At 44.4% G+C, this 71,677-nt stretch overlaps 7 protein-coding genes across 9 annotated transcripts in view; 4 read left to right on the top strand and 3 right to left on the bottom strand.

Moving 5' to 3' along the window:
• The window catches only part of polm (polymerase (DNA directed), mu), an 18,044-nt gene extending 17,399 nt beyond the window's left edge, over window positions 1–645 (bottom strand). For all 3 annotated transcript variants that reach the window (XM_080765269.1, XM_080765270.1, XM_080765271.1), the window contains exons 1-2: window positions 260–645; window positions 1–98 (exon numbers count right to left, since the gene is read on the bottom strand). The exon at window positions 1–98 is cut by the window's left edge and continues 80 nt beyond it. In XM_080765269.1, coding sequence (XP_080621395.1) covers window positions 1–98; window positions 260–447 — 286 coding nt within the window. In that variant the 5' untranslated portion in view covers window positions 448–645. The remainder of the gene's footprint in view (window positions 99–259) is intronic.
• Window positions 646–3,814: 3,169 nt separating this feature from the next.
• On the bottom strand, window positions 3,815–7,973 carry LOC308317067 (phospholipase A and acyltransferase 4-like; the record flags this gene model as incomplete). Its single annotated transcript, XM_080765858.1, has 5 exons — window positions 3,815–3,874; window positions 4,427–4,456; window positions 5,782–6,023; window positions 7,027–7,153; window positions 7,959–7,973. 5 exons carry the CDS (start codon window positions 7,971–7,973, stop codon window positions 3,815–3,817), a joined length of 474 nt encoding a protein of 157 aa, XP_080621984.1.
• A 2,959-nt stretch (window positions 7,974–10,932) lies between these two features.
• On the top strand, window positions 10,933–11,523 carry LOC308317066 (glucosamine 6-phosphate N-acetyltransferase-like; the record flags this gene model as incomplete). The annotated part of the gene is made up of 1 exon (XM_080765857.1): window positions 10,933–11,523. One exon carries the CDS (start codon window positions 10,933–10,935, stop codon window positions 11,521–11,523), a length of 591 nt encoding a protein of 196 aa, XP_080621983.1.
• Window positions 11,524–19,842: 8,319 nt separating this feature from the next.
• On the top strand, window positions 19,843–22,419 carry LOC308317065 (WD repeat-containing protein 44-like; the record flags this gene model as incomplete). Its single annotated transcript, XM_080765856.1, has 2 exons — window positions 19,843–20,703; window positions 20,911–22,419. The coding sequence occupies 2 exons, from the start codon at window positions 19,843–19,845 to the stop codon at window positions 22,417–22,419; spliced, it is 2,370 nt and encodes a 789-aa protein (XP_080621982.1).
• A 3,185-nt stretch (window positions 22,420–25,604) lies between these two features.
• Window positions 25,605–56,371, top strand: gnsb (glucosamine (N-acetyl)-6-sulfatase (Sanfilippo disease IIID), b). The gene is made up of 15 exons (XM_080765906.1): window positions 25,605–25,916; window positions 27,123–27,239; window positions 28,764–28,842; window positions 34,494–34,553; window positions 36,488–36,691; window positions 38,461–38,526; window positions 38,942–39,040; window positions 42,489–42,656; window positions 43,531–43,613; window positions 46,713–46,831; window positions 47,825–47,928; window positions 50,839–50,940; window positions 51,796–51,906; window positions 52,393–52,500; window positions 54,869–56,371. The coding sequence occupies exons 1-15, from the start codon at window positions 25,855–25,857 to the stop codon at window positions 55,019–55,021; spliced, it is 1,635 nt and encodes a 544-aa protein (XP_080622032.1). The 5' UTR covers window positions 25,605–25,854; the 3' UTR covers window positions 55,022–56,371.
• An 8,413-nt stretch (window positions 56,372–64,784) lies between these two features.
• mrps24 (mitochondrial ribosomal protein S24) lies at window positions 64,785–69,039 on the bottom strand. The gene is made up of 4 exons (XM_080765907.1): window positions 68,988–69,039; window positions 66,499–66,582; window positions 65,934–66,045; window positions 64,785–65,301 (listed from the first exon to the last, which is right to left on the bottom strand). Exons 1-4 carry the CDS (start codon window positions 69,027–69,029, stop codon window positions 65,018–65,020), a joined length of 522 nt encoding a protein of 173 aa, XP_080622033.1. The 5' UTR covers window positions 69,030–69,039; the 3' UTR covers window positions 64,785–65,017.
• A 668-nt stretch (window positions 69,040–69,707) lies between these two features.
• The window catches only part of nudcd3 (NudC domain containing 3), an 11,782-nt gene continuing 9,812 nt past the window's right edge, over window positions 69,708–71,677 (top strand). Inside the window, exons 1-2 of the mRNA XM_080765319.1 lie at window positions 69,708–70,046; window positions 71,147–71,532. Coding sequence (XP_080621445.1) covers window positions 69,849–70,046; window positions 71,147–71,532 — 584 coding nt within the window. The 5' untranslated portion in view covers window positions 69,708–69,848. The remainder of the gene's footprint in view (window positions 70,047–71,146; window positions 71,533–71,677) is intronic.

Genomic DNA, 71,677 nt, shown 5'->3' with positions numbered 1-71,677 from the left:
GGACACCACGATGTCCTCCCTCCTCTTGTGCGCCGTTCAGCCATGCCCAGACCTCGTCTCCAGAGTTGTTCTCAGATATGACATGTGTTACTGATTCACTGTTTGATGAAAACACAGGAATGACAGCAAATTACACGTCATGAAGGGAGACACCTACTTCTAGATCTAAATCTATAGGCAGAATGTGACATCATGGACTAAACTTGGACAACAAACACAGTCACATGTTAGGGCTTGTGCCACTGTTAAACCATCTCACCTGAACGTCTGCTCTATGCGGAAGCCTTTGCTTCGGCCCAGCCGTGTGAGGAAGGCTCTGCGACTCGAACCCATCTTCCTCTCCAAGAGGAACAAGACCTGCTGCTGGAATTTAACCCTGCTGGTACTGCTGTCACAGGAGGAGGAGGAGGAGGAGGAGGAGACTCTTCTTCGTTTCAATGGAACCATGGTTGGGTGTCTCTTCTCTGGTGCTCTAAGCCTGTCATCTAAAATCGCATAATTCTAGACGTAATTGCGTTGCTCTTATCGTATCCAGGGCTGCTGCGAGGTGATGAGATCAACGCGGTATATAAAAGTGTTTTTGATCGTGAAATTAAATAAGTTGACAGGTCTATACTTTTTCCCCAAGTTAGTTCCAGGAAGAGACTGGCTTCACTCTCAGTCTAACTCTATACTGAGAGACACGCGCATGCTCACTGCTCACTCGGTTTGTTGTTGTTTTGTTCTTCGATGGATTGTCCAATTATATCTTTCATGGCACCATACCGCCACCTGCTGTACTGTGCGTGTGGGGCGGGTGAGTGGTCAACTCAAAACCATACATAGATATATACCATAGCAGGCCAGTTGTTTCACAAAGTCAGGGGGTCCCCATCTATATGATAGTTAGGAACCAAGTCCATTTGTGTACAAATGGAAAATGGTTCCTACCAGGCCTGGAATTTCATCCTTTCATGGGCAAGGCCACTTGGCCTTTAGTGTGGTCAACTTTTTGAGGGCACAAGGCCGAGTGCCTCCAGGGCATGAAGGCCATACATTAAAACAATGGTTTTAAGTCCCCGGTCATCATTATTTTAGCTTAAAGGTTAAGGATGATTACATTTTTTTTTCCAAGGCGGACATTGGTTCAGAACAGTGCTTCTTAAATAAATAATCACAGCTTTAAACTAGAACTGCACTCTGTCGAGTGCATACTTGCTTGTTGCACACTAGTAGGCCTACTAGTGCGCAAGCAGAGCGCGCAAGTGCTTTCGACCTCTACAAACTGTCAAATCTCAGTTTATCTGTGAAGGAACGTTTGAAATGTTTAGGTTTAACTATTTGCTACCTACCTACTTTATGCATGTAAAAAAGTAGTATTATTAAGTATGGTACAAGTTTCTATCTATAAAAGAAATACAGTTTTATCGATTTAGAACTATTCTGGATCCCTTTTTAGTTTCTCAAAGAAGAATAAATCATCATATCCGATGAAAAAAAGGTATATAAACTGAAATAAAATATGTTATCACGTAGGCCATACAGTATAATTATTTATTGTAAATTGTTTTAAATTGATTTAATCTTGGACTATAGTGATATTAATACTAAAACATGATCAGAGTAATAGGTGTCAATAACTTCAATTTCTGTAATAATACTTTCACATTTTTTTAAATACAGTACATGATCTAAAATACTTCTAGACTACTTGTGCCTGATACGGCAGTGGTGCCAGATTACATACTGTACATGTATACATAGGAGCATTACCTTTAATCCTCCCAACACTAAAACATATCGTCATTACGTCACCATCGAAAACCAATTACACTCTGGCATTGGGTCCTTTAATCCACATATTTATTACGTCATCATTGAGAGCTAGTTAAACCAGCTAGTTATACCAGGGCCGGTTAATTTTATTCTCCCCAAACTCCTCCACCAAACCTCCTCCAGACAGTTTTCTTCAGGGCAAAGACAACAAATTCAAATATCAAAAGTAAATACTGGCCACAAATAGACCAACAAAATAAATACTTTAGGCAAACACAACTGAGTATAAAACCAAACAGGATGAGAACTCTCTTCAGGCTAAACCTTGATCACAGAAGGGCCTCCCTTGGGCCCTGTACACACACACACACACACACACACACACACACACACACACACACACACACACACACACACACACACACAGACTGATCACAAAAGGCCCTCCCTTGGGCCACACATATCAGACAAACATGCTCTGTGCCGTCTGTGTTTCAGTGTTCTTTTTGACCAAACACTTTTCCAATGGAAGTCACATGGTTTGACCCCCTTCGGGCAATCAAACACAAGTGTTTGGTCAAAGCACGTGACCGTAGACACCGTTATTTCAAAGCGGTATAAGGCAAACATCCTGAGCTTCTCTGAAACAAAACTTGATGAGTCCACCAAGGGACCCAGAGATTGAAATGGAGAACTAATTATATCATTAGGAACGACAGAAACAAGCTGGTAGTGTTGCTTGTTGCGTCTGTCGAGTGCATACTTGCTTGTTGCATACTTGGCCTACTAGTGCCATAAATGCACTAGTAGGCCTATAGTGCGCAAGCAGAGCGCGCAAGTACTTTCGACCGCTACAAACTGTCAAATCTCAGTTTCTCTGTGAAGGAACGTTTGAAATGTTGAATTATTAGGTTTAACTATTTGCTACCTACCTACTTTATGCATGTAAAAAAGTAGTATTATTAAGTATGGTACAAGTTTCTATCTATAAAATAAATACAGTTTTATCGATTTAGAACTATTCTGTTTAGAACTGGTAGTGGTCCACTACCAGTTGACCTGTCTCATGGTCGGGGGGGTAGGACCAAGGGATTTGGGATTTGTTTATAAACATTTTGGTATTTGTTTATAAACATTTGTGATTTGTTTATAAACATTTGGGATTTGTTTATAAACATTTTGGGATTTGTTTATAAACATTTGGGATTTGTTTACAAACATTTGGGATTTGTTTATAAACATTTGGGATTTGTAAGTCTCATGGGGGGGGGTAGGACCACTACCAGTTGGCCTGTAGTAAGTCTCATGGTCGGGGGGGTAGGACCAAGGGATTTGGGATTTGTTTATAAACATTTTGGTATTTGTTTATAAACATTTGTGATTTGTTTATAAACATTTGTGATTTGTTTATAAACATTTTGGGATTTGTTTATAAACATTTGGGATTTGTTTATAAACATTTGGGATTTGTAAGTCTCATGGGGGGGGGGGGGGGTAGGACCACTACCAGTTGGCCTGTAGTAAGTCTCATGGTTTTCATGGCAAATTTACAATTTTTATCCGGCGTGGAAAAGCAGGAGGGGTGGGGCCTCTGTATAATATGTTGCCTAGGGCCTCAAAAGGCCTAGAACCGGCACTGGTGGTGGAGGTGTGTGCATGTACATTCACACAAAGATACGGAATACATTACTCGTACTGACTTGCAGCATGATGAAATTGAAACCGTGTGGGTTGAATTGATTTATCAAAAATGCTAAATCAGTATTACTGGCAGAACCTGAACAGAACCTGACCAGAGCCGACCGACTCGATACCGGCTTACTCTGATTTATGTCTGAACTGTTCTTCTCTTCAATAATTTCACGAGCATTATAATTTTCAGTCTCTTGTGTTCTTTATGTTTTCAATGTAAATTCCTTCCACCATTACACCTACTTCTGAAAGCAGTACTAGTCCATACATATTCTTATATCACTACTAAGTATTGTGCTATACATCAGACTTTGGTGCTCTATGGCTAAGCCACTATAAGACTCCTTCTTCAGTACATTCTTATAGGTCAAAGTTCAATGCAGCTGTTGTTGGTCTCCCCCATGAGGTAGGGGCCAGGGCTCTGATGCTGACAGGTAGGTATTCAACCAGCGTGGGGCACAGTGGCGCAGTCACTCCAGTAGGTAGCGCTGCTGTTGCCTCACAGCTAGAAGGTCCTCATGGGTCCTATTTCTGCCGGGTATACGGTGTTCTCTCCTCTGCGTCATCACATCAGTGCCCATGGGGTTGGAGAAATGGCCTTTCTGTGTGGAGTTTGCATGTTCTCCCCATGTCCCCTAGGCCCGGCCTAGGGTATATAGGTACCCACACAAAAATATACCATGCAGTAATCCTGGTCTCTAGTCTATACTGCCCTGCACCTCCTGGCCAGCCTGACGGGAGTTGCTCACTCAACCCATCATGGATTGATAGAAGCAAGAGGTCCGTTCGGGGCACTCCTCGGGTTGGCAGAGGGAGAGTAGGTATAGCGCCCAGTGTTGGGCAAATTGGCACCGGGTGAAAAAGTGGGTCACAAAATCATTGGATACAATTTTTTTAAAGTAAAAAAGAAAAGTAAGATTCCAGCTGTCTCTGCTTGCTAATCAACCTTAGCACGTGTCGAACCGACGAATAGCCTGACCAATGATTGTCTAGCAGCAGCCTCCTCGATCTGCAAGAAGAAGAACATACACATACAGTCAGATATTAGATTACAAATGTATTGTGATATTTGGGATGGCAGTGCAATGTGACAATACAAACGTAAGGACATGCACACAGAGGCATTATCAGCAGCAACATACGGACATAATATAGGGCCTCGTGTCATATACGAATATAATAGGACCCTTCCGCTGACATATATTATAAGCAGGGACCCCCACTACATATTATATTAAAATGTTAACTTTTTTCATAAATCTCATATAGCTTCATATAGACTTGTTTGACAGCACTATCCTCACGCAGGGAAACTGGAAATATACCTTCACTAAAACGGCCGGGACAACAACGCTCCACACGTCCCAAACTCTTCTCCCTTCTGGCTCCAAAACTATATGGAATGCACTTCCCAGTTCCCATTACAATCAGATCTGCAGCATCACTCCCATATCTTCCGCCGTAGTCTGAAAACCCACCTTTTCAGACTCCGTCATGGCCCGTATAGCACTTGCCCTAGCCCCTTAGATAAGCACTTTGACTTAGATAACATTGTATACAGACTTATAGAATGTTACGTAGACAGCACTAGAATTGCATTTTATGTAGTCATAGCACTTTATACATAATTATGTAGCCTATAGTATAATATAGTATAGTAAAGTATGTATATAGTATATAGTTTCATTATATAGATACTCCACTGTTACGTTCTTAGCTTACGCATGTTTTATGATAACTACTTTTTATGTATGTGATGTATTGCCAATGCTTTTTGCTCCTGCCTGATGTAAATCGCTCTGGATTAAGAGCGTCTGCTAAACGCCTAGATTGTAAATTTTAAATTGTGCTCTTCTAGAGGAAACTATACCAGTAAGACGCGCAAACGCGGGAAGCGAACGCAGCTGAGACCCTGCAGATCATGTCTGTCTGTCTGTCTGTCTCTGTGTCTGTCCCGCTGTTACTGTATATGTGGACCTGGCCCCTTTTGTGCCCATATATGGAGCTGAGTGGACCTGGCCCCTTTTGTGCCCATATATGGAGCTGAGTGGACCTGGCCCCTTTTGTGCCCATATATGGAGCTGAGTGATTGTTGATGCAACACACTCCATATTTGGATAGCGGGACAGACACACACACAGACAGACACACACACACACACACACACACACACACACACACACACACACACACACACACACACACACACACACACAGACATGATCTGCTAGGTCTCATAGTAAGTGCTCACTGGTTCACAATCACTGCGTTCGCAAAAACTGGCACCAACCTGCAGGGAATGTCTGTGAAACTATATAAAATGGCGCCACCAACCTGCAGGGAGTGAGCGGCGCCGTAGCGAAGCCTGGTGACAAAGTGCTCACAGTTGTCGTGCAGGATGTTGTATTTGACCGTTGTGCCCTCGGCCTCCGCCAGCGCCAGGGCGTCCCTGATGATGTCGTCGGCCTCTCGCGCCTCGTACTTGTCGTCCAGGTAGTTGTTGATTTCCCACGCGAGGCCCCCGGCCACCTCCCGCAGTTTGTCCTTCGCCACCAGCGCCCGGTGGACGGCGCTCACTCCGATCGCACGACTTATTCCGGTTCCCGCTAAAGTATATATATATATATATATATATATACAGACAAAAAGAGGAGGGGTACTTTTTTTTTAAATAATTGTTTTATCCCACGATTTTGTAAGCCATTTTTCACCCCTGTGTCAATTATCTACTGTGATCCTGGGCTCTACACACCCTCCGCCAACATGGGGAGAGCAACGGACTTTTTTTTTCTTTCTTTTTTAATATATTTTTTATCCCACGATTTTGTAAGCCATTTTTCACCCATGTGTCAATTATCTACTGTGATCCTGGGCTCTACACACCCTCCGCCAACCTGGGGAGAGCAACGGACTTAACTCATGCTTCCTTCATGCCTGAGTGTCCAAGTTGCTCCTTTACACCTGACAGGGGGGAGATTCCCTGGTTGGACGTAGCGCGTGGAAGGAACACGTTATTACAACCAGTTCCTTTCCCCTCCATCAGGCGCCCCGGCTGGCCAGGGGGAGGCAGTTTAGAGACCAGGATTACTGCATGTTTTTGTGAGGGTACCTACCATAGGGGACACGGGGAGAACATGCAAACTCCACACAGAGAGCAACGGACTTGAACTCATGCTTCCTTCATGCATGCATGAGTGTCCAAGTTGCTCCTTTACACCTGACAGGGGGAGGCGGGGTACTTTTGAGTGCCATTTAGTAGCACTTTATATACGACTCTGCTAATCCCCACTACAATTATATTATTATATTATCGTGAGAACGATGGCTTCCATTTTCGCAAATTAAAACTTTTCAGAAATTGAATGAAAAGTTTTTCTTGTCTCTTCAAACATCATTAAAATAAGATCTGGCTGCAAAAAGGGGTGAAGTGACATTTAAACTAGACTATAACACTATAAAACATTCCAGGTGACTAAAATGGGACTAAAACTAAAAAGGAAAACTGTTCAAGAGAGACTCTATGACCAAAACTAAAATCTAGATTCTCTGTCAAAAACAACACTGAGGTGTGTCACTCACAGTATGTGGTCGTCATGTGGACAACGTCATCATCCCCGACGTAAACGGCCCAGTGCTCGTAGCCGTCCCGGGGGAATTTAATCATGTCTCCTCTCTTTAGCTTTCTCCTCCGGGGCTGTAAGATACACTATAGAAGAAAAGAACGGAACAATATGTTTGACAACAAATCAAAAGATTTATATTATATATAGGCTCAGTTTGATTTAGTTTGTTAAACCAATTGTGGTGTACATACAATTGCCGAAATAAGAAGGCTGACTCAAAAGGGAGAAGAACAAATCTTAACTATAGTCCACTTGCCAGAATGTGAACCCGGACATGTTGAGTACACCAAGGTTTTATGTTAGAAATGTTGAGTAGGCTATGGGTCCCCAGCATGTAGAAACTGATGTTATAAATGTTGAGTATGGGTCCCCAGCATGTAGAAACTGACGTTATAAATGTTGAGTAGGGGTCCCCAGCATGTAGAAACTGATGTTAGAAATGCTGTTGAAATGGGTGTTTCTTTTGCAAAACTAATGCTTGGAATGGATTCAGCATCATGAAAAAACCCCTAGTTTGACACGTCACAACATGCTACATAAAGCATGATACAATGTTGAGTTGTTTGCCTTCTATATAGGTTGTTAATGGTATGGTCACATATCTATGCGAATTATGAAAATTGGTCAACATAATAAATAAGTTAGCATCTGGCAGTATGGGACCCATACTCAACATTTCTAACATAAAACCTTGGCGTACTCAACACACACACACACACACGCACGCACACGCACACGCACGCACACACACACACGCACACACGCGCACGCACACGCACACACAAGCGCCGCCACACTTATCTGCCATTGGAATACAAATTGCCCCAGTGTGATATATATAACAAAACAAACAAAACAAAACATTCCAGAGCATGTGTTTGATCTAACCTGTGTTTCAGCCATCTCTTAATTAGTTCACACGGGACACGACAAACAGCAGCTGATGGTCACATATTCCAGAGCGTGCGTCCGTGTATAGCCATCTCTTCTTTCTTTCACACATAATGACACGATGGTCTGAGCTTCAGCATTGCTCACAGTATGGTAATTGGTATAAGCAGTGAGCACTAATCAAACACACGCACGCACGCACACACGCACGCACACACACACACACACACACACACACACACACACACACACACACACACACACACACACACACACACACACACACACACACACACACACACACACACACACACACACACACACACACACGCGCACACACACACACGCACGCACGCACGCACACACACGCGCACACACACACGCACGCACACACACACACACACACACACACACACACACACACACACACACACACACACACACACACACACACACGAGGGGCAGTGGCGTGCACAGACCTTTAGAGGGGCAGGTGCTCAAATGGGAATAAAAAGGGCACCTTGTGCAGCACGTGGGACCGGCTGGTTGCCTTAACCGATTTTGGGGCGGTAATACCCATTTTGGTTTTAGCATTATGGTATGCTTTATAGCATATTGAAAAATAGCAGATCTACAAGGCACGCTACGAACTTGTAGGTCTGCTATTGTTTTTTTAATCGAAGAACCACTTCCCCCAGCCAAGACCCAGCCCGGCCCGCAACAGCCCTGCCAATCGGGCTCATGCAGCCCTATTGGCACGACAGGTTGGCGCACGTTGGTCTGGCGAGTGGGAGGCCCGGCTTCAAGCCCCAGCTTTCTGCTTGCTCCACAAACATCAAAACAACAATATGACAGCTGTACGCTGCACGTTGAAATACAGGTTATGGTGATGATGGCTCAGGGGGGTATAGAGCTATAGTGATCTATCTAGTTCCACCGTTTAGAAACAAACCTGACTGAACTCAATAAAGGGTTACACAGAATAATGCCGTTGGCAGAATCATTTGACACATTTATTTTGTATACATGAGGTTCTATAAGTTCCGTTTATTTATTTTGGTCAAACAGACCAGAACAAACAGATTAATTGCGAACGCAGTGAGCACTTACTATGAGACCTAGCAGATCATGTCTGGCTGTGTGTGTGTGTGTGTGTGTCCCCTTTGTGCCCATATATGGAGCTGAGTGATTTACTCCATATTTGGACGTAGGCTATAGCTGCTTTGGGGACTCCTTATATGGTTATGGCTAAGTTAAAAACTTAACTTAAAAAAATAATAACTTAAAAATAAATCTTAAAAAAACCCAAATATGTACGAGCTGCGTTCGCTTCCCGCGTTTGCGCGTCTTACTGGTACAGTGCCTGCATTTGATATCTCTCTCTCTCTTTTCTTTTCTTTTTTTTTAAATAAACATTGACCAAAAAGGTGTAACCGAGGCTGAAGCCTTATCTCATTGTGCCTGTAGCCTTCTAGCATATATATATATATATATAGGTGAGATACAAATACAAAGCAAACAACAGAAAACAAGCACAGAAACTAGCAGACAGACATGCAGTATAGCCTAACTTGTCATTTCTTGACCGTTTCGGACGTGGGACGTACGGCTCGGTCCCCTGGCCGACGTTCCTGTGGGTCTAGAACTCCCACGGAAAGATAGCACACATGATTGATTCGGGTGTGAAATGACGGAGTCATAAGTGTGACACAGTAATAATCACAGTCAATCTAAGCCGGTTTGAAACAAAAGAAAGAAATAGTAATAGTATATTGACAATGAAATAATTAGTGGATCATGGTGAATTCAATATCGTATAGCTTGTAGATCGGCTATTTTTCTACTTCTGTGTTACACTGTAGTACAAGTAAGGCATTAATTACATAACTAAAAAAATAAGAGGTTTTTTTTAAATGTTGATGCAAGGTTTCTGCCTGACAGCAACAATATTATACAATTTTACTATTTACTATTTATGACCTAATTTCTCCTTTTATTGAACTGAATTCATGTGATCAGTTGACCGATTTGCTCGTCTACATAATTATGACGTACATTTTCCCTTCATTGTCATTTAATGTTTGTGTTGGCACAAACTTACGTCACATTTGGCGGACATTTGACCTCATATTCTCCTTTCATTGTGAGACGTCAGAGCCATAGAGTATAAGATTGAGTTAGGACATTGAGGGGGCAGAAAACAGCCCGGTCACGTTGGTTCATGTATATGAACAGCCCATATAGACTCCAATGCATTCCGTAAACTTCCGGTTGTCCCCATTCAATAAAAGTCTAGACATATAAGTTCTCGTAACATATATCTTAACTCTATGGCTCTGTGAGACAAAATGTGAGGGACAAAATGTACGTCATATTTGGCAGACATTTGACATTTCTCCCTTCATTGTCAATGGAAAATATGAGACGTGTGGACAAAAGCTGTATATATAGGAGTGGCTTAGCTATAGCGCCCTCAGAAAGGTGCTGCTCCACTAGTGTCCTCTCCTCCTTCTGCAACTGTTGTCCTGGTTCCTGTGATGTCATAATGCGTGTTGTCCTTGTTCCTGTGATGTCATATAATGTCTCATGTCATAATGCGTGTTGTCCTGGTTCCTGTGATGTCACATAATGGGCTGTATTTTGCGTGTCTTAAGTGCCAGGTCTTATTCCCTAACTTGAGTAAACTAAAGACCTGGAGGCGTGATCAATGCTCTTTGGCCACTCAGAATAGCCAAATGGCATCGACCACGCCTCCAGGTCTTTAGTTTACTCAAGTTATAGGGAATAAGACCTGGTACTTAAGACACGCAAAATACAGCCCACTGTCTCATGTCATAATGCGTGTTGTCCTTGTTCCTGTGATGTCATAATGCTTATGTCATACATCTTGTTATATGCATAAGTCATATATATATATAAGTAGTTCCTTTGGGATGTGCATCGTATTGCATCAGCTGAACGCCGTGTTGGAATGGCGTTAGACGAGACGCCGCTGTTCGAGCCCGCGCTGCTGCGTGACCTGGACTGGAGCCGCGCCCCTGCCGGTGGCCCCTCCCCCTCGGAGCCGGGCCCGGGCCTGGTGCTCCGCCCCCTCTGCACCGCCGACCTCCACCGGGGCTTCTTCGCGGTGCTGTCGCAGCTCACGCGGGCGGACGACGTCACGCCGGAGCAGTTCGCCGCGGCCTTCGAGCGCATGAAGCGGACGGGGGACTACTACGTGGTGGTGGTGGAGGAGGAGGAGGAGGACGCGGCGGGCGCCGGCGGGGGCCGCCGCGTGGTGGCCACGGCCACGCTCATCACGGAGCACAAGTTCATCCGCGGCTGCGCCACGCGGGGCCGCGTGGAGGAGGTGGTGGTGGGCGCCGCGTGGAGAGGCCGGCAGCTGGGCCGGCTGCTGGTGAGCACGCTCACGCTGCTGGCCGGGAGGCTGGGCTGCTACAAGGTCACGCTGGAGTGTTCGCCCGACAACGTGGCGTTCTACCGGAAGGTCGGCTACGCCGCCTCGGGCGAGACGTACATGCAATGTCGGTTTCCCGCCGAGGGGTCGTCGGACACTTTATAATAAACTTTTAGACTTTGGAAACGTACTGTAGTGTGTACGCCTGCAATGCATGGCCTGGACTTTCATTTTGTTTTCACCACCATTATTATTCGGTCTGAGAAAACCCTCTCGGTGGTGCGGCCCGTTTTCTGAGATGGGGGCATGGCTAAAACCCCCGTCTCCATTAAGCCGGATAGACCATAGACATATAAACGTATAGCGGAGGAGCGTATGGGCCGATTCATACTCCTATTTTACAGCTGTTTCGGCGCTGTAGTGCCGAAATGATTTCGGCTCGTCAGAAATTTTCAGTAGCACCGAAGAGATGACTTTAGGACGGTACCCGCCCCCCCGAACCTCAAATGACGTCACATTGTAGACTCTACAGAGCCGAACCGACTTTTATTCGGCTCTAAAATAGGAGTATGAATCGGCCCTTATATGTGCTCAAGGGAGGGCAAGCGATATCTTCAACAATATTGTTGTAAATCTGAATCATTACACATGGGTGTGTTCTCTACATACCCGGATGGGGCTGGCGAAAGGGCCTTTCTCCCTAGGCAGGTATCCTCCTAAAACATGCAGGCTGGAATGGCTTAGGGTTGACGACAGAGTACAGCATCTTGCAATGGGCCTGCATGCTTGTTAAGATTCGCTACACCACCAAGATGCTCATGTACCTCTCCCTCCACACGCACAACACCAGAGGGAGTTCAAACCACGCGCAACCAGAATCGACTCAAACAAGGGATTTAATGAATTTCTCTCCTATGCCACTATAATGTTGAAGGCCCTACCAACAGCCATTTCCTTCAAAACGGCTCTCAAGATAGATAGAGATAGATAGATCTTTATTTGTCATTGCAACGTGTACAACGAAATTAAAAGTGCCAACCAATCAGTGCATTATATCACAAAACAACATATACAAGCTAAAACAAAACACACATGACTTCTTGTTATTGCACAACCCCAGCAGCATAATGCACAAACATGTAATTCCATCTGTTATCGCACAACAAACCCTTATTGTACTTTAAGATAGCAGATAAAAAAAACTAAAAGTGTTGCAGTAACAGATCATTTTTTAGCAGCATTGAGTGCAACTACCGCTGTGGGATAGAAGCTGAGCACCTACGGACAGATGCAATTAAAAACTGCCATGATCTTGCCATCATCTACTGTACATAATTATGCATATGCCAAACCCAATATAGAGGGTATATGCACGTGACATCATCATACCCGGAAGTTATGCAGGAACGCCTAATGACAAAAAGACTACTTTCTGGCCTTGACAGCCCAGACATCCAAACAGAAAAGTCTGATTGTGTTAACCCATTCTGACCGGGCACCCATTTTGGTGTTAGCATCATGTTATGCTTTAGCTATTGAAAAATAGCAGATCTACAAGCTCATATCGCGCCACCGAGTGGCGCGATACGAGCTTGTAGGTCTGCTATTTTTGAAAAATCGAAGAACGACTGACATTTTTAGAATCTGATCTCAGGTCAGAATGGGTTGATCAGACCAGTGTGTGTCCAGTGGAAACCTGGTATGAATCTGATCTCAGGTCAGAATGGGTTAAACGACGTTAAACTGCACTTTGCCACTCCACGTTATGCATGTGCATATATACCTTCTATTGGATAGGTGCAGGAAAAGATCCTGCTCAAAACATCACCAACGTTTTTTGTGTGCAATAAAAGCACTTTAAAGGGACACTTCACCCTTTTTGCAAAAAAATATATGTTAATGACGTTTAGAAGCTTTAGATCACTTTCCTGGGGGTATGTATGTGTGTAATATGTGGTTTTAGATATTTTAGATTGTAGCAGTGAGCCTGTTGTCTCTGATGTCATGGACACTGGTCTCACTATACCTTCCTGGACTACAATTCCCATAATTCTTTGGTGCACTGCTCCTCCTTGTGGATAGGGGGGGAGAGCTGTCTTACTGAGACAACATGTAGTCCAGGAAGGAAGTGAGCCCAGTGTCCATGACATCAGAGACAACAGGCTCACTGCTACAATCTAAAATATCTAAAACCACATATTACACACAGGAAAGTGTTCTAAAGCTCCTAAACGTCATTAACATGTATTTTTTTGCAAAAAGGGTGAAGTGTCCCTTTAACATTGGAGCCCTATACAGTTGTGTGTCAGTGTCACAATCATGCTCAAAACACAAGCAAGGGTTGTATGTTTGGTGCAACGTGTCGTGGCACACGACCAAGTATGAATCATTGCAGCTAAATGCCTATAGAAAGCTAAAGGTATAGCTAGCTCTCTACTAAACAGACTTCTACGACAGTCGAATGTCAGTTGGAAGGTGTCATCGACAGCATACGGCTTGATGTACTTTTCAACAGAGAGCCGACAGTCGACACTTCCCCACGACTTGCGACCCGATGCGGCATCTCTTCCAGATTCTTCTGCAAGAGATGCTTTCCAACACTCACGGTGCTGTGGAGAGCTGCCTTATTTTCCGTTCTATAAACAATAAAATATCAAAAATATGAATGCTTCTAAAGACTCTGAGGTAGACAATGGTCCGATCAGCGCGAGGAGGTCTCCCATTGCCTCTTTTGGAAGACGAGCTGGCTGTCTTCTTCTTCGACAAGATAGACTGGAGGAGCTGAACTGTCGCTACTGCCCCTTGGCGGTGGTTTTAAGAAGGGTAATGAGGACAAACCTGACTATGGTGACGTGTTGCTGTTTTCATGTGGACATCACGTCATGGGTCACATCACCCTCCAGATCTCCTATAATTGTGCTCACCGCCCGCTAGACCATTTACCGCTAAGACAACTTAGCCCGAGTTGCTCGACTGGTAACGATGTCGCACTCGCACGTTAGGTCCGAAAGAATAAAGTCTCTCATTAGTCAATTGTTTCCAGAAGAGAGACAACCGGAAGCGATCAGGAGACGGAGCCCCGAAGGAAGGAGAAGAAGGGCCGTGCCCAGAGATGATGCTAGCGCGCAGCAGTCACTGGAGACATCCAGCCTGCTGTCGTCCTCCAAAGATCTCCCACACCCCCACGTTAGTAGTAGCACCCAAGATCTCCAGCCCTCCCCTATTAGTAGCACCCAAGATCTCCAGCCCTCCTCTGTTAGTAGCAACCAGGATCTCCAACCCTCCCCTGTTAGTAGTAGCAACCAGGATCTCCAACCCTCCCCTATTAGTAGTAGCAACCAGGGTCTCCAACCCTCCCCTGTTAGTAGTAGCAACCAGGGTCTCCAACCCTCCCCTGTTAGTAGTAGCAACCAGGATCTCCAACCCTCCCCTATTAGTAGTAGCAACCAGGATCTCCAGCCCTCCCCTGTTAGTAGTAGCAACCAGGATCTCCAACCCTCCCCTGTTAGTAGTAGCAACCAGGATCTCCAACCCTCCCCTGTTAGTAGCACCCAGGATCCTCAACACTCCCCGGAACCCAGTGCCATCAGCGGAGACGAGGTGGTGACGGCACAGGATAATGAGGAGCAGGCTTCATCTCCCAGTGGTGAAGACATGCCGGGCCCTCAGCTTCCATGCCCCGACTCTGGCCGAGAGCAGACCGATGGTGAAGACACGCCTGGCCCTCATCTTCCATGCCCCGACTCTGGCCGAGAGCAGAGAGACGAAGGGATTCCGGCCGACTTGATGATCAAGAATAGGGACACTGGAGAGGAGATCCCGTTGATCCAAGCAGTGGAAGAACTTCCCTCGGGAATCTACCCTCTCACCCGACACATCATGATGAGGACGCAGGAATTCGGCAATTATGATGCAGACCAGTCAGACGATGAGGACGACGGGTTGAGAGCTCCGGGGACAGACACAGAAGATGGAGGAGGACAAGTGGAACAGAAGGACCTGGCTGAGAGGTTTGGAGAGGTGGCCGTCACTGAGGTGACGAGTGTTCACGATGATGCATCAACCCAACTACAACAACAACAACGATTAGATGAAGAACAATCAGATGAAGAACAACAGGCAGAATCTCCAGTGACGTACATAGAACAATTCAGATCGGAGGATGGTGACAATGCAGAAGCTCTGGAGACAGACACGGAAAAACAGTCAGATGATGGTGACAATGCAGAAGCTCTGGAGACAGAAACAGAACAACAGTCAGATGATGAGGACATAGTAAAAGCTCTGGAGACAGCCTTGGAACGACAATCAGAGGATCATGATGACAAGGCAAAAGCTCTAGCGACCGACATAGAACAACAGCATTCAGATGATTATGACAGGGCGACAGACACAAATGAAGGAATAGAGGAACAGAAAATCCAGCTGGAGTTCCAAGGGATGTCTGTGCATCTGGACGAGCAACTACTCGAGGACTATGGAATGGAGGTGGACGATGAGGACTATGGAGAGAAGGCCATCGATGAGGTGAAAAGTGATGCAGCCCTGCAGGCAGTAACTCCAATGACAGACAAAGACAAAGAACAAGGAGAACTGCAAGAGAAAAGAGACGGTCTGAGGAAGTTCATGGGGAATTCTGTGAAGGGCGCCAGGCATTTTGTTAGGAGGTATAAGGATAAAGCCGTCGATAACGGGACGAGTGTTGGTGACGATGGAGCCCAGACAGAAGCTCCAGTGAACGACAGGTCGAGGATACAAGAAAGAACAGGCCGGCTGAAGAGGTTCATGGGGAGGTCTGTGCAGGGGGCCAAGGACATGGCTGGGAAGTATGTGAAGAGTGTTCGCGGAGACGCAGCCCAATCACCCCAACAACAAACATCAGATCAGGCAGAATCGAGGGTGACGACAGACACAGACGGAAGGAGATTGAGACCGACAGCAGACGGGGCGAGGAAGTTTGTGGGGAGGTCTGTGAGGGGGGCCCAGCTTCTGGCTTACAAGTATCGCGAAAGGGCCATCGGTATGATTAAGAGTGTTTATTCTGACCAGGACGATGAGGGGAAGCCATACACTGGGCCAGCCAAGGTCAAGGCAGCGCATGGCTTTGAGGGTCCTCTCAACTTCGATCACCTCACGCTCATCCAGGACCTGAGTGGAGAGCACACGGGGCCTGTGTGGAACATGAAGTTCTCTCACTGTGGGAGGCTGTTGGCGACAGTCGGGCAGGACAGAGTGGTTCGCGTCTGGGTTCTAAAGAATGCCTATGACTATTTCTACAACATGAGGAACAACCCTGAGGGATGTGCGGCACCTCCACCTTCTCAGAAAGATGTGTGCTCCTCTGACACGGCGGAGGACAGGAATGCCCCCTTCTGCCAAGTCCCCTTCTGCGAGTACAAAGGTCACAAGTCTGAACTCCTGGACCTGTGCTGGTCAAAGGACTACTTGCTGCTCTCCTCCTCCATGGACAAGACGGTTCGATTGTGGCACATTTCCAGGAGAGATTGTCTTTACTATTTCCCTCACAAGGACTTTGTCACGGCCATCGCTTTCCATCCCAGGAAGCAATTGTTCTTCCTGAGTGGCTCTTTGGATGCGAGGCTCCGCCTCTGGAGCATTACCGACAAGCGGGTGGTGGTGTGGAACGAGGTGGAGGGCCCGGAGAGCAACCTCATCACCGCCGCTAACTTCTGTGAAACGGGCAAATACGCCATCATCGGAACCTACGACGGCCGCTGCATCCTCTATGACACGGAGAACCTGAGATACCACACTCAGATTGACGTGAGGACCCCTTGGAGGAGAGGGTTAGGGTTAGGAAAACGGGTTGTTGGCCCTAAAATCACTGGAATTGAGCCTCTTCCCGGAGAGAATAAGATTTTGGTGACGTCCAACGACTCGCGCATTCGCCTGTACGACCTTGCGGACATTGATAAATGTGATACATGTCTGTTGATGAAGTACAAGGGCTACACCAACAGGAGCCAGATCAAGGCCAGCTTCAGCCACGACTACTCGTTCATTGTCAGCGGCTCCGAGGACAAATATGTGTACGTCTGGAGCACCTACCACGACTCGGGGAAACCCCCCTCTGTGCGACGGGACCGCAATGACTTCTGGGAAGGATTTAAAGCTCACAATTCAGTGGTCACCTCGGCCATCTTTGCTCCACACCCCGGCCTCATTGTCCCGCAGGGAGTCGAGTGTAAGAGCGTGGGTTCCGAGGACTCTCAAACCGTTCCCTCTGGGACCCTCAAGACGGAGATTCTAGTCTCTGCCGACTTCACCGGCGCCATCAAAGTTTTTACCAACGTAAAAGGGAGAGAGGTGGAACTGAAAATGGACACAGCTCTGCAGGGAAACGGAGTAGGAGGGGAGGACTCTTCTCCGAGTAGTGTTTCAAGTGTAGGAACGGAAAGGTAGTTGCAGCAGAGTAAGACAGCATGTTTTGCTTTAACCCATTCTGACCGGGAACCCGTTTTGGTGTTAGCAATCATGTTATGCTTTAGCTATTAGAATCTGATCTCAGGTCAGAATGGGTTAATCAGACCAGTGTGTGTGTCCAGTGGAAAACTCGTATGAATCTGATCTCAGGTCAGAATGGGTTAACTATAGGAGGACAAGATGGTTGACCTCCTGTCCCTAAAGAAAGACTATACAGGACCTTGAATTAAACCTGTCCCTCCATTTTTCTTTGGCAGTTGGTCAGCTGGTATAATAATACGTATGTCCTTTTTTAATGTATATTTTTTTTACTTGGAATATAGTGAAGGCGTGGGCAGCATTTTTTTCCAGGTCTTTACTGACGCGTCTTCTTATTGATTGTGTGAGTGAATGAAGGGCCACTTTGAATTGAAACTTCAGGACATTGCTGAATTGTTTAAAGCTGCATCAATTTGGTAGACATGACAGGTTTACAATAGGGTATCTCTGCCAGGCCAGAAAGCCTACATGTGTTGTCTTAATTTGCTTACGTTACAAAATGTAAGTGTGAAGTGAGGGGCGCTCTTATCATCTCATTCTGGCCAATCACAATTTGCGTCTTCACTTTTCTGCCCTTATACGTTTTGTTCAATATGTATACTTTGCTCAGCCAATAATAAATAATAATAGCACATTACACATAGGGAAACACACAGCATTAAAAAAAAAAGAAATACACATAAAATAATCATGAATGGTTGCAGCTTTGGTTTTCAAGCAACCATTTTTTCAGATTATATTTAAAAGATGGAAATGTAGCACAACTCCTTATAGGCAGAGGAAGGCCATTCCATGCTACACAACATGTATTGTTTGAAAAGCTGTGCCAAAGACCCCCACAAGAGGAGGTTTTTATGGCTCTAGCAGTGTTTCTCAACCCGTCTAAGGCCTTCACTTTAGAAATATGCAGACACACTATAGTCTCTTCGAGACTATAGCCTCGGAAACCCAGACGTTGTCCACTTCAATTCGGCATAGAGTAGCGCAAACGTCGATGACTCTCTGCTGATTTCTGATCGTCTGCACCTTTGTTAAATTGACGCACACCCGTACACACACACACACACACACCCACTCCTCTCTCTCTGTCGCTCTAATGAATTATTAGTCTCATGTCTCGCAGCTGTGTCTAGATTCTCCCGGCGGGAGCTGCCTATATGCCCTAGAAAGCATAGGTGGACCCCAGGCTACTTCGAGACGGACTGTTTGTTGACTAACTTTAAATTCAAAGGGAAAAGAGGGCGCTGTTTCTCCTTTGTTTTGCCAATGGGTACCCAGATTGTTCAGACACTATACTGCATGTTGGTCTGGGTATTTATTGTTGCATGAGAAATGTTGCACATTATTTAGTTAGATTAACCAGTAAGACGCGTTAACGCGGGAAGCGAACGCAGCTATTGTGGCAGTCTGACACACACACACAATGTTACTGTATTTGTGGACCTGGCCCCTTTTGTGCCCATATATGGAGCTGAGTGATTTGTTTGTGATTGATGCAACACACTCCATATTTGGATACAGCGGGACAGGACAGACACACAGACAGACAGACATGATCTGCTAGGTCTCATAGTTAGTGCTCACTGCGTTCGCAATTAGTTAGAATTTGGAAACCACTCTTCTAGCTCTGACCAACACGCACGCACGCGCACGCAGGCAGGCACACACGCGGACACGTGCATTCAAACTCTCGACACTAATTGCTGAATATAGGAGGGGTTAGCGCCCCTCAAAAAGGTTATTGGCATCAGTGAGACATTTGATGGCTTCCACCCATCTCTTCATTGAAGACACGAGACGGGTCTCCCGCCAGCACGCTTGGAAGACTTACGGCAGTGACACATTGCCGGCGTACTTATGCCGGTCCGATCTAATGACCACGGAGTGCCACTCCTTATATGGGGTCGTGGGCAACACGTCACACATAAAACCCCCATAATTGTGCTCACTGCCTCCTGGCTCATTGAAGATAGCTCGGCTGACCCCGAAGATAATGTGACGATGACAAACCGTTATTCCGGAAGAACAGATTCAGTCTTATGTCCGCCAGAACGCAGTCGGACAGAAGGTCTCATCGGAGGGAGCACCGATGAGGGTGAGCGGATGACTGCGTCCGGAGACACTGACGTGGAGTCTCCGGGGCCGTCTGGCCTGCTGTCCTCCATGAGTACCGTCAGCAGTAGCGGCAGCGAGGATCTCCAGCACTGCCTGGACCTCGCCAAGGCCATCAGCGGAGGAGACGACCAGGTGGTGGCAGCCCACGGCGATGAGGCGGTGCCTCAGGCTTCGTTTCCCGGCGGCGCAGAAGACACGCCGCCGGGCCCTCGTCGGCTCGCGTGCTCCGACAGAGAGCAGACGGACGAAGAGATCCTGTCCGCCGTGATGATCAAGAACCTGGACGTGGGAGAGGAGCTCCCGCTGCTCCAGGTGGTTCAGAGTCTCCCCTGGGGAGTCTACCCGCTCACCCGCCACATCATGACGAGGACCAACGAGTACAGCGCCGGCGATGCTACGGAACCGCTGGAGGACGACGACAAGGCAGCAGACGGAGGAACACTGAAGCAGAAAACAATCCACCTGAAGAAGCTCATTGGGAAGTCCGCGAAGAGGGCCAAGAATATCGCTGAGAAGTATGGAGAGAAGGCCGTCAAAAGGGTGAAGAGTGTCCGCCATGATACAGCCCAATCGACACAACAACAACAACAACAACGACAATCTGATGATGCCGATGACAAGGCCGAAGCTCCGGTGACAACAAACACAGATGGAGGAAAACTGAAACAGAAAACAGACCAGCTGAAGGAATTCATGGGGAAGTCGGTGAGGAAATCCAGGCATATGGTTGAGAAGTTTGGAGAGAAGGTTGTCAGTAAGGTGAAGACTAGTGTTCACAAAGACACAGCCCAATCACCCCGACAGCAACAATCAGACGATGATGACGACAGGGCAGAAGCGTCAGAGGCGGACACGGATGAAGTCGAGCTCAAGCGGAGAAGCCAGCAGCTGAAGCAGTTACTGGGAAAGTCTGTGGCTTTGGGGGCCAAGCATCTGGCCAAGTACGGAGAAAAGGCCATCAACAAGGTGAAGAGCGTCATTCACGACGACGTCGTCTTCTACGCGGACCAGGAGGACGAGGAGAAGCCGTACGCCGGGCCCGCCAAGGTCAAGGCGGCGCACGGCTTCGACGGCCCCTTCGACTTTGACCGGATCAAGGTCGTCCAGGACCTGAGCGGAGAGCACGTGGGGGCCGTGTGGACCATGAGGTTCTCCCCCTGCGGGCGGCTGCTGGCGACGGCCGGCCAGGACAAAGTGGTGCGCGTCTGGGTCCTGAGGAACGCCTTTGACTACTTCAATAATATGAGGATGAGGCACGACGCCGAGGGTTTCGGCGCGTCACCTTCGCCCTCTCAGAAAGGCGCGTCCCGCTGCTCCAAATCGGACTCGGACGTCGCGGCCGACGCGTCAGAGGACGCCGCCGACACGGAGGAGGACGCGAACGCGCCCTTCTGCCAGGTCCCCTTCTGCAAGTTCAAAGGACACGCGTCGGAGGTCCTGGACCTGTCCTGGTCAAAGTACAGAGGTCACATGTCCGATTTCCTGGACCCGTCCTGGTCGGAGAACTTCTTCCTGCTGTCCTCCTCCATGGACAAGACGGTTCGGCTGTGGCACATATCCAGGAGCAAGTGTCTGTGGTGCTTCCAGCACGATGACTTCGTCACGGCCATCGCCTTCCATCCCAGGAAGAACCAGTTCTTCCTGAGTGGCTCTCTGGACGGGAAGCTGCACCTCTGGAACATCATAGACAAGAAGAGGGTGCTCTGGAATGAGGTGGTCGGCCAGAAGCCACAGCTCATCACCGCCGCCAGCTTCTGTTCCACGGGGAAGTACGCCATCGCCGGCACCTACGACGGCCGCCTCATCTTCCATGACACGGAGCACCTCAAGTACCACACTCAGATCCTTGTGAGTTCCTCCAAGAGGAGAAATACAGTTGGCCGTAAAATCACTGGAATTGAGCCCCTCCCCGGACAGAATAAGATTTTGGTGACGTCCAACGACTCGCGCATTCGCCTGTACGACCTTGCGGACATGTCTCTGTTGATGAAGTACAAGGGCTACACCAACAGCAGGAGCCAGATCAAGGCCAGCTTCAGCCACGACTACTCGTTCATTGTCAGCGGCTCCGAGGACAAATATGTGTACGTCTGGAGCACCTACCACGACTCGGGGAAACCCCCCTCTGTGCGACGGGACCGCAATGACTTCTGGGAAGGATTTAAAGCTCACAATTCAGTGGTCACCTCGGCCATCTTTGCGCCACACCCCGGCCTCATTGTCCCGCAGGAAGCCGGGGCGGAGAAGCCGGAAGCCGAGTGCAAGAGCATGGGTTCCGAGGACTCTGAACTAAAGACGGGCCACACAGAGGTTCTACTCTCTGCCGATTTCACCGGTGCCATCAAGGTTTTCATCAATGTAAAAGGGAGGTTGAAAAGTGACACGCGTCTGCAGAGACACGGAGGCGCCAGGACAAGAGGGGAGGACTCTTCGAGTGGTTCAAGTGGAGGAACAGGAAGCTAGTTCCAGGGGGTCTGATTGCGAACGCAGTGAGCACTAACTATGAGACCTAGCAGATCATGTCTGTCTGTGTGTCTGTCCCCCTTTTGTGCCCATATATGGAGCTGAGTGATTTGTTTGTGATTGATGCAACACACTCCATATTTGGACGTATAGCTGCTTTGGGGACTCCTTATATGGTTATGTCTGAGTCATGGTGACATGAGTGTGATGGCGTGGTCCAACTTGTATTCCGCGGCCCTGTTTTCACTAATTTCACAGTACTACTACACACTTCTCACCAATTCGTAATTTATTCTAATTGTTATTGCAATTTACGAGCTGCGTTCGCTTCCCGCGTTTGCGCGTCTTATACTTGTAGGGACTAGAAGGGGCCGTGCGGTGGCCACAGAAAGCATTTTTTTTAGCTGCTTTAGCGCCTTTCTTCTGTGCATGAGATGAACTAGGACTGCTTTCCTCTTGTGTTTCAATTCTCTGCGGTCAGCGTTTTGTAGGCGGTGTCCCCTGGGTGAGAAGAATTCAACTTTTGGAGAGGAGCACCGCTCATCAACGGCACCTTCCTGTTCAGAGGGCCAGAGCGACATGACCACAAGGGGGAAACATTGAGCAGAGGCATCTTATATAAGCTCAATATAAATGTATTGCTCTGGACACGATATCCAAAGCGTTGATAAAAAAATAAATCACTTTCTGTGGGCAATCTGGCCCCGGAATGTGGTGTATGTCTGTTGTATGATGATAAGAGCGCCCCTCGCTTCATACATGTGTGATTTTTTTTAATATTTTTTGAGGGGGCGCTATCTCCTTCAATGCATGGCTAAGTCTGTAGATTATTAATGTTTGTTTAGGGCACTAAAGGAGTCTGACGACGTAAGTGAGTTGTCATGTGGCCAATAGAAATACATCTTGTGACTGGTTTCGTCTAATATAATATAATTGTCCATCACACGCAATTCACGGCAGGTATACATACAGGCTTCAAAATAAAAGCAATGCAATGCTGTTTTAGTCCACACACATTTTCAGAAAATACGTTTTATTTTCTCATTTCCAAGTAAACCTTTCACAGGCCGGTCAGAGTCGGCCAAAGGGACGAAATTGGCCCCGGGGGGCCCTGTAATGCCCAGGTCTACCTCTAGAGACATCTATCTATAAATGCATCAAGTCTCTCTGCGTGTGTGCGTACATACAGTATACGTCTGTTAGTAGTCCACGACATTCGAAACACGCGTTCCACACGCCCACAGGGAGCGCAGTGCCCGGTGTCGAGTCGATCGGACCCACGGTTGTCCAGAACCGCCACAAAAGCCTCTGCGCGGGCTCTGGACCTTATCACCCCTATATCTCCATATATGGACATGGAGATACGGAGATCATATTTGGGCATGCCTGACACAGAACTCCATATAGGAATAAAGGGACACAGAGAGACAGATACAGAAATCTCCATATGGGCATAAAAGTGACACAGACAGATAGAACGGGTACTCTGACACGGGGGGTATCAGTCGCCCCTAAACCATATCGCCTCTCCATGTTTTCCGCCGACCTCACGCCGAACTCACGCCGACCACTGGGTGCCGCGCCCACGGTTTTTGTATTCTTTGTTTGGTTTTACTGAGAATAAGGTTAGAAATACATTTAGGTTTAGGCATGGTTTTACTGAGGTCAAGTTTAGGTATAGGGTTAAGTTTAGGTATAGGGTTAGGTTTATGCATAGTTTAACTGAGGTTAAGGTTAGGTAATATAGGGTTAGGTTTATGCATAGTTTTACTGAGGTTAAGGTTAGGTAATATAGGGTTAGGTTTATGCATAGTTTTACTGAGGTTAAGGTTAGGTAATATAGGGTTAGGTTTATGCATAGTTTTACTGAGGTTAAGGTTAGGTAATATAGGGTTAGGTTTATGCATAGTTTTACTGAGGTTAAGGTTAGGTAATATAGGGTTAGGTTTATGCATAGTTTTACTGAGGTTAAGGTTAGGTAATATAGGGTTAGGTTTATGCATAGTTTTACTGAGAATAAGGTTAGAAATACATTTAGGTCTAGGCATATAGTTTTACTGAGGTCAAGTTTAGGTATAGGGTTAAGTTTAAGTATAGGGTTAGGTTTATGCATAGTTTTACTGAGGTTAAGGTTAGGTAATATAGGGTTAGGTTTATGCATAGTTTTACTGAGGTTAAGGTTAGGAATAAGGTTAAGTTTATGCACAGTTCCAGTGATGTTAAGTTTTACAGGGTTAGGTTTATGCATAGTTTTACTGGGGTTAATGTTAGGAATAAGGTTAAATTCATCCATAGTTTTACTGCAGGGGTTAAGGTTAGGAATAAGGTCAGGTTTAACCGTTTAAGCATAATTTACTTCGGTTACTTTCGGAATACCAGGCCACGCCGTTGTACGACGTACGCCCGGGGCGAGTTGGTATAAGGGGCGTGTTGAAATGAAACCAAATGGACTCAAGTTTGGTTTCATTTTATACTCTCAAAATTATTTAGTCTACACAATTAGAAAGCCAAATAATTGTTCTTATGCTCAATGTTTGCCTGTTATAATCTTTCCTAAATGGTACCAACATCAATACATACAGCACAACATCATATCCAACAATGAAAAAATATTATTTTGTTTTGGGCCTGAGAGTCATCAAATGGTGGACCGTGTGGCTCAAATAATGCCACATAAATAAATATTGGGCCTTGATATGAAAAGGGTTGAAAACCACTGACTGTTTGTACCCCCCCCCCCCCCCCTTTTCCCCCTCAATGTATTTGTATCTTTTGCTTCCTATATGATGAATTTCTGTTCTGTTCTTTAACTATTATAGAAGTGTCCATTTGTATGTCTCTAAATGTTTTGATGAATTGAACAATTCAACAATAATTTAACTTTTGAGAGTATAAAATGAAACCAAAAGGGGTCCATTTGGTTTGTTCACTGTTGTAAACAAGTGTAAGGCTTAATTGGGTCGTCCACTCACAGTTAACAGTTAGTCTTTGTATTGAGTTTGTGCTTGAAATGTACTGTAATTCTGCAAACTGTTAATACATATTTCAATCAATCAATCAATCAATCTATTGTCCAAGGTTGTTGAATCATGGACAATGGCGCCTCCTCGTGGCCTAGTGGGGAAGGAGGAGGAACACGGTCATATGACCAACAGGCAGCACGCAGCGGTGCGGTGGTCTTTTTTTTTTACTTCCTCAAACTTTGAATTGCTCCACGACCACAAAACAACCAGTCAGTGTTCTGGAGTTCCTGCTACGTCTCTCTCTTCTCTCTTCTCTCTTCAAGCAGAAGAACAACATCTATGTTCGTCCGACCTGCCAGGAAACGAAACCGAGAAGAGCTACAGAACCAGAAGAACACAGCAGACAGACAGACAGACATACACTAATAAATAATACTGTAATCATTATAGTATCTCTGATGGCCTAATCAACATGGCAAGCCCACCAGACACCAGCACAACACATGATGGGCTTAACAATAGGAACAACCACAGGTATTTATTTATTTGTACTACGTCTCTAAATGTTATGATATACATTTGAAAAAATGGGCTGGACCCTAGTTGTGTAAACAAGTGTAAATGCTTTATGATAGTCTTTATCATTTTAAAGGCAAGCCCAGAAGCATAATGGGTTGTAATTGTATGTCCCTTTTTAACTAAAATTAATTAACTTTCCTGATTTCTGTTTTTATAGAAGTGTATATTTGTATGTCACCTCTCTTTTAAGAGTCTAACTATTCTGATGAATTGAAGATGGTGGACCCTAGTTGTAAACGAGAGTATTCCTCCACATGTACAGTCACAGTTTCTGTGTTTACTTTAATTAATGTCCTTTTGTGTGAAATGTACCCATTATTAATTATTATTATTATTATCAGTGGATCCCAAAGTGGGGGTCCTTGAGTAACTCTGAGAGTGTATACACTCTTATAATTTAATTAACATTGATTTTACGATATAAATTGGAGTCTCAGAGATATAAATGCCATTAAATGGGGGGTCCGTCCGTAGACTAATGCATGTCAAACCATGGGGGGGTCCTTGAAATAAACCGGGTTGAGAATCACTGCTAGAGCTGTCAAAAAATGAATCTTGTCTTATGGGGGGTCCCTGGCATATCTTTTCAAATGGGGGGGGTCCGTGGGCTAGTTTAATTAGTGTACATTTGGGGGTAGTCGTTGACGAAGTTGACCCATTTTGACCTGGAAACGATTCTACAAATGTCTACGAATTCTAAATCCCGACAGTTTTCTGAAAAACTGGAGAAACATTTTCATGTCATCGACCCCCAAGATTAAATGTAATTGGCCGACGACCCCCATCTGAAAATATGTTGTTCCATGAGGGACTCCCCAGAAGCTCTGAAAGAATATTATACTGTATATTCAAAGATTTGCGCCACATTTTCACGATTTTTCATTTCAAATAGCAGACCCACAGGCTCGTTGTAGATCTGCTATTTTTCAATGGCTAAAGGTATTACAATTTACAATTTACAATTTAGGCATTTAGCAGACGCTCTTAATCCAGAGCGACTTACATTAAGCAAGAACAAAAAGCATGTATATATATATAACTAACAATGCTTAGAACACCAAAAGGGGTTCCCGCCCAGATTGGCCTATTAGTATGTGGAACGATTGTTCCACATACTGTAAAATAAAACATTTCAATCTCTTATTATTATTATTATTATAGGAACAACCAACCACCACCACCACACGGGAGAAGACATCATCATCTTCTGTGTGTCCCCGTGAAGTTCAGCCTCCTGTCATGGTGTTTCCTCCTGCTTCTGCTCTCCTGCATGGCCAGGTATTTACTTCATATGTTTGTAGTACGTCTCTAAATGCTTTGGGGCAGCGGTGTGGCCGAACGGTTTTGCGGACCGGTCTTGATATCGTGAAGGTCGCTATAGTTCGTATCCCCGGACCGGCACGCTAAAATTACCACCGCTGAAGTGCCCTTTGAGCAAGGCATTGAACCTCTACCATGAAATGTTCTATGAGCAGGGCCTGGCTGTAAACAAGTTCTTGAGCTTAGTCCAGTTACCCTGCAGTGTAAACATGGTACCTTTCCTTTCCTGATGAATTGAAAATGGTGGACCCTATAGCAGAGATTAAAACGACCTCTGCATCCACGGGATGCACTACTGTACTGTTTTTTTTTTTATTCTAGTTTATTTTGCTATAGCTTTAGTTATAATAATCATTTCTTCTTTTAATGTGGTTACATGAATATAACTTAAATGCTGCAATTTTTAAATATTATATTATTTTATCCCACGATTTTGTAACCCATTTTTCACCCCTGTGTCAATCATCTAATGTGATCCTGGGCTCTACACACCCTCCGCCAACCTAGTCCCCATATATGGGGGACAAGGGGAGACCAACCTAGTCCCCATATATGGGGGACAAGGGGAGAGCAACATAGTCCCCATATATGGGGGACAAGGGGAGACCAACCTAGTCCCCATATATGGAGGACAAGGGGAGACCAACCTAGTCCCCATATATGGGGGACAAGGGGAGACCAACCTAGTCCCCATATATGGGGGACAAGGGGAGACCAACCTAGTCCCCATATATGGGGGACAAGGGGAGACCAACCTAGTCCCCATATATGGGGGACAAGGGGAGACCAACCTAGTCCCCATATATGGAGGACAAGGGGAGACCAACCTAGTCCCCATATATGGGGGACAAGGGGAGACCAACCTAGTCCCCATATATGGGGGACAAGGGGAGACCAACCTAGTCCCCATATATGGGGGACAAGGGGAGACCAACCTAGTCCCCATATATGGAGGACAAGGGGAGACCAACCTAGTCCCCATATATGGGGGACAAGGGGAGACCAACCTAGTCCCCATATATGGGGGACAAGGGGAGAACAACCTAGTCCCCATATATGGGGGACAAGGGGAGACCAACCTAGTCCCCATATATGGGGGACAAGGGGAGAGCAACCTAGTCCCCATATATGGGGGACAAGGGGAGAGCAACCTAGTCCCCATATATGGGGGACAAGGGGAGAGCAACCTAGTCCCCATATATGGGGGACAAGGGGAGACCAACCTAGTCCCCATATATGGGGGACAAGGGGAGAGCAACCTAGTCCCCATATATGGGGGACAAGGGGAGCGCAACGGACTTGAACTCATGCTCCTTGTTCCTTCATGCCTGAGTGTCCAAGTTGCTCCTTGTTGCTGCAATTTGTACAAAATATGACTCCTAACGTGGTTGAAGTGGGACTGAAATGACATTTTCAACCCCTCCATGTCGACCAGGTGCAGTCTGTGTAAAATGACATTTCCAACCCCTCCATGTCGACCAGGTGCAGTCTGTGTCAGACGAAGACGAGCAACATCATCCTCATCCTCGCCGATGACCAGGACGTCCAACTCGGGGGATTGGTGAGTCTCTAGGTTGTGTTTTATTTTTTTAGTGAGTCGACTAAATCTACAGTTGATTTAGTCGACTAAAATGTATTCTTGGTGGGCCTTGATGCCGTCGTAAATGAACGGCAACAGCCGATCTACAAGCTCACAACAACGCGTCGTGCTGCGACGCGTTGTGGAGGTTGTAGATCGGCTATTTTCAGCGTGCAACCAAGAGTAAAATGACACATACTGGATCTCTTGTCCACTAGTTCCCTTCCTAACATTTTAGTCTAGTTTTTATCTGTTGACAAAATCGACAGTATAATTATTTAGTCATATCGTTTTAATCACCATCCATGGCTTAAGTTTTCATTTAGATTCCATTTAGTTTTAGTCAGTGGAAAAAGGTAGTCGACATAACATCTTTCGTCATAGTTTCAGTCAACAAAAACAACACTGCTTCACAGTGGAAGAAGTGTCCAGTCGGTGTTGTTTTAGTCGACGAAAACAACGCCGCTTCACAGTGGAAGAAGTGTCCAGTCGGTGTTGTTTTAGTCGACAGAAACAACGGCGCTTCACAGTGGAAGAAGTGTCCAGTCGGTGTTGTTTTAGTCGACGAAAACAACGCCGCTTCACAGTGGAAGAAGTGTTTCAGTCGGTGTTGTTTTAGTCGACGAAAACAACACTGCTTCACAGTGGAAGAAGTGTTTCAGTCGGTGTTGTTTTAGTCGACGAAAACAACGCCGCTTCACAGTGGAAGAAGTGTCCAGTCGGTGTTGTTTTAGTCGACGAAAACAACGCCGCTTCACAGTGGAAGAAGTGTCCAGTCGGTGTTGTTTTAGTCGACGAAAACAACGCCGCTTCACAGTGGAAGAAGTGTCCAGTCGGTGTTGTTTTAGTCGACGAAAACAACGCCGCTTCACAGTGGAAGAAGTGTCCAGTCGGTGTTGTTTTAGTCGACGAAAACAACGCCGCTTCACAGTGGAAGAAGTGTCCAGTCGGTGTTGTTTTAGTCGACGAAAACAACGCCGCTTCACAGTGGAAGAAGTGTCCAGTCGGTGTTGTTTTAGTCGACGAAAACAACGCCGCTTCACAGTGGAAGAAGTGTCCAGTCGGTGTTGTTTTAGTCGACGAAAACAACGCCGCTTCACAGTGGAAGAAGTGTCCAGTCGGTGTTGTTTTAGTCGACGAAAACAACGCCGCTTCACAGTGGAAGAAGTGTCCAGTCGGTGTTGTTTTAGTCGACGAAAACAACGCCGCTTCACAGTGGAAGAAGTGTCCAGTCGGTGTTGTTTTAGTCGACGAAAACAACGCCGCTTCACAGTGGAAGAAGTGTCCAGTCGGTGTTGTTTTAGTCGACGAAAACAACGCCGCTTCACAGTGGAAGAAGTGTCCAGTCGGTGTTGTTTTAGTCGACGAAAACAGCGCCGCTTCACAGTGGAAGAAGTGTCCAGTCGGTGTTGTTTTAGTCGACGAAAACAACGCCGCTTCACAGTGGAAGAAGTGTCCAGTCGGTGTTGTTTTAGTCGACGAAAACAGCGCCGCTTCACAGTGGAAGAAGTGTCCAGTCGGTGTTGTTTTAGTCGACGAAAACAGCGCCGCTTCACAGTGGAAGAAGTGTCCAGTCGGTGTTGTTTTAGTCGACGAAAACAACGCCGCTTCACAGTGGAAGAAGTGTCCAGTCGGTGTTGTTTTAGTCGACGAAAACAGCGCCGCTTCACAGTGGAAGAAGTGTCCAGTCGGTGTTGTTTTAGTCGACGAAAACAACGCCGCTTCACAGTGGAAGAAGTGTCCAGTCGGTGTTGTTTTAGTCGACGAAAACAACACCGCTTCACAGTGGAAGAAGTGTCCAGTCGGTGTTGTTTTAGTCGACGAAAACAACGCCGCTTCACAGTGAAAGAAGTGTCCAGTCGGTGTTGTTTTAGTCGACGAAAACAGCGCCGCTTCACAGTGGAAGAAGTGTCCAGTCGGTGTTGTTTTAGTCGACGAAAACAACGCCGCTTCACAGTGGAAGAAGTGTCCAGTCGGTGTTGTTCACATCATGTTCATTTCAAGCTGCAATGAGGAACATACATGTTAATGTATAACACGTTATGTTTTTATTACCTCTCCGTATGGTGGAGTACGTGTCAATATACAGCTGTCGATGACGTGAAGAGCTACTGTATATTACTGTATAATATACTGCTGTCTGGAGGAAACCTCATAACTCCAAAATGTAATTTTTTCAGGAAATGAAAAATATACATTTTTCAGGAAATTAAAGAAAACCTTATATATATTTTTTTAAACAAAGCAATACAGCCTCATCAAAGTTGGTGTTGTAACTTTATATATTGTCAATTACTTCCATGCGAGGGGGATAGGTGGAGGAGTTAGTTTCTTTAGCATACATTTTGAGGGTCCAACAATGGAGTTAAGAGGTTTTGTCCAAAGCACTTTTTACTACTTTCCATTGGTTCAATATCTTTGAAACAACACACAGACGTAAAGGGTGTTCAATAGAACTGATTTATGCCCCCCCAAAAAAAATCTAAAATGGAGTTATGAGGTTATGAGCAACATATCTACTGTAGGCCAGTGGTTTTCAACCCAGTGGTCCGGGGACCACCAGTGGTCCTTGTGGAGGTTCCAGGTGGTCCCCAGCTAAATGCTGGAGAGTTAGTTTGTAACCAAATGGACCCTTAGAGATCTTTAACTCTTGAGAGCGTGAAATGAAACCAATCCATTTTGGTGTTAGCATCATGTTATGCTTTAGCTATTGAAAAACAGCAGACCTACAAGCTCATAGCGCGCCACCGAGTGGCGCGCTACGAGCTTGTAGGTCTGCTATTTTTGAAAAATCGAAGAACGACTGACATTTTTATAGAATCTGATCTCAGGTCAGAATGGGTTCATCAGACCAGTGTGTGTCCAGTGGAAACCTCGTATGAATCTGATCTCGGGTCAGAATGGGTTAATACTTCCTGAAAGGCACCTATTTCTGGCCCGCTGTGATATCACGGGGCTTTTTGCCCTGTGAGAGGATAACTGTACATTGTCTCAGTACCGTATGTACACCATGTCACACTACTATGCCATAAACTAATTGGCACTTTTTTAAGATGAATGGATTAGGATTTAGACAACAATATAAGAGGATATAAGCAAAGGATATACTGTATCAACAGAAGGATATTCCAACAAAAGCTCCCAGCATGTGCCGTTGATTTTCACTCCAACGTTTTATCAATGCCAAATTGCCAATGCCAGGCAGTAGGCTCCCAGACTACATGCAGCCAGTAGGCTCCCAGACTACATGCAGCCAGTAGGCTCCCAGACTACATGCAGCCAGTAGGCTCCCAGACTACATGCAGGCAGTAGGCTCCCAGACTACATGCAGCCAGTAGGCTCCCAGACTACATGCAGCCAGTAGGCTCCCAGACTACATGCAGCCAGTAGGCTCCCAGACTACATGCAGCCAGTAGGCTCCCAGACTACATGCAGCCAGTAGGCTCCCAGACTACATGCAGCCAGTAGGCTCCCAGACTACATGCAGCCAGTAGGCTCCCAGACTACATGCAGTAGGTCTTAATACAGCCAGTAGGCTCCCAGACTACATGCAGCCAGTAGGCTCCCAGACTACATGCAGCCAGTAGGCTCCCAGACTACATGCAGTAGGTCTTAATACAGCCAGTAGGCTCCCAGACTACATGCAGCCAGTAGGCTCCCAGACTACATGCAGTAGGTCTTAATACAGCCAGTAGGCTCCCAGACTACATGCAGCCAGTAGGCTCCCAGACTACATGCAGCCAGTAGGCTCCCAGACTACATGCAGCCAGTAGGCTCCCAGACTACATGCAGCCAGTAGGCTCCCAGACTACATGCAGCCAGTAGGCTCCCAGACTACATGCAGCCAGTAGGCTCCCAGACTACATGCAGCCAGTAGGTCCGGACATAAGATCGGCTTGATAAGTATAACCTGCTGGGAACTATGGGTTGATTTTCACTCGAATCCGATAAAAATACATCAATGGAAGTCTTGATCCAAGGCTAGAGGTGGACACTAGTGTCCTCATGCCTTATATGAGGTGCATCTCTGGACACAATGATCAGAGTGTCACCAAATTCCACACACAGTAAAGATTACGGTAAATTTTTACCCTCACCAAAAACACGCAGTAATCCTGGTCTCTAAACTGTTCTATTATGGATGGAAGTGTGTCAATGTTATCAGAATCACCGGGAAGTCTGAGGTTAAGAAACTCCAAGGAAAAGGGAGACGGAATCTCAAGAAGGGTAAAGTGTTCCAGCTTGCCTGATTGACTCATCATCATTATTAGGAAATGTGCCCACATATAATTAATATAATCATGTCTTTGTGTGTCTGCTCCATCAGTAGCCTATACTGTATAACCTGAGTTTAACGGAAGGTTGGATAAGCTTTAGAATGGAGTATGGGTAACCGTGGGATAGAATGGACCAGTGGTTCTCCAAAAAGGACCCATATTAAGGGTCCATTTGGTTCATTAGTCTCACCTGAAACAAAAGAAAAGGAATGTCTGAGGTGGTACTTGTCTTGTATAGTACCTCCACTCAACCAACGTGGTTCACTCACTCCACCCTCTGCTCTGAGTAAAGCCCCACACACACACACACACCGTCTGCGAACACAGCGCGTCAAATCAGCCGCCTCCGTTATTTTCAATGAACCTTATCTATCGCACACCGGCGGCGTCCGACGCGCGTTCACGTTCCCGCCTCGCCTGACGCTCCGATATGCCACCGTTCTATTTTCCAGGCCCTGTGGCGCGTCGCTGCGCACCCGGTGTGTGTTGTGGGGCTTAAAGGAGAATTCCATGCTAGAAGGCTTTCTTACCTTTCTTTGTAGTGGTTACGTCCCCACCAAAGAGGTCCAGGTGTTATTTTGTGCAAAGACTCCTTTTTGGCTATTTCCCTACCATAAGCCCTAAATGAATTGTATTGAATTGAATGGGAATTGAATGGGGCTATGGGGTGTTGTGCTAATTTGCTTATTTCCATCTAAAGAAGTAGTAAAGTGTGCCGCTTGGGATATTATTTACATTATGAAGAGAGGATATATAAATATATAAAAATATATAATTTTGAGCGATGGAAATAAGTGAATTAGCACAACACCCCATAGCCCCATTCAATTCCCATTCAATTCAATGCAATTCATTTAGGGCTTATGGTAGGGGAAATAGCCAATAAGGAGCTTTTGCACAAAATAACACCTGGACCTCTTTGGTGGGGACGTAACAACTACAAAGAAAGGTAAGAAAGCCTTTTAGTGTGGAATTCTTAAGACAGTCAGTCAGGCTGACTCCTCAAGACACACTGTAGGCCTTTCACTTCCTCCAAGTGCTTCTGAAGTTCTGTGGCGTGTGGTGTGTCTGTGTGTGCAGTTGTTGTTCCGTCTGTGAAGAGAGAATGAAAGAGAAAGCCAGGTTGTGTGTGTGTGTGTGTGAAGGGGGGGGGGGGTGCTGCATCTTGCATAACACAGGAGAGGAGAACAACACAATGTGCCACTGTCATCACACTTAGAGATGAAGTACCGATGTAATTGTTTTCCTTTTTCGATACTGATACCCTTAACCCTTATTTCTACCTTTCATGTCAAGGACACACAAAATCTAAACCTGTCTGTCTGTCTGTCTGTCTGTCTGTCTGTCATTCTTCAGACTCCTATGAAGATGACCAAGGCTCTGATCGGTGACGCTGGGGTGACGTTCGCCAACGCTGTGAGTAGATCGATGCTGTTGTTTTATTGGCAGCACATTTCTATTTTAGTTTCAGTCATTATTTTCTTTGGAATGAAACTTCATTTAGTTTTAGTCAGATTTTAGTCACCTGGAATGTTTTAATGTCTAGTTTTAGTCGACTAAAGATCATAAGATTTTAGTCGACTAAATCTACAGGTGATATAGTCGACTAAAATGTATTTTGGGGGGCCTTGATGCCGTCATAATGACTGATTTTATGCTTGCTGAAAATAGCCGATCTACAAGCTCACAAGGTGTCGCACTGCGATGCGTTGTGAGCTTGTAGATCGGCTATTTTCAGAATGCAACCAAGTCTAAAATGACTTATACTGGATCTCTTGTCCACTATAGTCCCTTCCTAACATTTTAGTCTGTAGTTTTTATTTGTTGACGGAATTGTCAATACATTTAGTCTTAGTTTTAGTCATCATAGCTTAGTTTCCATTTAGTTTTCTCCAGTGAAAAAAGGTACCAGTTGGCGAACATTTTTTGTCATAGTTTTTGTCGACAGAATCAACTCGACAATGATAAATGTCAAGTAACTTTATAGATGCCGTAGAAACAGTGCTTCTCAAACCTTTTCATGTCAAAGACCCTCACATTGACACTTATTGGCCCCACGGACCCCCATTTTAAATGATAAACCAGGGGACCCCCATTTTAAATGATAAGCCAGGGGACCCCCATTTTAAATGATAAGCCAGGGGACCCCCATTTTAAATGATAAGCCAGGGGACCCCCATTTTAAATGATAAGCCAGGGGACCCCCATTTTAAATGATAAGCCAGGGGACTTTATAGATGCCGTAGAAACAGTGCTTCTCAAACCTTTTCATGTCAAAGACCCTCACATTGACACTTATTGGCCCCACGGACCCCCATTTTAAATGATAAACCAGGGGACCCCCATTTTAAATGATAAGCCAGGGGACCCCCATTTTAAATGATAAGCCAGGGGACCCCCATTTTAAATGATAAGCCAGGGGACCCCCATTTTAAATGATAAGCCAGGGGACCCCCATTTTAAATGATAAGCCAGGGGACCCCCATTTTAAATGATAAGCCAGGGGACCCCCATTTTAAATGATAAGCCAGGGGACCCCCATTTTAAATGATAAGCCAGGGACCCCCATTTTAAATGATAAGCCAGGGACCCCCATTTTAAATGATAAACCAGGGACCTCCATTTTAAATGATAAGCCAGGGGACCCCCATTTTAAATGATAAGCCAGGGGACCCCCATTTTAAATAATAAGCCAGGGGACCCCCATTTTAAATAATAAGCCAGGGGACCCCCATTTTAAATGATAAGCCAGGGGACCCCCATTTTAAATGATAAGCCAGGGGACCCCCATTTTAAATGATAAGCCAGGGGACCCCCATTTTAAATGATAAGCCAGGGGACCCCCATTTTAAATGATAAGCCAAGATTTGAGTTAACATCGGTCGCTCTGAAAGAATATTCCAAGGTTTGCGCCACATTTTCACAATTTTTCAAAAATAGCAGATCTACAAGCTCATAGCGCGGCACTCGGTGCCGCGCTATGAGCTTGTAGATCTGCTATTTTTCCAATAGTTCTACTAGACTCGGTTAGCTCCGTCTGATAAACGGGACGTGATCGTCCAACTTCCTAACATAAGATCAACACCGAAATGTAGGCTTTTTCAAAATAAGAGCTGAACAGGGGAAACTGCTGGCGTGAATTATATCACAGTTATCACATCAATAAATGCTGGCGTAGTTTGGGTTCAAATTAATGTCATCGGTGCGGAGGTACTAGGAAAGGGACCCCAAGTTCTTTCCAAAATGGCGTGTACGACTGTACGTGTTCTTATCGATGTGGAAACATAATGCTTAAAACACCAAAAGGGGTTACGTTGTCAACTCCTCTCTCTCTCTCGTCCTCTCCACAGTTCACGTCCACGCCGCTGTGCTGTCCCAGCCGCAGCAGCGTCCTGACGGGCCAGTACCCTCACAACCACGCCGTGAGGAACAACTCCCTGTCGGGGAACTGCTCCAGCGTCCCGTGGCAGAAAGGCCCAGAGACCGCCGCCTTCCCCGTCTACCTCAGCAAGCAGAAATACCAGACCTTCTTCGCCGGGAAGTATCTCAACCAGGTAGTTTTAGTTTAGTTTAGTTTAGTTTAGTTTATTTCGCTAATAAAAACAGTACAAAAAAAAGGTAACAATAAAATAAAATCAATAAAAGAGAAGTGTGTGTGCAGGTGAGAAAAGAAACCCAGGGAGGGCTTATATGTGGTTCTCACCAAAGATAATATACAAATAGTAAGACAAAGTAATCAAACATAGGTATGGAAAATAACACAAAAAATACATTATTTACACTTGTGAGGTGTGTGTGTGTGTGTGTGTGTGTGTGTGTGTGTGTGTGTGTGTGTGTGTGTGTGTGTGTGTGAGTATGAGTATGTCACATACAATACAATAACAATAAGGCTACATTACGTTAGAATCAAGTGGAGAGGGTTGCTTCAAGAGGGCTGGCCCTCAATCTATGTTTAAAGTTACAGAGTGAAGATGCGGAGTTGGCAATAAGTATGTGTGAATTCCAGAGTAAAGAACCTCTGACTTTTATGGAGAACTGGTTGAGAGTGGTACGGCTGAAGGGAGGATGAATATAGGTAGGAAGTAGGAACCGAGGACTATATCTAAAGAGAAATGAGAAGCAGAAGACCGCACGGTGGACGCCATGTTGCTCCCTGGAAGGAAAGAAACATGCGCAGTTGAGAGTGAGACCAGGAAGTTGTACATGCACACATTTGTTAACCTGGCCTCACCAGGCTTTCCACCACCTCGGAGGAAAGCCTGGTCTCTGTTTCAAAAGTCCGTATGATCCTGTGGGGAGCGGATGACATGGTTACGTCATGTTGTAGTATTGTTTTGTAGTCGCCAGACAGGATGAACAGGCGGCGACAACTTCCTTTTCCCTCTCAATAAAAGCTCTCGCTTACGAGAGCTTTTATTGCTTTTAATCAAACAGGAAGAAACAAACAGCTTCCATGTTTGTTGTAGGCAAACCATTGCCTACAACATAATGTAAGCATATCATCCGGCTCCAGCCCGGATGGTATACCGAAATGAAATGGTGCCCAGGCTACACATTTGTGCATGTATAACTTCCTTGATGCCGTCGTGATCACTTGCCGAGAATAGCCGATCTACAAGCCCACAACTGTGATGTGTTGTGAGCTTGTAGATCGGCTATTTTCGGTCATTAGTTATTTTAAAATGATAACCTGGGCCTATTTGAAGTGATCAAACTAGCAACAGAATACAAGTTTTAGAAGCGTCTTCCAGAAACATTCAATGGTCAGAAATGTACATCAGAAATGTATATATCATCCTTTATTTACCCAGGGAAGTAGCTGAGCACATGTGCTCATTTTCAGCAACGCCCTGCACTTAGAAACACACACACACACACACACACGCTCTCACACACACACACACACACACACACACACACACACACACACACACACACACACACACACACACACACACACACACACACACACACACACACACACACACACACACACACACACAGACAGACACACACACATTAAAACCTGGGAGCTGAGCAGTACAACCACAGTCTGATACTGTCGGCCACTAAGCAGCTCCAGGGGGAGCAGTTGGGGGTTCAGTGCCTTGCTCAAGGGCACTCCCCCCCCGTCCCCCCCGTCCGGGGAATCGAACCAACAACCTTTCGGCTACAAGGGCGCTCCTCTGCCCCGTGTCGGACAGTGACTGGGAAGTCCGGTGATCTTGCTTCATGTTGAAATAAAAGGCTTTAGGAAAAACGTGCTATGATAATGTTTGTTGAAATGATTGAATGTCACTAACCAGTTGTTTTTGTCCGTCAGTATGGCAAGAAAGAGGCAGGAGGTGTTGAGCAAGTTCCACCGGGCTGGGACCAGTGGCACGCCTTGGTGAGACGCACGCACGCACGCACGCACGCACGCACGCACGCACGCACGCACGCACGTAGATGGTTACTATGTACACATGCTGTACACATACACACATATTATGGAAATAGTATTTTAAGAAGGACCCATACACGCCCCTAGTGATATTGATAGGGAGGGACTGAAGTAAATAATTTAACTTGGGCACACAGTTCATCTTCAAGACATTAACCTTGAGCCCCACAAGGACAAGAATAATGTAGACCACCTGTCAGTATCCAAAGCAAATTTCCATATGAATAGAACACATTATACAAGTCTTTCTAATAGAGATGCATGATATACTCCAGATTATTTTCACCGAAATTTGACCTCCCAGAAGCAAAGATTTGAGTTAAAAACGAAAAAATATATATTCCACATTTTCTGGTTACAGGTGGGGAACTCCCAGTACTACAACTACACTCTTTCAGTCAACGGCAAAGAAGAGCCGCATGGGGACATTTATGAAAAAGACTACCTCACAGACCTCATAGTAAGTAAAACTTTTTTTTTTTTTAAATTATACTGCTTTCATATTGTCTTATCTTATCAATGTGGGTTTCCGAACACCCGCAGGGGTCTTTGTGGGGATTCCAGGGGGGGTCCCCAGGGGGGGGGGGGGTCCCCAGGGAAATGATTTGATAGTTAGGAAACCAAAGGAACCCATACGTTAAATTAACCCATTTAGACCTTTAAAGGCTGCTACGGTTTTCTGAAAGCCCTGTGTTTCTAAGTCAGTGGACGGTGCTCAACCTTTTCCATGTCAGGACCCCCAGCATTATCTGTATTTGGCTGCAGACCCCCCCATCTGAAAATCTGTAGTTCCAGGGAAGATTTGCGTTAAAAACATTCGCTCTGAAAGAATATATATATATAATATGTTAACAGAGTGTGGTATAATTTCAGCAAAAGCTATACGTTCACAACACGCAGCGTGCGTGCGTGCGTTAGGTGTGGTAATTTGCCTCTTTTATTGGCCTATTTTCCTCCATTTTTGCGGACAGACCAGACCAGCTGATTCAGACGTCTTTCCTGTAGAAGGAAGCTCTTTTGTAAAGTCACTGTCATCAGTTTTCGTGTCACATTATCACACGTTTTACACCATTTCACCCCCCCCCCCCCCCCCCTGTCTGTTTGTAATGGCTTTGTACTTTCAGTTTTTTAAAGGTTTAGAAAGTTAATGATCAACACAATGTTCTTTTATAGACGCAGTTACAGAAACACGATATATTATATACTGTACACATGATCTAAGGCAGTGGTTCCCAAAGTGGGGTCCGGGGACCCCCAAGGGGTCCTTGAGGGAGTTCCAAGGGGGGACCCCCCCAGCTAAATGATAATTTGGAACCAAATGGACCCTTATGGGTCTGTAACTCTGAGAGTGTACACATGTGTACATTTGTACACTCTCAGAGTTAAATTAACATTGATTTTACAATATAAATCGGGGGTCCTGCAGAGATATAAATGCCATTAAATGGGGGGTCCGTCCGTAGACTAATGCATGTCAAACTGGGGAGTCCTTGAAATTAAACGGGTTGAGAATCACTGCTGGAGCCGTACAAATCTTCTCTTATGGGGGGGGGGGGGGGGGGGTCCCTGCATGGCATATCTCTTCAAATGGGGGGTCCGCGGGCTAATTAGTGTCAATTTGGGGGTCCTTGACATGAGAAGGTTTGGGAACCAGTGATCTAAGGTACCGGTAAAACAATTAAACACACCAAGAAACACTTTAACAAAATGATCACAGACATTCTTACAGGATATGTACAGTATCGCTACACTGTAAATCCCTGGAACATGTGACACGTTTAAACCTAAACACCATGTGTGTAATAATAAAATGCCAAGTGTTTATTAATATTCATACAATACAGTAGAACACGAGTTCACTCAAACACCTGCACGAGAACACCTAGTGTTCAAATTCTAAACACCTACATATATGACTGACTTTGATTGTAAAAACTAAACACGTTTATGTGTTTAAAAAGTGTTACAGGCGATTAAACATGTTCTTCTGTTTATAATCTAAACACTGTGACACGTTTAAAAAGTGTTACAAATTATGTGTTTGAAACAGTTTATAACCTAAACGCTTGGGTTTAGTATAGAGTAATACTGTGTTGTGGAAGACATGCGGTGACTTGTCTGACTGACTGTCTCTCTCTTCTTGTCCCCTGCGTGTCATGATGTCATCAGAGTACATGTTACATATATGTTGGATATCATGTGACTGTATTTTCTGCTCAGCCAGCTTTTTAGAGGCAGAATAAAAAGTCACGCACATGTTTCACATGTTTCTGTTCAGCAGTGTTGTTTTTGGCAGCAAATTTCTGTTTTAGTTTTAGTCATTATAGTCTCCTGAATAGTTTTCACTTAAGTCTTGGTCACATTTTAGTCACCTGGAATGTATTAGTGTTTAGTCTAGTTGTAGTCGACTAAATGTCATAAGATTTTAGTCTACTAAATCTACAGGTGATTTAGTCGACTAAAATGTATTTTTGCGGGCCTTGTTGCCGTCATAATGACTTATTTTACACTTGCTGAAAATAGCCGATCTTGTAGATCTGCTATTTTCAGCATGCAACCAAGTGTAAAATGACTTGTACTGGATCTCTTGTCCACTAGTCCCTTCCTAACATTTTAGTCTAGTTTTTATTTGTTGACGAAATTGTCAGTATATTTAGTCTTAGTTTTAGTCACCATAGCATAGTTTTAATTTAGTTTTCTTCAGTGGAAAAGGTAGTCGACGAACATTTTTCGTCTTAGTTTTAGTCGAGGAAAACAACACTGCTGTTCAGGGTTCAGCTGTTCTTGTCCTTATCGTCTCCTCCTGTACACCAGTGTTGTCTTTTGAATCGTTTTAATTCAGTTTTAGTCACATTTTAATCACCTGGAATGTTTTAGTGTTAGTCTAGTTTTAGTCGACAAAATCTACAGTTGATTTAGTCGATGAAAATGTATTTTGTAAAATGTATTTTGGCCTTGGTGCCGTCTTAATTACTTTTTCTTTTTTACACTTGCTGAAAATAGCTGATCTACAAGCTCACGCGACGCGTTGGGATCCACGGTGTAACAAAAGTCTCATAATATTCAACCAAGTTGTCTATTGTCTGTCTGTGTGGAGCTGGTTCTGCTTTCACTTCCCTGTCTGTCATTCTCAACCTTTTGTATTTATTTATTTCAAGGACCATGGGTTGATATACATTACATTAGGCAAACGGAACGTAACCTATTGGATAACAATTTAGTTTTTTATCTCTGGGACCCCAATCTTTTTTAATATATTTTTTTATCCCACGATTTTGTAACCCATTTTTCACCCCTGTGTCAATCATCTAATGTGATCCTGGGCTCTACACACCCTCCACCAACCTAGTCCCCATATATGGGGGACAAGGGGAGACCAACCTAGTCCCCATATATGGGGGACAAGGGGAGAGCAACGGACTTGAACTCATGCTTCCTTCATGCCTGAGTGTCCAAGTTGCTCCTTTACACCTGACAGGGGGGAGTTTCCCTGGTTGGACGTATAGCGCGTGGAAGGAACACGTTATTCCAACCAGTTCCTTTCCCCTCCATCAGGTGCCCCGGCTGGCCAGGGGGAGGCAGTTTAGACACCAGGATTACTGCATGTTTTTTGTGAGGGTACCCACCCTAGGGGACACGGGGAGATTGGGACCCCAATCTATACTGTAATCTATCTCTGGAACAACATATTTTCAGATGGGGGTCGTCGACCAAATACAGATAATGTTTGGGGTCCTTGACATGAAATATTGAGAACCACTGAGTCAGTGGTTCTCAATATTTCATGTCAAGGACCCCAAAAATTATCTGTATTATCATGTTTCTGTGTCAATGTCGACGAGGTTTTTCACAAAGTTGTCAGGGTTCAACTCTAACCCGTTTTCCTTGAACCTGTGTTGCGGTTGCAGCTGAACCGGTCCCTCCACTTCCTGGACGACAGGAGTCCACAGCACCCGTTCTTCGTGATGCTGTCGCCCCCCGCGCCCCACGCCCCGTGGACCGCCGCCCCGCAGTACCAGAAGAACTTCAGCGACGTCAAGGCGCCGCGAGACGGCAGCTTCGACAAGCCGGGGACGGTGAGACAGAACCCCACGCACTTTCTATCAGCCGGGGACAGTAAGACAGAACCACACGCACTTTCTATCAGCCGGGGACAGTAAGACAGAACCACACGCACTTTCTATCAGCCGGGGACAGTAAGACAGAACCCCACTCACTTTCTATCAGCCGGGGACAGTAAGACAGAACCACACGCACTTTCTATCAGCCGGGGACAGTAAGACAGAACCACACGCACTTTCTATCAGCCGGGGACAGTAAGACAGAACCACACGCACTTTCTATCAGCCGGGGACAGTAAGACAGAACCACACGCACTTTCTATCAGCCGGGGACAGTAAGACAGAACCACACGCACTTTCTATTAGCCGGGGACAGTAAGACAGAACCACACGCACTTTCTATCAGCCGGGGACAGTAAGACAGAACCACACGCTACACGTTACAACACGCACGCAGCGCTGATTCTGATGTAGTTTTAGTCATAGTCTTTTTGAATAATAGAATATAAAATTAGATTATTACACTTAACCCATTCTGACCTGAGATCAGATTCTAAAAAATGTCTGTTTGATAATGACAGTTTTCTGAAAAAGCCATGTTTCCATGTCAGTCGTTCTTCGATTTTTCAAAAATAGCAGACCTACAAGCTCGTATAGCGCGCCACTCGGTGGCGCGCTATACGAGCTTGTAGGTCTGCTATTTTTCAATAGCTAAATTATAACATGATGCCATAACACCATAAAAGGGGTTCCCGCCCAGAATGGGTTAATTGCATGCTGTACACATGTTGTGTACGTATACTGTGCGTGTTTCCAGCATCATGGTACATTGTTGTGTACATGTTGTGTACATGATGTGTACATGTTGTGTACTATGTGTGTGTTTCAGGACAAGCACTGGTTGCTGCGTCAGCCCCTCAACCCCATGCCCAGCAGCTCTGTGGACTTCCTGGACGACGCTTACAGGAAGAGGTACCATACCATCTTTATTCATATAGGACGTTTAAATAACAGGAAGAGGTACCATACCATGTTTATTCATATAGGACGTTTAAATAACACCAGCTCAGTGGCCTTGTGGTTAGAGTGTCCGCCCTGAGACTGGGAGGTCGGGGTTCGATCCCCGGCCGGGTCATACCAAAGACTGTAAAAATGGGACCCAGTGCCTCCCTGCTTGACACTCAGCAGGCTCACCAGACTCACCAGAGGACGCTGGCGTCGACTGTTCGCCGCTTCACCTCCCAATGTATGAATTAATGAACCATTGTAAGCGCTTTGAGTAGGCACGTAGTGCATAGAAAAGCGCCATAAAAATGCAATTCATTATTATTAGGAAGATGTACCATACCATACCATCTTTATTCATATAGGACGTTTAAATAACAGGAGGAGGTACCATACCATACCATATTTATTATAGGACGTTTAAATAACAGGAAAATGTTTTAGATTTTCATTATCGTGAGAACGATATGGCTTCCATTTTCGCATTGCAACTTTTCAGGACTAGAAAGCCTGCAGTTTCTATTATCTTGTATTCCCCATCGATGATGTCACTGGAAGACGCTTTCTGAACTGCCCACAGCCCTCCTAGGAGACACATTCGAGCATGGGGCTAAATATGTTTTTTTTTTTTTACGAAATGTTATGGCGATTTATTCTTTTATTATTTACTATAGTCCTACTAGACTAGACTACTAGAAGCGGCAAATGAAAAAAAATAACACTCATCTTTTACTTTCTCTAATAACGACCTTAAAACATGAACCTTGTTTGAAAAAGAAAACTAAAGTTGTCCTTTAATTAACTAAAAGATTTGGTTTGGTTGTGCTTTGAAAATAACAGAAAATAGTAGATTTTTTATCTACAAGCTGCGACGCATCTGTGATCTGCTATTTTCAGCATGCAATCTAGTGTAAATCAATCATCAATTACAATTACAATTACAATTCAATCTAGTGTAAATCAATCATCAATTACAATTACAATTACAATTCAATCTAGTGTAAATCAATCATCAATTACAATTACAATTACAATTCAATCTAGTGTAAATCAATCATCAATTACAATTACAATTACAATTCAATCTAGTGTAAATCAATCATCAATTACAATTACAATTACAATTCAATCTAGTGTAAATCAATCATCAAATACGACGCCATCAAGGCACACCAAAATAGGTTTTTATCGACATAATCAACTGTAGATTTAGTCGGCTAAAATGTTATATTTAGTTGACTAAAACTAGACTAAAACTAAATAGAAATGTATTCAAATGACTATGACTAAACTAAATCAAAAGTTGTTCAACCAAAGTCAACAATGTAACAGTTTGAGAAACACTGCCGTATCTGACACAAGAGTCTACATTTCTCCAGAGGTCATCTCCAACCACTGCAGATGCATTCATTATAATGTAGATCTGTTTTCAATAGAGCACCGAAGTCTGACGTCAATATCGGTAGAAGGCGCAAATCCACAGGTTCATGTACTTTTTATTTGCATTGTAATCCCCATAGGAGGATTTTAGATCGCCTCATATAAGAACTGTGTTTGAAAAATAAACATGTCACCCCGGCCGCTTCACTCATATGGATATGACGAATCAACTGACTGAGAGAAAACGCTAATGTTACTGCTGCTGAATTAGTTACATTTTCACTAGAAGCAGACTGTATCAAATATGAGTGACTGACTGTCACAAACGATACAGAGACACCTCCCTGACGCAGAGACAGCTTGTTTATTTTTGGACCACAACGCTTATATGAAACGATTGCAAGATGAGCCCTCTCATCTTGATGACTTGGTTGTGTTTCTCAGATGGCAGACTCTCCTCTCTGTTTAACGACATGTTTGTGTTTCTCAGATGGCAGACTCTCCTCTCTGTTTAACGACATGTTTGTGTTTCTCAGATGGCAGACTCTCCTCTCTGTTTAAAGACATGTTTGTGTTTCTCAGATGGCAGACTCTCCTCTCTGTTTAAAGACATGTCTGTGTTTCTCAGATGACAGACTCTCCTCTCTGTTTAACGACATGTTTGTGTTTCTCAGATGGCAGACTCTCCTCTCTGTTTAAAGACATGTTTGTGTTTCTCAGATGGCAGACTCTCCTCTCTGTTTAAAGACATGTTTGTGTTTCTCAGATGGCAGACTCTCCTCTCTGTTTAAAGACATGTTTGTGTTTCTCAGATGGCAGACTCTCCTCTCTGTTTAACGACATGTTTGTGTTTCTCAGATGGCAGACTCTCCTCTCTGTTTAACGACATGTTTGTGTTTCTCAGATGGCAGACTCTCCTCTCTGTTTAAAGACATGTTTGTGTTTCTCAGATGGCAGACTCTCCTCTCTGTTTAAAGACATGTTTGTGTTTCTCAGATGGCAGACTCTCCTCTCTGTTTAAAGACATGTTTGTGTTTCTCAGATGGCAGACTCTCCTCTCTGTTTAAAGACATGTTTGTGTTTCTCAGATGGCAGACTCTCCTCTCTGTTTAAAGACATGTTTGTGTTTCTCAGATGGCAGACTCTCCTCTCTGTTTAAAGACATGTCTGTGTTTCTCAGATGGCAGACTCTCCTCTCTGTTTAAAGACATGTTTGTGTTTCTCAGATGGCAGACTCTCCTCTCTGTTTAAAGACATGTTTGTGTTTCTCAGATGGCAGACTCTCCTCTCTGTTTAAAGACATGTTTGTGTTTCTCAGATGGCAGACTCTCCTCTCTGTTTAACGACATGTTTGTGTTTCTCAGATGGCAGACTCTCCTCTCTGTTTAACGACATGTTTGTGTTTCTCAGATGGCAGACTCTCCTCTCTGTTTAAAGACATGTTTGTGTTTCTCAGATGGCAGACTCTCCTCTCTGTTTAAAGACATGTTTGTGTTTCTCAGATGGCAGACTCTCCTCTCTGTTTAAAGACATGTTTGTGTTTCTCAGATGGCAGACTCTCCTCTCTGTTTAACGACATGTTTGTGTTTCTCAGATGGCAGACTCTCCTCTCTGTTTAAAGACATGTTTGTGTTTCTCAGATGGCAGACTCTCCTCTCTGTTTAAAGACATGTTTGTGTTTCTCAGATGGCAGACTCTCCTCTCTGTTGACGACATGGTTGCTGCTCTGGTCCAAAAGCTGGACGAACTGAAGGAACTAGACAACACCTACATCATCTACACTTCAGACAACGGCTACCACACAGGTCTACGCACGCACACACACACGCACACACACACACGCACACACACAGGCTCGGCCCTTAGTACAGGCCGACGAAGCGGCCTCTTCGAGCGCCACCTCTTAGGGGCGCCACTTAAGCCCTCCAAACAATCTGCACCGGTTTCTGTTTTAAGTGGGGGGATATCGGTCGGGCAACTGGCAACCCACACATTCACATTGGGTGAGGTGGCAAATGTTAGACGCTAGGGGACCACTGGTTGAGAACCACTGAAGTAGACCTGTAAGAACCAAAGTGGTTACAATGTGTAATTCATATTTTGCTTGTATTTCATTATTGCCTTTATTATGTTTAATATTTGTGATCAGCTTTCCATGCTTAGATATAACTGTTTTTGCAGTTGGTAAAGAGCGCCCCCTAAAGTTTACTTTAATGTTTGGTGATGCACAGCTGAGGAGGTTAATTGGTGTGGTTATGCAACATGTCGGAAAAGAGTGAATTCAGATGCTAGGTTTACGCGTGGAACACAACCGTTTTGACCGTAATTTCCGGGTGTTCTTTGATGTCCCCTCTTGTTATTTGGAACCTGTATCAAGATAACAAAAGACAATCTGTGTTTGTTTGCAAGCAAAGGACTATACTTTTATATTTCGTTTTTGTGTGCATTTCCTGTACTGCAATATTCTTCACTAAACTCCATTATCATCATCATCATCAGCGCTGCCTCGTGGAGTCTGTCTGTGAGTACTCTGGTCCAGTTTCTGCCTGTGGTGATACACAGACATTGTGCCCCACCTGTGCATTACGTGTCATCTCAAACGTGCTTCAAACTGGTGAATGTGGCTAGTAGACATTTTGGAATATATTTTTTTGGAAACGAATGCCACTTCAAGACCCTTCATTTACAAAAAAAAACCTTAAATGAAAATATGGAGATATGGAGACGTTTCTGCCCGACAGCCACGTTATAGTTCATATAGGCCTTTATTAATAGCGGGTGCTGTTTTGTGTTTTCAGGTCAGTTTTCTCTGCCCATTGACAAGAGGCAGCTGTACGACTTTGACATCAGAATCCCCCTCATGGTCCGAGGCCCGGGCATCAAACCACAGCAGACACTGCAGGTGAGAACCATCAAACCACAGCAGACACTGCAGGTGAGAACCATCAAACCACAGCAGACACTGCAGGTGAGAACCATCAAACCACAGCAGACACTGCAGGTGAGAACCATCAAACCACAGCAGACACTGCAGGTGAGAACCATCAAACCACAGCAGACACTGCAGGTGAGAACCATCAAACCACAGCAGACACTGCAGGTGAGAACCATCAAACCACAGCAGACACTGCAGGTGAGAACCATCAAACCACAGCAGACACTGCAGGTGAGAACCATCAAACCACAGCAGACACTGCAGGTGAGAACCATCAAACCACAGCAGACACTGCAGGTGAGAACCATCAAACCACAGCAGACACTGCAGGTGAGAACCATCAAACCACAGCAGACACTGCAGGTGAGAACCATCAAACCACAGCAGACACTGCAGGTGAGAACCATCAAACCACAGCAGACACTGCAGGTGAGAACCATCAAACCACAGCAGACACTGCAGGTGAGAACCATCTGGGTGTGGTTTGGAATCCACCCACCGTGTGGAAAATAGCAGATCGAGCTTGTAGGTCTGCTATTTTTGAAAAATCTTGAAAATGTGGCGCAAATCTTTGAATATATATATTCTTTCAGAGCGAACGTTTTTAACTCAAATATTTGCTTCGAACATATTTTCGGCGGCCAAATACAGATAATTCTGGGGGTCCTTGACATGAGGTTGAGCACAGCCGACACATAAACATACGTTTTTCAGAAAACTGTCCAGGTTTTAGAAAACATTTGTAGAATCTGGTGTCAGGTCGAAAAATAAATAAATCAAAAGTCTTCTGAGAGAAGAGAATATTATATTCAGAGATTTGTGCAACATTTTCACGATTTTTCAAAAATAGCAGACCTACAAGCTCGTAGCTGAGCTCGTAGATCTGCTTTTTTTCAATAGCTAAAGCATAACATAATGCTTAGTTAAAACACCGAAACGGGTTCCTGTCCAGAATTTATTAACAGATTTATTAACCAATAATATCAATCATTGTATTCTATTGTTTTTTAATGTGTCCTGGTTTCAGGCTCCAGTGCTGAATATTGACCTGGTATTGATTCCTTTGTCCTGGTATCAGGCTCCAGTGCTGAATATTGACCTGGTATTGATTCCTTTGTCCTGTTATCAGGCTCCGGTGCTGAATATTGACCTGGTATATTGATTCCCTTGTCCTGTTATCAGGCTCCGGTGCTGAATATTGACCTGGTATTGATTCCTTTGTCCTGTTATCAGGCTCCAGTGCTGAATATTGACCTGGTATATTGATTCCTTTGTCCTGGTATCAGGCTCCGGTGCTGAATATTGACCTGGTATTGATTCCTTTGTCCTGTTATCAGGCTCCAGTGCTGAACATTGATCTGGTATATTGATTCCTTTGTCCTGTTATCAGGCTCCAGTGCTGAATATTGACCTGGTATTGATTCCTTTGTCCTGGTTTCAGGCTCCAGTGCTGAATATTGACCTGGTATTGATTCCTTTGTCCTGTTATCAGGCTCCAGTGCTGAATATTGACCTGGTATTGATTCCTTTGTCCTGTTTTCAGGCTCCGGTGCTGAATATTGACCTGGTATTGATTCCTTTGTCCTGTTTTCAGGCTCCAGTGCTGAATATTGACCTGGTATATTGATTCCTTTGTCCTGTTTTCAGGCTCCAGTGCTGAATATTGATCTGGTATTGATTCCTTTGTCCTGTTTTCAGGCTCCAGTGCTGAATATTGACCTGGTATATTGATTCCTTTGTCCTGTTTTCAGGCTCCAGTGCTGAATATTGATCTGGTATTGATTCCTTTGTCCTGTTTTCAGGCTCCAGTGCTGAATATTGACCTGGTATTGATTCCTTTGTCCTGTTATCAGGCTCCAGTGCTGAATATTGATCTGGTATTGATTCCTTTGTCCTGGTTTCAGGCTCCAGTGCTGAATATTGATCTGGTATTGATTCCTTTGTCCTGGTTTCAGGCTCCAGTGCTGAATATTGATCTGGTATTGATTCCTTTGTCCTGGTTTCAGGCTCCAGTGCTGAATATTGACCTGGTATTGATTCCTTTGTCCTGTTTTCAGGCTCCAGTGCTGAATATTGACCTGGTATTGATTCCTTTGTCCTGGTTTCAGGCTCCGGTGCTGAATATTGACCTGGTATTGATTCCTTTGTCCTGTTATCAGGCTCCAGTGCTGAATATTGATCTGGTATTGATTCCTTTGTCCTGTTATCAGGCTCCAGTGCTGAATATTGATCTGGTATTGATTCCTTTGTCCTGGTATCAGGCTCCAGTGCTGAATATTGATCTGGTATTGATTCCTTTGTCCTGTTATCAGGCTCCAGTGCTGAATATTGACCTGGTATTGATTCCTTTGTCCTGTTTTCAGGCTCCAGTGCTGAATATTGACCTGGTATTGATTCCTTTGTCCTGGTTTCAGGCTCCGGTGCTGAATATTGACCTGGTATTGATTCCTTTGTCCTGTTATCAGGCTCCAGTGCTGAATATTGATCTGGTATTGATTCCTTTGTCCTGGTATCAGGCTCCGGTGCTGAATATTGACCTGGTATTGATTCCTTTGTCCTGGTTTCAGGCTCCGGTGCTGAATATTGACCTGGTATTGATTCCTTTGTCCTGGTTTCAGGCTCCAGTGCTGAATATTGATCTGGTATTGATTCCTTTGTCCTGTTTTCAGGCTCCGGTGCTGAATATTGACCTGGTATATTGATTCCTGTGTCCTGTTTTCAGGCTCCAGTGCTGAATATTGACCTGGTATATTGATTCCTTTGTCCTGGTTTCAGGCTCCAGTGCTGAATATTGATCTGGTATTGATTCCTGTGTCCTGTTTTCAGGCTCCGGTGCTGAATATTGACCTGGTATTGATTCCTTTGTCCTGTTGTCAGGCTCCAGTGCTGAACATTGACCTGGCTCCCACCATCCTGGACATCTCTGGTTTCAACCTGTCTCTCGTCACCATGGATGGACAGTCCTTCCTACCTCAGATGGTTAGAGATGTTCCTCCGCTAAAGAAAGACTCTGTGAACTGGTTGGAATAACGTGTTCCTTCCACGCGCTACGACGTCCAACCAGGGAAACTCCCCCCTGTCAGGTGTAAAGGAGCAACTTCATGGACACTCAGGCATGAAGGAAGCATGAGTTCAAGTCCGTTGCTCTCCCCTTGTCCCCCATATATGGGGACTAGGTTGGTCTCCCCTTGTCCCCCATATATGGGGACTAGGTTGGTGGAGGGTGTGTAGAGCCCAGGATCACATTAGATGATTGACACAGGGGTGAAAAATGGGTTACAAAATCGTGGGATAAAAATAACAAAAACTGAGAAAAAAGAAAGACTTTGTAGGCTAATGATAATAACCCATTCTGACCTGAGATCAGATTCATACGAGGTTTCCACTGGACACACACACTGGTCTGATTAACCCATTCTGACCCGAGATCAGATTCTTAAAAATGTCAGTCGTTCTTCGATTTTTCAAAAATAGCAGACCTACAAGCTCGCTATGAGCTTGTAGATCTGTATTTTTTCAATAGCTAAAGCTTAACATGATGCTATAACACCAAAATGGGTTAATAGTCATGGCAATTTGTCGACTAATCCAGTGGTTTTCAACGCTTTCCGTATCAAGGCCCATTAATTATTGGGCATTTGGGCCACATGCACGGAGACCACCATTTGATGAGATTTAGCCTCTCAGACCCAAAACTTTTGAATATTTTGTTGTCGTTGGATATGATTTTGTCCACAATTCCTTTGCTAACTTAAAATACATGTTTATTCATCGTCGCGTTGTTTTTCTTCATCCCAGTAATAAGCCATTCCTCACCACTGTTTGTACCCCCAGGCACCCTCCCTGCGCAATGGCACCGCGCGCCCCTACTTCCTGGTGGAGTACACCGGAGAGGGCCACCCATCACCGGACCCTGCCTGCCCAAAACTTGGCCCTGGCCTCGCGGTGAGTGAGCCATTAAAAGTGATCAAAAACGGCAAATTAACCCATTCTGACCTGAGATCAGATTCATACGAGGTTTCCACTGGACACACACACACTGGTCTGATTAACCCATTCTGACCTGAGATCAGTTTCTAAAAAATGTCAGTCGTTCTTCGATTTTTCAAAAATAGCAGACCTACAAGCTCGTAGCGCGCCACTCGGTGGCGCGCTATGAGCTTGTAGATCTGCTGTTTTTCAATAGCTAAAGCATAACATGATGCCAACACCAAAATGGGTTCCCGTTTCAGAATGGGTTAAACAATGAAAACAAAAACTCGTGTTCGAGACTTCGAGGTCTTCATCAATTAACTCGTGTAACTAGTGAATGGGACCTTTAAAAAAAAAAAAAGGTTGTGAATCACTGGGTAGTTACAGTAAAAGGTTGTGAATCACTGGGTAGTTACAGTAAGTAAACACAATGATTGTTCTTCCCTGCGTCTCTCTCAGCATTGTTTCCCTGACTGCGTGTGTGAGGACGCGTACAACAACACCTACGCCTGCGTCAGGAGCCTGGAGGAATACAACCTGCAGTACTGCGAGTTCGCCGACAGCGAGGTAGGCATAGCGGTGGTAGCTACGTATATACTAGAGCTGGGACTCGATTAAGAAAAATAATCTAATTGCGAACGCAGTGAGCACTTACTATGAGACCAAGCAGATCATGTCTGTCTGTCTGTCTGTCTGTGTGTGTGTGTCTGTGTGTCTGTCCCGCTATCCAAATATGGAGTGTGTTGCATCAGCAATCACTCAGCTCCATATATGGGCACAAAAGGGGCCAGGTCCACATATACAGTAACAGCGGGACAGACACACAGACAGACATGATCTGCAGGGTCTCAGCTGCGTTCGCTTCCCGCGTTTGCGCGTCTTACTGGTTAATCAGAGGCTTTGTAGTTGGGGGGACTTTTTATTATTTCCAGTGCACACAACTCCATAGAAAAATGCGTTTTATCCCAACAGTGATATATAGGCAGGTGATTTATATAGGCAGCAAGTGCCTATATAAAGTGTCTTCAGTGTGTATATGAATACTCAAATGTGCTTTACATGGCTGGGCATGAGAAAACAAATAAAAACAACTATATTATGGGGGAAACAAAAAGGTGCGATTAATTAATCTGTAGTTAATCGTGATAATTTTTTCTGTAGTTAATTAATCTCGATTAACGCGTTAAAGTCCCGGCCCTAATATATACTCATAGCGGTGGTATATATACTGTGTATATATATATATATATATATATACACTCATCATCTTCTTTTGCTTTTGGCTTTTCCGTTCAGTGTCCTCTGTCTCCTCAGCCAATCATCTGCCTCCATCTCACCCTGTCCTCTTGTCTCCTCAGCCAATCGTCTGCCTCCATCTCACCCTGTCCTCTTGTCTCCTCAGCCAATCGTCTGCCTCCATCTCACCCTGTCCTCTTGTCTCCTCAGCCAATCGTCTGCCTCCATCTCACCCTGTCCTCTTGTCTCCTCAGCCAACCGTCTGCCTCCGTCTCACCCTGTCCTCTTGTCTCCTCAGCCAATCGTCTGCCTCCATCTCACCCTGTCCTCTTGTCTCCTCAGCCAATCGTCTGCCTCCATCTCACCCTGTCCTCTTGTCTCCTCAGCCAATCGTCTGCCTCCATCTCACCCTGTCCTCTTGTCTCCTCAGCCAATCGTCTGCCTCCATCTCACCCTGTCCTCTTGTCTCCTCAGCCAATCGTCTGCCTCCATCTCACCCTGTCCTCTTGTCTCCTCAGCCAATCGTCTGCCTCCATCTCACCCTGTCCTCTTGTCTCCTCAGCCAATCGTCTGCCTCCATCTCACCCTGTCCTCTTGTCTCCTCAGCCAATCGTCTGCCTCCATCTCACCCTGTCCTCCGCCTCCTCGTCTTCTCTCACACCAACTAACTTCATGTCCTCTTTCACTACTGTTTCACTTCCTCCTCCTCCTAGGCCTCCTGCCTGGTGGTTCTAACCTCAGCGTCCTAGTTCTACCGATATTCTCACTCCTCTGCACGTGTCCAAACCATCTCAGTCTGGCCTCTCTGGCTTTATCGCCAACACATCTGACATGCGCTGTCTGTCCCTCTGATGTACTCGTTTCCTCCCAGAGAGAACTTCATCATTTTAGTCTCCGCTATACCTCAGATTCAGATTCCAGATACCTTAATTTATTTGCCATTGTGTAGAAAACACATAGGAATTAGTTTTGACATTGCGTGTGTGCATTTCTTATTCCTTTTTTCCACATAATTATAACAAAAATAACAACAACACAAATACAACACCGTGCAGGAAGTATAAATATAAAGTGCAGAGTTTATGGAACATGCAAAAACATGTCCGGTGACACCCCACCTCTAGGGGGCAGGGGTGGGTGGGAGGGAGGGAAAACCAGAGTCATTTAGCAGCCTGGCGGCTGAGGGGAAAAAGCTCAGTCTGTGTGGCGGACTTTACCTCCAAGCTCTGCTTCCTTGTCTTGTCCTCAGTGCAACTGTCTCTTAAAATAAAAATCACACCTGTGTGAACCGAGTGGTGCAACTCCCCTCTCTCCCCCCCTCCTCTCTCTCTCTCTCTCTCTCTCTCTCTCTCTCTCTCTCTCTCTGCTCCGTCAGATTAGCTTTATTATGGATATCAATCCGCGTCGCTGAGAACAATTTTTTCATTATTATTTTGGCTCGGCCTTTCCTTCTTTAGCGAACCTAGACAGTCAGAAGTTGGATTTGCGTCCAGCAGGTGGCAGCCATGTCACATACTTCTCTCGTTCCAATTTCACGCATGCGCACGACCACTCGTGCTCACACAGGTACACAAACAGGTACAACAAGTACACGAACATTGCTGGTTGTAGGAGTGGTTGCACCACTCAAAAACATCCATCTCTGCTGTGTTTTTTTCTCTTTTGTCCTCGCTCACGGTGGTCTCCCCAATCCATGCAGTCGTTTGTGGAGGTGTACAACCTGACGTCGGACCCTCACCAGCTGGAGAACATCGTGAAGAAGGTGGACCCGGCACTCCTCCAGGCCAACAACCAACGGCTCATCAAGCTGCAGTCCTGTGTGGGCCAGAGCTGTAGAGACACCACCAAATAACCAACCCAGACCTGTCTGTGTGGGCCACAGCTGTAGAGACACCACCAAATAACCACCAACCCAGTCCTGTCTGTGTGGGCCACAGCTGTAGAGACACCACCAAATAACCACCAACCCAGACCTGTCTGTGTGGGCCACAGCTGTAGAGACACCACCAAATAACCACCAACCCAGTCCTGTCTGTGTGGGCCACAGCTGTAGAGACACCACCAAATAACCACCAACCCAGTCCTGTCTGTGTGGGCCACAGCTGTAGAGACACCTCCAAATAACCACCAACCCAGTCCTGTCTGTGTGGGCCACAGCTGTAGAGACACCACCAAATAACCACCAACCCAGTCCTGTCTGTGTGGGCCACAGCTGTAGAGACACCACCAAATGTGACTAAATTTGACTGAGGGACTGCCATTGGATTTTCTTTTTTAATTTTCGTTTTTTCATGTCATATGAAAGCAGGGAATCATAGCTTCAAATTGACATATTGGTTGTTCAGTTTGACCCATCAGTTTTGGAGATATTGGCTTATAGAGTATAATGTCTTGCAGAGAAACAGCGAGTTGAGAAAACAGGCTTGAAAGGTTCACTTCTGTGGTCTCTAACATTACACCTATAGCTACATGTTTGGGCATTTATTTCATATTTACATTTACGATTTCAGCTCTGACACTTATTTCAGACATGCTCTTAGTATGTGACGAGTCTGCCTGTGCTATTAACTCATTCTGGTGAAAAGCTGTAATTTGCGCGATGGCAGTCTTCTCAGTCAAATCTGGTCACAAATAACCAACCCAGTCCTGTGTGGGCCACAGCTGCAGAGCGACACCTCCAAATAGAAATAACAACGCAAAGCTACAACTTTACAGTTAAAGTTAACCCATTAAAAGGTACTTTCAGACGGGCATCGATTAACCCATTCTGAACGGGAAACCCCTTTTTGGTGTTCGAAGCATTGTTATACTTTAGCTATTGAACAATAGCAGATCTCATAGCTCATATACAGTAGCTCAAGCTATGATGATTCACGATGATTCGCCGTTTGTCTAGTTCTGAAAACAGCCCATCTACGATCGAGCCGCGCTGTTTTCGGCAAAAGTTTAAGCCAGGCTATATAATATATACCCCTAGCGTCGTATAATGAGGCATAGAATTGGATATTTTCTAAAGGATATACGTAAACTTCCTGGCCTAATATTCATAAAGTGAGTTATGGAGTATTTCCGTCTGCTGTCTAAGCCTATCCATATGCTGTAGGCCTTAAAGGGAAACTTCACCCTTTTTGGGAGAAAAAAAAATGTTAATGACGTTTAGAAGATTTAGAACACTTTCCTGGGGGGTCTTTATGTGTGTAATTTGTGGTTTTAGATATTTTAGATTTTAGCAGTGAGCCCAGTGTCTCTGATGTCATCGACACTGGGCTCACTTTACTTCCTGGACTACATGTTGTCTCAGTAAGACAAGTATCAACAAGGAGGAGCATTATGGGAATTGTAGTCCAGGAAGGAAGTGAGCCCAGTGTCCATGACATCAGACACTGTGGCCTCACTGCTCAAATCTAAAATATCTAAAACCACATATTACACACATAAAGACCCCCAGGAAAGTGTTCTAAACTTCATTAACATGTGGTTTTTTTTTTTTTTTTTTTTTTTAAAGGGTGAAGTGTCCCTTTAATGGAGATATAATGTTGCACTTTTGTGCTGGTGTTGTGGTGGAGAAAAGCTAACCCCATCATAGAGTTAGTTCATGACCAAATAACTAACTGACTGTATGATATACAGTTAGTTCATAACCCCATCATACAGTTAGTTCATAGAGTTAGTTCATGACCAAAGAAAAGGCTAACTCCATCATACAGTTAGTTCATAGAGTTAGTTCATGACCAAAGAAAAGGCTAACTCCATCATACAGTTGGTTCATAGAGTTAGTTTATGACCAAAGAAAAGGCTAACCCCATCATACAGTTAGTTCATAGAGTTAGTTTATGATCAAAGAAAAGGCTAACCCCATCATACAGTTAGTTCATGACCAAATAACTAACATACAGTTAGTTCATAGAGTTAGTTCATGACCAAAGAAAAGGCTAACCCCATCATACAGTTAGTTCATAGAGTTAGTTCATGACCAAAGAAAAGCTAACCCCATCATACAGTTAGTTCATAGTTAGTTTATGACCAAAGAAAAGGCTAACCCCATCATACAGTTAGTTCATAGAGTTAGTTCATGACCAAAGGAGATTTGCTAGTTTGGGATAAAGCCGTTTAGTTTAGTTCTGGGTTTGGGTTGCATTGAGGCGCGGTCCAGGATATATCATACCTGGACATTACGTTCGTGGTCACCAGTGTTGTTTTTGGCAGCAAATTTAGATTTTATTTTATTTTAGTCATAGTCTCTTGATTAGTTTTAATTTAGTTTTAGTCACATTTTAGTCACCTGGAATGTTTTAGTGTAAGTCTACTAAATATAAGATTTTAGTCTACAGTTGATTTAATCGAACAGAATGTATTTAGGCGGGCCTTGATGCCGTCGTAATCGTAATGACTGCTTTTTTCACTTGCTGAAAATAGCCGATCTACAAGCTCACACCGCGTCGCAGTGCAAAGCGGTGTGAGCTTGTAGATCGGCTATTTTCAGCATGCAACTAATTGTAAAATTACTTCAACTGGATCTCTTGTCCACTAGTCCCTTCCTAACATTTTTGTCTAGTTTTTATTTGTTGAATAAATTGTCAGTGTATTTAGTCTTAGTTTTTAGTCATCGTAGCTTAGTTTGTATTTGGTTTCCATGTAGTTTTCGTCAGTGGGAAAAGGTAGTCGACGTCTTAGGTCACATTCTCACCTAATACTTCGGTAGACTCGAATTCGTATGGGCGGAGAAATGGCCCAAATGGGATTCTTGCATATTTAATTTGCTGCGGTTTGCCTTCACACCGTCAATCATCCGCAGCAATTGGAAACGCACCAGGGGGGACCTTTATCAACGTGTTCCATTCATAAACTAACCTACACAGTGAAATGATAAATCTATGGTGATAAAATTATACTCATAACGTGCATGTGTAGTGCCGTGGGACTGCCCCCCCTCTCGCTCTCTCACTATACGCACGCAGCCACGCACTGTTCTTTTGGGCATGGAGCATATAGTATTAAAAGGCATGGCGGCACAGCGCTGAGCCGCACTGATATAACAGACAGCAGCGCAAAATGTTTACAAGTTTATCGAGATGAAAGTTCCTACTCCCCACTAGTCCCCACACAGTGACAGCATTCCATGTTTACGGCACGCACAGACAGACAGAATATTCTGTAGGCTATAATAATATTACACTGCACTGCAGTGTGTGTGTTTTCTTAAGCAATTGATTAATGTACTCGTCCTCATTTCGATCAGGGCTTCAGTCTCCACTCTCCTCATTCGACCACGTCTATCCACGGTAACGGGACATCTTTGCGCTGCGTAAAATATGCCTTCTCCGTCTCCAACTGTGTTCAGCTCCTCACCCGCCACATTGTTTGCTTTATTTACTGCGGATTGCATTCACACCTGCACCGAATCGTAATCAAGTGCGATTGGAAGCGAAGCGAAACCCCCGTTTTTGCTCGGAGTAAAATGCGGTTCTTTGCTGCGCATTAGGATTCGAAAGAGCCTTCACACCTGCCAAACGAAGCGCACTTTCTGAAAATGCGCAGCAGGATTCGTTTTAATCGCAGCAAAGCTCTCTGGTGAGAATGTGACCTTAGTCTTAGTTTTAGTCGACGAAATCAACACTGGTGGTCACATCATAGCAACTACACAACCCCAGACCTCTCTAACTGTATATTTACAGCATTTCTGCACTTGAGCATTGAGCCTGGGTATAGTGAGAGAAAGTGAAAGACAGTGCACACAGGTCTGTCTCGAATCGTGAATGTGCCTTCAACTTAAGAGAATGGATGTTGCTTGATGATTCTTTTATTCTTTATTTTCTATCAAAGAAGATATTTTATGTGAGTATTAATGTTTGCAATTGGCTTTCATGGAGGGAAATGTGATATTCTTTTTCTGATTTCAACGTTTTGCGTGTGATGTTTACTGTTACTGTCAAATTAATGTTCCTTTTTTTCTAATTCAAGGGAAGTTTACTTTAATGTTTTTTGAATGAATCAGTCGATCGTTGTGTCTTACTGTATATTTGCACTGAAATGTACCTGCCTTAAATGTGAATGGGTCTTCACTGTGACAAAAATCAATAAATATTAAAAGAAAAGCATTCCAGTCAGACTCTGTGTTGATGTTGTCGACTTCTTCAGTGAAGAAAACTAAATGAAAAGTTAAGCTTTCAGTTCAAAAGGGATAGGGATTGTTTCCATTTAGGCCCTATGCAATCAATTCATAGACATGACACAAAGAACAACCAAATTCAATCTCATGTTGAATATATGATTTGGGGTCACATAGAGCACCGAAGTCCTGACGTAACTCGCTCAGTATGCACAGTGTGAGGATGATTGGGTTCAAAATAAAATAAAGTTAAGTTGGTCCAACCTGTATCATGGTAGAGTATGTTAATACAATAAAACTTAATCTGTATGGTAGAGTATTAACCCATAGAGCACCGAAGTCCTGACGTCACTCGCTCATCCCTTCGATTCCCCTGGTTCGCGGAAAGTAATTTCTCTATGGAGAATAACATGGGGTGATCTTAATATCGTCTACTATAAGCGTTGTGGTCCAAAAATAAACAAGCTGTCTCTGCGTTTATTGTCAGGGAGGTGTCTCTGTATCGTTTGCAACAGTCAGTCATTCATATATGATACAGTCTGCTTCTAGCGAAAATGTAACTAATTCAGCAGCAGTAACAATAGCATTTTCTCTCAGTCAGTTGATTCTTCATATCCATATGAGTGAAGCGGCCGGGATGACATGTTTATTATTCAAACACAGTTCTTATATGAGGCGATCTAAAATCCTCCTATGGGGATTATAATGCAAATAGAAAGTACATGAACCTGTGGATTTGCGCCCTCTACCGATATTGACGTCAGACTTCGGTGCTCGCATCTATTCGGGAACCCCTGTTGATGTTTTAAAGCATTATGTTATACTTTAGCTATTGAACAAGGAAAACAACCGCACACTGTCTTCAAATGCAGTGACCACCATTTATTTACAGGGAAATAGCAACGTTTCGACCTATATGCGGCCTTCATCAGGCTATCTTTAACATAAATCATCATACACTCAGGCATGAAGGAAGCATGAGTTAAGTCCGTTGCTCTCCCCAGGTTGGTGGAGGGTGTGTAGAGCCCAGGATCACAGTAGATGATTGGCACAGGGGTGAAAAATGGGTTACAAAATCGAAACAAAGAATCATCATCATCATCATGGCGGCCCCCTACGGTCGCAGCCCACCGGGAATATGCCCGGTATGACCTGTGGCCAGTCCAGCCTATTGACAAGAATATGGATTCTTGTCAATAAATATACAGCATCGTGCATGGCTACGCGAGTGTGCGGCCTTTTTTTCTCATGTACTGCCTTATAGGCCAGCACCTCATCAATACTGGTGTGTTATTTACTGCCTTATAGGCCAGCATGCACCTCATCAATACTGGTGTGTTATTTACTGCCTTATAGGCCAGCATGCACCTCATCAATACTGGTGTGTTATTTACTGCCTTATAGGCCAGCACCTCATCAATACTGGTGTGTTATGTACTGCCTTATAGGCCAGCACCTCATCAATACTGGTGTGTTATGTACTGCCTTATAGGCCAGCAGCAACTCATCAATACTGGTGTGTTATTTACTGCCTTATAGGCCAGCACCTCATCAATACTGGTGTGTTATGTACTGCCTTATAGGCCATGGCACCTCATCAATACTGGTGTGTTATTTACTGCCTTATAGGCCAGCACCTCATCAATACTGGTGTGTTATGTACTGCCTTATAGGCCAGCAGCAACTCATCAATACTGGTGTGTTATTTACTGCCTTATAGGCCAGCACCTCATCAATACTGGTGTGTTATTTACTGCCTTATAGGCCAGCACCTCATCAATACTGGTGTGTTATGTACTGCCTTATAGGCCATGGCACCTCATCAATACTGGTGTGTTATGTACTGCCTTATAGGCCAGCACCTCATCAATACTGGTGTGTTATGTACTGCCTTATAGGCCAGCACCTCATCAATACTGGTGTGTTATGTACTGCCTTATAGGCCATGGCACCTCATCAATACTGGTGTGTTATTTACTGCCTTATAGGCCATGGCACCTCATCAATACTGGTGTGCGCCCTTTCCTGTTCTGTCAACTTATTTGGCAAGGCCTGTGATCAAGGAAGCAAGAAACAGCCAGGCCCCGTTCCTTTCCAATATGGCTGCTGTGCCACACCTCACACAACTCATCCGAGTCATCATGGACAACAGATTGGAAAAGGACTTCTCTGGGGCTGTGAATCCAGGTGAGAATGAACGCTTCCCCAAGCCATCAGGACAGGGGTATATAACTGTAACATTTCAGAGATAGTAGTCTATGAAACTGCAACAGAACTATAAATGTACATTGTGGAAACAAATTAAATCAAATAACTTGAGCAAAAAAAGAAGTAGGCTACAAGAACAATTTTGCAAATGCTTCCCATTGTTGCAAATTACAAATAAATACAAGTGCAGAGGAAGAAGTGGCCGGCTGGTTTTAAGGCGTGGTGTTCATGTGTTCATGATCAGGCTGATCTGCTGATCAGCCTGATCATGAACACATGAACACCACGCGTTATTGATTGGAAGCGTTGCTTACCTCTACCTGTCTGTATTGATTCATCACAATCTTCAGTGTTTTCCAGACAGTGTGGCTTTGAAGCTCTGGTGTTTCTGTACCTTTGACTCCAGCATCCTTATTGCCACGTTTAGTAGCTTTTTTAATTAGAAGCAAAAGAACAGCTGAAACATGGAGCTGAGTATTAGAGATTCTTCTTGGAAAATGCAACACTAATTAAATGCTTAAAGGACCACTTTTCAACCTATCTTCATGTAATAGGTCCTCACTAATAATCATGAAAAGAATGGCGCAATTCTTTTCTACTTAGTCTGTGTCTCATAGGAGGCCTGTGGGCAGTTCAGAAACCGTCTTCCAGTGACATCATCGATGGGGAATACAAGCTAATAGAAACTAGTCCTGAAAATGGAAGCCATCGTTCTCACGATAATGACAATCTAAACATTTTTGTAAAGAAATCTTGTTTAAAAAAAATATCTGCCTAATGATGATGTCACTGGAAGTCTGAACTCTGAACTGCCCACAGCCCTCCTATATGAGACACAGACTGAGTAGAAAGAAAATTGTGCCATTTTTTCATGATTATTAGTGAGGACCTATTATATGAAGATAGGTTGAAAAGTGGTGAAGTGTTCAAAGTGTTTGAAGTGGTGAAGTGTTCACATTTAAACACTATTTTGCCATGACAGATGTCAGCCTGCTATTTTAGATTAATTGTGTCCTCACACAGACCATATAGAATACACATTTAGGCAAAATGAAACCACTTGGCAACCACTTTTAACTTGAATTGACTTCCACGTTTGTCCACATGAGGGCGACAAGGACCGTTGAATAAAAACGGATCAATGGAGTAAATGCTGTAAATTAATAACAGTTACTGTAAAGAACCCAAACACGTTTTCTACTGAACTTTTCTATATTCTGGGTGAACAGACATTGTTATTATGATCTTATTGTGAAACAAGTTGTTTTCCTTAGATTTTGAGTTTTGAGCCAAATGCTTTTATTTTGAAGGGAGTTTTGTGGGACATAGTTACCTGCGCACCGGAAAGAGGAAGTATGACATAATAACCAGACATGAGAGAGAGAGGAGACGCGTCTTTTTGCTGCTACTACAAAGCAAATCGCGCCCTTTTTACTGTTTGCCATTGATACATTCAATGTTTGTTTTAGCACCCCCCGAAGAGGCATAAGGTTGGTACACATGGACTGTGTTTGCAACGTACAATACAACAAGTTTGGAGCTAAAGTACTGTTGCTAAATATGCATTTTTTGATTTGTTTACATTCTGTTCAGTTCTGGTAGGCTACCGGTATATGGAATGAAACGTGTTTCTGCAGAAAAGGCACACAAGGATAACGCACTAATGCTAATAATAAATAATGCTACTCTTTCTGTAAAAGTGGGTTGTAAATGAAAGGTTATAATTGTACATGCAAAGGAAGGATTGCTATCACTGCAGTTCATACATTTTGGATAAAAAGGGTCTTTATTTCATGTCATTATATTATACTTAAAAAGGGTTAAAAAGAGGCATTTCATTACTTTTGGAGTTAAAAACAGCTTTAAAAGGGAAAAACGAGTTCTTTATAATAAATGCTTGTTGAGGTTAAAGTCTATTAATTGTAATGTGTTTACAGTATTTCTAATTTCTGAATGATGCTCAAAAGCCATGTAAAAAAGGAATTGTACTGTTTTGAATATGCTAGTTGGCTTACATTTGAAGATTGTGAGCTACAGCAATTTTATGGGAAAATATGTGTAATATTAACAGACTATTTTGTTTGTGTGTTCTTTATTTTCTTGTCAGTTCTTACGGTGGTTTATGGACTTAATAAATTCACTACCATCAGTACAAGTCTTGACCTTCTTTCGGCGGGGACCGCTACAGTTACATTTATCACACTATATTGGTTCGATGGATTTAGATGAATGTTGTTTCTGCCCCATGCTGTTCATTGAAACTGTAATCAAAGGGATATTTCACTTTAAAAACAATGTTGGATCATTTTACCGTCTACACAGGCTTTTGTGAACACCGGTAGTTGCTCGACTTAGTATTTAGATTATTTTATATCTCCCTTTTAACGATTAGATTCATCAAACACCTGTCCTTGGTTCTGCATGGTGACACATTTTCAATTACCTTTATTGTTACCGATTGTTTATTTTTCAAAAGAATATCTAAATAGTAGTAAATCGAGCAACTTAAACACTGTCCGGGGTTGTTCACAGATTTGCACCTGACAAAATGGTCCTCATCTCGCCTAGAATGAACAGGCAGACAATGACAAAATAAACTCGATTTGGGTTTTTTTTTTGTGTGATTTGTTTTTTGAAAAATCCCCCGCAGTCACACCTCACTTTTATTCTTCTGAGGGTAGATTCTGCCATTGAATGGATTTCAATTGAAATGGAGCGTTTCTTTTATTTTAGCATTAAATCCGCAATAATTAAGTGGCAGCAAATGGCTCCATTCCCATTGAATTGCGTTGGCAGAATCCACCTGATGGGTAAAATAAGTGTGGCTTGAATGTACACTTTTTTTGACTAGCTGTTGTCAGTCAAGGCAGGCAAGCAATTCTTTAGAGCTCGTCACACAAAACTAACAGTCAGTAGGCTACAGGTTCTAAACTTGAGGATAAATTACATTTTAACAAACACACCACCACACAATTATGAACCATTTTATTGATTAGCTTTGAACAAAGACAACTTGTTCAACAGCCTTTCATGATGATAAACACACACACCCTATAGTGTCACAATCATTTGAACAACTTTGACCATATTTTATACTTTGGCTATTGAAAAATAGCAGATATACATCACATAGCGTGCTGCGCTATGAGCTCATGTAGATTGCTATTTTTTTTATCTTCAATCTTTTAATAAATATATTTTAATAAATAAGCAGACCTACAAGCTCGTAGCGCGCCACCGAGTGGCGCGCTATGAGCTTGTAGGTCTGCTTATTTTGAAAAATCGAAGAACGACTGACATATAGAAACATAGCTTTTTCAGAAAACTGTCAGGATTTAGAAGACATTTATAGAATCGTTCCCAGGTCAAAATGGGTTAAATGTGCTATACATACAAATACAATTGATTTGATTTGAATGTTGGCGCCTGTGCCTAAAGGTTGCCTACCCCCCGTGGCGGTAAACAGATTGAGAGAACCATGGACACTTTAAAACAAAAACAACAACAACAACAACAACAAGCGTTAACCATTCAGAGGTATTTGTACACGGCCTTGTCCTGCAGCGTCTGAACCTCCAGCTTGACGGGGCACTTGTAGAAGTGCGAGAGCAGCGACTCCGAGTAGCCGATCAGGAAGTAGAACTTCTGCGGCGGCATCCTCTGCAGCATCAGAGCGCACACCGCCAGCACGTTGCCTCGCCGCTTGATCACCAGCTCGTCGGCCAGGCAGCCGTGGAACGTCCCGAACAGGAAGCGCCGCACGAAGACGTCCTCTATCGTCCTGTCGGCGGCCCCGCCCTCTCCCTGCAGGTTACCTGAAGAGAGGAGGAGTCAGTGGAAGGGAAGGAAGTGTCAGAAAAGCAAATCGCATCTCGGATTTCAAGCAGTGGTTTTCAACCGTTTTCACATCAAGGCCTCATTCTGTAGCGTTTGTGCATTTGAGCCACGGACCAACATTTGATAAGGTTTAGCCTCTCAGACCCATTTGAGCCACGGACCAACATTTGATAAGGTTTAGCCTCTCAGACCCATTTGAGCCACGGACCAACATTTGATAAGGTTTAGCCTCTCAGACCCATTTGAGCCACGGACCAACATTTGATAAGGTTTAGCCTCTCAGACCCAAATCTAAAGACTTTGGTAGTTTGGTTATCGTTTGGATACTTTTGTCCGCAATTCCAAGCTGTTTTGAATGTTGATGTGGTACTGTAGAGATAACATTGATCAAAAATAATTTAACTCTTGAGTGTAAAATGAAGGAGCTCTACAGAGGCAGACTATGACAGGATTACATGTTTACCCTGACCTGTGCATTAGCAAGCAATACGGAAAACAATGTTTTCACGAGCTCTGAGGTTTCACCAAATATAGCGATGATGGACCCGGTTCGTCTGCAATGAATGAATGAATGAATGAAGGATAAATAGATAAATGAGCAGAAACGTACTGGTATGCTGCGACAACCATCCTTTGTAGTGTCCGATGTGATGAGGGTGCAGTGCTTGCTCATAGGTCACGGGTTTGTCTCCTTTCCCCACGCGAATACGAGCGGCGTGATTCTGGCACACAAACAAACAAAGAGAGAGAAGAAATAAGAATCAGAAGAGAGACGGGACAAAGTTACATGTGCACTCGCCTCACACAGTTACAGAATACAGACGGATTACATTACATGTTGCTGCGTATACACTGTAAATCCCTGGAACATGTGAATGTGAAAAGAAACAAACACCAGTGTGTAATAATAAAATGCCAAAGGTTTATTGATGGTCATAAAATACTGTAGAACACGAGTTCACTCGAACACCTCACGAGAACACCTAGTGTTCGAATTCTAAACGTCTACTGTATATGACTGACTTTGATTGTAAAAACTAAACACGTTTGTGTGTTTAAAAAGTGTTACTGGTGATTAAACATGTTCTTCTGTTACAAATAAGTGTTTATAACCTAAACGCTTGGGTTTAGTGTGTGGGCAGACGTTGAGCCATTCTGGTTAGTGGTTCCCTTACCTTGCAGCACACGGTGGAGACGTGGAGGGCTCTGCTCGCAGCCGGACAGCACCAGATCGTGCCAGAAGACTTCACCAATGTTCTCTGGAGCCCAAAGATGACAAAACAAAAAGGTTTAATTTATTTTAATTACTTTTAAATGTGTATTTAACGTGACAGGCAGGCACTTCCCCATCTGTAAACAACAGTGGTGGAAAGTAAACTATCTAACTAACGCAGCCTGTTGTATTTAAGTGCAATTTGTAGGTGCATTATTACTTCAACTCCTTGGTCATTTATAACTTCTACCAGTGGCGTCAACTCCGTGGGTGCGCAGGAGCCGAAGCACCCACTGGCAAAATAATAAGCCAATAATAATAAGTTGCGGGGCGGGTGGGCACCTTAAAATATATAGGCTACTCTAAGGTGGGCACCCACTGTCGTTATAGGAACCTTCCGCCACTGACTTCTACCACACTACATGTCAGGGGCAAATATTATAATATACAATCATTTGATAGCCTTAGTTAGTTACTATGTATTTTGATACAACACATTAGGTTAGTGGTTTTCAACCCTTTTCAAATCAAGGCCCACTATTTATTTATTTAGTGCATTTGAGCCACCGTTTGATGACATTTAGCCTCTCAGACCCAAAACGTGCTGTATTGTGGTACCATTTAGGAGAGATAACAGGCAAACGAGTGAAATGAATGAAACCGGGTACATTTGGTTTCATTTTACACTCTCAGTCAAGAGTTAAAGATCTCCAACTCTCCAACTATCTAGCTGGGAACCACATGGAACACCGTACCTCAAGGACCACCGGTTGAAAACCACTGCATTAAGTTAAGTAACACAACGCAAGTAGCCTAATTAAAATCACCTTCACCAACTGCAGCATCAAAGCGATGAACAAGCAAGCTAAGCTCAATGATCTGCTTCGTCTCTGACGTGTGACTCTGTGGTGGAGCGGCTTTGAAATCCAGAACAAGACTTCTTATATATGGTTAGACCACACGTCCGCTCGGAAATACATCCCCATGACGTCACATCCGCAACCAAGCAAGCAGTCATATCCATATATGGAGTTTCAACGATATCTACGCAAATATGACGTCCGATCCTAGATCCGAGTCAGCTCAAATGAGTCAGCCCATGGCCCTTGATCTCTAATTAATTAATCTTTATGTCAGACTGAGGGGAATCCGTATCACAATAAAAAACACAAATTAAAAAAAAGAATAGAGAAAGATATCTACAATAAAGAGTTTCACCATGTTCTGTATCGAACATACAGACAATATGAGCCAATGGTTCCATAGTCTAGAGGAGAAGCTGACATATTAAGTCAAGTAGTCATTAGTCAACCAATTCATTCAAAGTATAGCCCAGTGTAGCCGCAAGCAACTTAAGATGCTATACATTTCCATCTGCATCAAAGTTACTTGCAACACCCTCCTTTGACAGCTTAGGTTATATACCTAAGGTTGTCTCTGTCAAGCTTTGGTTTCAGAAAAATCCACCTTATGAGCAAGTTAACTTTCTATCAATAAATCCAGTGCAGTGCTTATTCCTGTGTGTCTGAGTTTGGAAGCATACACCAGTGGTTCCCACAGTGGGGTCCTTGAGGTAGTTCCAGGGGGTCTCCAGCTAAATGATAGTTAGGAACCAAATAGACCCTTATGGTATGGGTCCGTAACAAATGGGTCCATTTTGGTACCATTTGTAGTACTCTCAGAGTTAAATTAACTAGTGGGGACTAGGGAGGACCCCTTTATAACCCCTTTATGATAGCTCTCAGACTATCAGTTATAAAAGGGTCCTTAATAGGCATTAAAAGGTTTTAGAGCCCTGATATAAGTTGTTTGCAGCTTTAATACTCCTCGAAGGGGTTCTAAATGGACCCAAACCTTTTCATGTCAAGGACCCCCAAATTGACACTAATTAGCCCGCGGACCCCCATTTGAAAAGATATGCCATGGACCCCCCCCCCCCCCATAAGAGAAGATTATTACGACTCTAGCAGTGATTCTCAACTCGTTTCATTTCAAGGTCCCCCAGTTTGACATGCATTATGCTACGGAGTACGGACCCCTTATTCCTTAATGGAATTTCTATCTCTGCATGGGACCCCCCCAATTTATATTGTAAAATCAATGCTAATTTAACTCTGAGAGTGTACAAATAATTGGACGCTCTCTGAGTTACAGACCCATTAGGGTCCATTTGGTTCCAAATGATCATTTAGCTGGGGAGTCGGGACCCCCTGGAACTCACCCAAGTACCCCTGGGGGTCCCCGGACCCCACACTGACAGAATGAAACTGATGGACTGTCATGTTTACGTCCAGGTAATATTTAACTGTTGTCATTCATTCGCTGGTCAAAATAAGCATTTATTTTCCAGTGGAGTTAAACACATAGCTGACGTAATTCAATCAGACTAAAGTCACAACATGATAAATGTCCCCTCTGTGAAGTATGACATTTCTAAGCTTGTTTTCTCACCAAAAACATCACGCTCCGAACGTTGCTCAAGGACGCAGCCATTTTTCCTCCCTCAGCTGAAGCAAAGGATTATGGGAAGTGTAGTGTCTTCAATCTTCACCTAATAATTACGATTTGCTACAAGTATAAGTAGAATTAAAAAGTCACATCACAATCTTTATATTAAATTATCAACTGACCACGGCAAATGTTTAGTTTAATAAACTTAGATTAAACAATAATAATAAATGTAAACTTGGAACTGTTTATTCAAGAGACGTTCCCGACGGACCATATATGGGGTCGCACAAACCGGACATTGCCAAAGCAGCGGTTGCCAAATCCGTCAATTATGAGGACATTATATATGACACATTTAGGCAGAAATAAACATAGTCTAGATAAATGATGTAACATTTAAACCAGTCAGTGGTTCTCAGATATTTCCATGCCATAGACCCAGAATTTCCCGAGATGAATTAATATCATGTATTTGTCCCTAACCAAACCCTGAAAATCGGCCAGGGGAGCCCGGTACCAGATTTGTGTTTGGAAGAATATTTCAAAAAAATTCCAAACTCCACTTTAAATATTCCAAAAAAGACTAAAGAAAGAAAGAAATAATCCACTGAAAATAATTGTATCAGTCGCTTTTTTGGGGCTTCTTTTCTTAGACCAGGAAACAAGGTTGCTTATTTCGCTAAACAACCAACCCTGGGACTGGCAACCCAACTGGGGTCTATTATTGGCTATAGTCTAGTGGGCTGCTCGGCTAGCGTTACTTAGCAAGTCCTCGTATTGTTTTGTTCCGTAAACAATACTTTTAATTTACCCGACTTTCCACCGATAATAAACTAAACGAAGTGTTGTTTTTTGGTATCGATGGCGTCGCCGCTGCAGATGACGGAAATGTACGACCACGCTCTGCTGGGCGTGCTGCAGCACGTCGGGAACATCCAGGACTTTCTGCAGGTCTACTTCGGCTTTCTGTACCGCAAGACCGACTTCTACCGCCGGCTGGTCCGGCCCACCGACCGCATGGGCTTCCCCCCCGGGGCGGCCCAGAGCATGGTCCTCAAGGTGCACTTTAACACCCTTTTATAACCCTTTTATTTAACCCCCCCAGAGCATGGTCCTCAAGGTGTAGTTATAACCCTTTATTTAACCCCCCAGACAGAGCATGGTCCTCAAGTAGCCGCTTTCCATCGTTCACCCGTAGGGTCCCTTAGCATTTATTCCACTGTCTATGGTACACACATCTGTACATAATATGTACAGATGTGTGTACCATAGACAGTTGTTATATTATAACAAGCTCCGTTCAGGCCGTGCTGCGCTCTGCTTAAGACAAGTTGTCGTGAGACGTTTCAAAGATGCATAACACTGCGACACTAGGTACACACAACTGTAAAATAGATTAACACTGGGTATGTCCACAGCTCAGTCTAGTCCTGGCCTAGACTGAGCTGTGGACATTGCTCTCTGCCCTTATGTTTCTATGTATGTACCGGTAATTGTATTTTCTTTTTTGTCCTGTGTTGTGTCAAATGTGTGTATATGTGTTGCATACAAGGGCAGCTGCATCGCAAGACAACTTTCAGTGCAAACTGACAATAAAGTTCTATATCATCATATCATATGTCACTGTGGGTCAAACGTTTTAATAGTTTAGGTGAACTCTCCTAGCCCCTCCTATGTCCAGCTTGTGTTGTTTGTGCTAACACAAACGTTGTCCTGCACAAACATTAAATCCCGCTGACAATGAATGGAAAAGATTGTTCGTGTAAAACACAAACCTTAAAGGTAGAGTAAGTGATTTCACTTAATTCAAATATCACTTATTTTTTTTTGTTTTGTTGTGATAATCCTCTCTACTATAGAGTGTGCTGACCATATAAGGAGTTCCTCCCTGTCCCCAGTTAACCCCTGGGGGTCAAAAAACCTTAGGTTACGTTTTTGGCTCTCTATCCTGATTGGACGAAGGCTTAGGTCCCACAGCCAAAAACGAAACCTAAGGTTTTTTGAGTGAAATCACTTACTCCACCTTTAAAGACGAAGGTGAGGAGGAGGACGTAAATCCTGATTGGCTGGCCCGGAATGAGATGATGTATGACGATAAGATCGGGCCCTATCACTTCACAGACACAGGTGTGATTTCTTTTTTTAATTACATTTCCCAGACATTCAAGTTGTTTGAGCGCGTGGCGGAGCAGGACCGAGAGAGACAGCAGACGGAGGAGAGCACCAGGCTCGTCCCGCCTCCTCCAGCGGCCATTCAGGAGGTGGAGGTGGAGACTCCACAGAGGACGGAGGAGGAGTCATCGTCATCATCATCATCATCATCATCAACGGCCCGCCAGAGTGCTGCTGTGGCTGCACACAAGACGGAGGCCTCCTCCTCCTCCTCCTCCTCCAGCAGCGCTACCATGGAATCATCCCCATCCTCCTCCTCCTCCTCCTCTTCCGGTCCTCAGCTCCTCCCCCCAACCAGCAGCGCTCCTGTCCAGACGAGTGCTTCACAGGGAGACCAGAGACTTGGAGCCAGTGCCAAACCATCAGCAGACGCGTTAGTAGGCTTAGTTGTAAATGCTCTGTGCTGTGTATGGTTTTGTTTTGTTTTGTTTGGTGTGTCTCTTTTTCTAGATATTTTTTGGGGGGGCTTTTCTGCCCTCTACACACCCTCCACCAACCTGGGGAGAGCAACGGACTTG

The sequence above is a fragment of the Protomyctophum bolini genome (genome assembly GCF_963924005.1).
Source record: "Protomyctophum bolini genome assembly, chromosome: 6".
Taxonomy (NCBI): domain Eukaryota; kingdom Metazoa; phylum Chordata; class Actinopteri; order Myctophiformes; family Myctophidae; genus Protomyctophum; species Protomyctophum bolini.
This window is presented reverse-complemented; position numbering and strand designations above follow the sequence as displayed.

Coding starts and splice junctions, on each gene's coding strand:
- gnsb (XM_080765906.1), top strand. CDS start 25,855: ATGGCAAGCCCACCAGACACCAGCACAACACATGATGGGCTTAACAAT. Junction 36,692..38,460: donor CCGGGAAGTATCTCAACCAG/GTAGTTTTAGTT, acceptor TTTGTCCGTCAG/TATGGCAAGAAAGAGGCAGG. Junction 42,657..43,530: donor GCTTCGACAAGCCGGGGACG/GTGAGACAGAAC, acceptor TGTGTGTTTCAG/GACAAGCACTGGTTGCTGCG.
- mrps24 (XM_080765907.1), bottom strand. CDS start 69,029: ATGGCTGCGTCCTTGAGCAACGTTCGGAGCGTGATGTTTTTG. Junction 66,583..68,987: donor TTCGGAGCGTGATGTTTTTG/GTGAGAAAACAA, acceptor TTTGGGCTCCAG/AGAACATTGGTGAAGTCTTC. Junction 65,302..65,933: donor ATGGTTGTCGCAGCATACCA/GTACGTTTCTGC, acceptor TCCTCTCTTCAG/GTAACCTGCAGGGAGAGGGC.